Here is a 72,089-nt window from a genome sequence, read left to right as displayed (position 1 = left end):
AAGAGAAGAAGGGGAAGAAGAAAAGAGGACAAGAAGAGCTTCTCCATGGTACCTCACTTTCACATACACGCACTCTCCCTCTCTCCTTCTCTCATGCACAAGAAGAAACCAAGATCAAGAACAAAAAGAGAGCTAGTTTGCACACACACCAAGAAGAATGAGCTTATCCATTCACTTTTTGGCTTTTATACATGCCCTTCTCCCCTTGGGCACCCAACCCATTTCCATGACCGGCTATTGGCTTTGGTCCTCTTTTCCACTCTTTTCATATTCTTTCCTATTCTCATGGCTCCTTTACATGTGCATTTTATTTACAATTTGTATAGGAGGGAGCTTGGAGATGTTTTAGAAAGAGATAAAATGTGCTTTATCTCTTGTGTGCCATATTCTTGATTTTAAAAACTTTCCCTTGCTTCTTGGTCTTCTTTTTCCATCTCCCTATCTTATTATGCTCCTTCTTAAGCCTTCTTTGGCCTTGTGTCATTCCGAGGGTTAACCAAGTTTGTCACATGGAACTTCCATGATAGGTATTTATTCTTGTTCAACTTCTCAATGATGGGGGTTCCCACTGTTCTTTTCCACTATCACAAAATTGATATAAACAAGCAAGTCTTTTGTAACCTTTCACAACAAGTGCACATCAATATACAAAGTAGTATTTTTCATTATAACAACTCAAAAATACATGTAATCTGTAACTTGTTTGTAGATAAAGCTTGTGTTTGCTTCTTGGAAAACACCTCAAAACTTATAGATTTGAAATCTGTAGCATGTACCTACTTTCAGTCAATATAATCAAAATTGTAGTATACCTTGAAATTCTTGTTTGCAATCTAGTGGCCTAAAATGGTCTCAGATAGCCAAAAAAATAGAGAACAAGTTGTAAAGGGCTTGTATGCAAAATATACAGTGTTGTGCTAGTACACCAAATCTCTCATTGGAAGAAAAAGTGGAAGAATATACATGCACTATCCAAGAGAAAGAGGGAAGAATGGAAGAGCTTCCTACTTGTTGCTTTCTTACTCAAATCCTTACTTCTTGTCCTTCACTTAAGCCTTCAAAACTAGTCTCTCTCAGTGGTGTCACTTTGATACCATGTCAGGAATCCCGTGGCTGGGGGACTTGCTTGAGTTGTTGCACCACCAAACACACAACATACACACAAGAGGAAGCTTACTCAAGAACACAAGATGAAAGATGGAGACCAAAACGTTTTCTTGCTAGCTTCTTCTTCTTCTTTTTCACACACATTACAATGCATACAAATTATAGATAAGATATAACATAAAGGAAAGTGGTCTACTAAGTCAAATAGTGCATAACTGACTATACTAATCGATTGGCACTATAACTATGCTAGTTGTAGGCATGTATAATAATCAAATATAATAAGTGATAAGTCAATGGCCATGTGATAATCATAATAACTAGTGACATGCTAAATGTAGACATGTAGATCCATCTAACCAAGTGGTGTATACCACTTGGATGTATTGGTGTCTATCATTCATGTATGCATCTCGATTTGTCTATGGTGACACTTGAGCTTGGTTACATGTATTAGAGATTTTTCAATTGCTATAGTGATCATTCACCATTACAAGCTTGAAGATATTATTGGGTTTTATGCTCCCATTAATGTACTTGATGTATCATGTGTGGTTGTATGTCATATATATGATGTATTAAGCTTGTCTTACTCAGTTGGCATTCAGTTTTGTTCCACACTGGGAGTTAGTTTGAGCTACAGGATAATTTGCATTCAATTAGAGCTTTGGATTTATGTAGTTGAGCTTAATCTATTGGGACAGTGGGACTCATTGAAATATTACATGCTCTCCTGATGCTTATTAGATATGATTACCTTCAGAGGGCTGATTTTATTTATGCTTTTGCACTAGTACTTATCTTTGTCAGCATGACATCAGTGGATGTATACACATTGCTTGGCTATGTATTGAGCTTCATTACCCTTGCTCAATCAGCCATGCTTTTGGAAATTCTCTTTTATTATTTGTGAGACCTACTGTTGAGAAAGAGACAAATGATGTATGCTCCAAGAGGAGCTGTCCTGAATCCCATATGCACACTGAGGAGAGTGGAACAACTCAAAGCCTATAAAGCATTGTACTTGACTATGAAATGAACACAATATCATGATGCTTTGTACTTTCAGTTAACTGTCTGTCATTGTCGATTCTACACAAGATTGTGTTTATGAGTCCAAGCTAATCTATCTTGGAACCTAATTCACTTGTGTAATAGTTTGTCTCTACTTGTCCATGTCATTATGAACTTGGTTTACATCTTTGATCCACCATAGCTTGTGTCATGTCCTAGATCCACATCATTTAACATGGTATCAAAGCCCAGTTGGGCATGGCACAACTCACACTCTGAATCTCTAGTCTCCCTTCATCTCTGGTGATCTCTAACTAGTCCACATTCAGTTCATATCTTCAGTCTCAACTTCAAATCTCAGTTGGACCTTGTGGCAGCCATAGCCAGCACCACCCCGTCATCTTGAAGCTCCTGTATCTCACTCCACATACCAAATCTCTCTGAGCTTCCTTCTGGAAAGTTGTTCCCCACCTCACAAAGCTTCCCTATATCACATCAATCCATGAGATTTGGCTATCTAGACCTCAGCATTGTCACTATTGTCAGTTGCTACCATAGCCCCAGTTTGTGGCCTGCAGGACATACCTCACTTTGAGCTCTCATATCTCTCAAACCAGGCAATATTTCAGTGTGCTTTCTTCAGGAGGATTGTTCTTCTACTCAAGGAGATTTTGTCTATCACATCTAAGCCTGACATTGGATGCTTACAAGCCTGGCATTGCTGAAATTTGACATCGCTGCCATAACTGCGCCTGGTTATGTTTCGCTGATCTGCGTGCATACTGCTGTACCCGATCTTGACGATTATCATGGGGCTCTTGTAGAGCATGGAGTAAGCTACATTTCCATAAAAAAAGTTTTCAAAATGATGAATTCTAGCTCTAGATATCTGAAAAAAACCAGGTCTGGGTCAAAACCCTAATCTAGGAAGCCATAGCCATCAAGGTGCAAGCTCATTTTTTCTTCAATTTCTCATTCCCTTCAACTTAGGGCACACACTGCCATTCTTATCTGAGTTTGAACTCAGTTCCCAGCAAGATTAACACTTGAAATCAACAAGCAAGAAGAAGATCAAGCACCGACATTCAATACTAAGCTCAAGAATAGTATCTATTGATACTCAACTAGTGTCAGTTGACACTAACCTCCTTGTGACACTTCACAAATCCCCCTTGCTAGTCTTTTATCAGATTATTGGAGCTGCTCAACATGGCAAAACTTGAGCAAATAGCAAAGTTCAATGGAGAAGGCTTCCATGCCTGGAAGGAAAAGACCATGTACCACCTGATGCGAAAGGACTTATGGGACTTGTTTGAAGATGATGCAGATAACAAGAAGGAAGATGATGAAGACGGGTTCGTTGAAGAAGACCAGTTCAAATCCAAAGAATGGAAGAAGATGAATAATAAGGCACTAGGCATCATTGCTTGGGGATTAAGTGATGATGTGCTGCATCATATATCTGGCATTAGAAATGCTAAAACTGCCTGGGAGGAACTTGATAAAATGTTTGGTACTCAAGCAAAGAATTCAAAGGTAAAACTTCTCATGCAGTTTTATAAACTGGATATCAAAGACAGTGCTTCTATGACCATACACATTAATAAGTTTAAGAGTTTAAAAACTCAACTTGCATCTCTTAAAAAGAATATTGAGGAAGATGAAGCAATAGCCGTACTGCTTGCAAGTGTAAACAAGGATCCATATGAAAATCTTGTGTCCACTTTGAGTAATGTTCCAAGCCTCACACTTAAAGATATTGAGCACTCACTACTCGATGAAGAAGGCAAAGTAAAAACCAAGAATGCAAAAGACAATGCCTCATCATCTAGGGACAATCTTTTGTACACCAAAGGAGCTGCTGGACCTAAAGGAAGAGGTCGAGGATTCATCAACAACAATAACAAGGATCGGATTACATGTCACTATTGTGGTAAGACTGGCCATGTAGCCAATGAATGTTTCCACAAGAAGAGAGCCCAACAATTGCAAAGTGATCATCACCAGAACCAATTCATGGAAGAAGGAAAAGAAGAAGAATATGCCTCCACTACCATCAACAACTCTGACAGATTGTTTTGAAGAACTTTCATTGTATCTTTCATATGTTTTTCCCATAGTGGATCTTTCTTTTCCTTAGTGAATTTGATTTGTACAACCCTTGCCAAGATGTAAAGTCTCAAGCTTTAACTTGACTAGGCTGCCTATGAGCTAGTCTTCCGGGCCATGTTATCATGAAGGGGGGGCAAAAGCCAGCAAGTGTAGGGACTCATCATTTGAGGGGGGGTGTTGAGAAATAGACAAATGATGTATGCTCCAAGAGGACCTGTCCTGAATCCCATATGCACAGTGAGGAGAGTGGAACAACTCAAAGCCTATAAAGCATTGTACTTGACTATGAAATGAACACAATATCATGATGCTTTGTACTTTCAGTTAAGTGTCTGTCATTGTCGATTCTACACAAGATTGTGTTTATGAGTCCAAGCTAATCTATCTTGGAACCTAATTCACTTGTGTAATAGTTTGTCTCTACTTGTCCATGTCATTATGAACTTGGTTTACATCTTTGATCCACCATAGCTTGTGTCATGTCCTAGATCCACATCATTTAACACCTACTACATGTAGGATGTCCATACCTACTAGATGTATCATTTACTGACACATTGAGGTGTAATAGATCTTGGCATTGGCTATATGCATCTTTACTACTAGTTTCTCTTACATATCTTGTTTGCCATATATATCTAGTAGTGGGAGATTGGATTTTCTTTCTTGATTTTCACAACTACATTTATTATAACACTGCTATAATTGCATGTTTATGCATTATTTATGAGAGTATATGTTTTGATTGTAGTTTATTATTGGAAATCCCTACACTTTGGTATTCACCTTCCATTTAGACCTTGTCTTGGCTATGATTTGGGATTTATTTGCAATCATTTACAACAGCCCATCTTCTCATACTATGCTTTCATTTGTTGGCACGATGGCTGGTGGATCAAATGATACTGCATGGTAGTTATGGGAGAAGATTTGTGATATCTATGATAAACAATGCCTTGCTTCTTAGATGCATTGGCTCTCATGGATCTTCATATGAAGAAGGAAACTTCCATGTCCACCCACTTGAATGAGTTTCATTCTATTTTCAACCACTTGTCTTTGTAGAGGATTGAATTTAAGGACAATCTTTCACCTTCCTTAAATGTGTGCATTGGTACTATCACCTTCCTATTCTCTCTTCTATTTCTTCTTCCTATTCTTTTTACCAATAGAGAAAACATCCACATTACTAGGTCACAAAATCAACACTTCGGCTTGCTTGGCTTTTCCCCTAGTCATCACATTTAGTGGAATGGGTGTGGCTTTGTCATCAAGGGATTTAACACAAAATACACTAGAGGCACTAAAGGTATGCTTGTGTTACTAGATGATGCTTTCCTCCTTGGAGAATCTACATACAGATGTGTAAGCCCACACTATGGGCATCTCAACTTAGCTTTGTCTTTGTTGGCTTGTTCTTGTTTAGGGCATGGATAAGAAATGTGTCCATGATGACCACAATTATAACAAGTCATCGGTTCCTACGATTGCATTCCTCTCGATCATTGCCCTCTTCCCTTGCTCAGGGGCATTACTAGAATTGGCCTATAGTCCATCTTACGAGATGTAGAGGTTCATGTATGACTCTTTCTCCAGTAGCTCCTTGACTTAATGCACAAGAGCATTACTTTGTAGCATTGTTACAATTAGTGTAGGGGGTTTAGATATGCTAGTTGTATTAATCTTTGCCCTAGGTTTAGTCTTTGATCATTAGGAGCTAGGAGAGCTAAAAGAGCTCCCCATCCAAATAAAAATTGTCTACTCATTGGATATTGTTGCTGGTATGGCTGTTAATAAGGCAATCTTTGAGGCATCATGGAATGGATGGCCTCATGACCATACTTTCCACAATTGGCACATGTCAAAGGCCTAGATTTTCTTGGAGCTTAACTATCTCTAATTTGAGATTAGATATGTCCTGTGAGACATCCAGGCCTTTGCACTTGTCATGAGATTCGGATGTTGCTTGTTCACTATGGATGGTAGACCTTTCACTGTGAATGGTGATGATGCCCATTAAAAGGTCATCAACTCATATAGATTCATCAAGCACACTTGCCAAAATGTCTCTTTGCAAGCTTGAGTTTCTTGTTGCAGCCTTGTATAGCTCTTCATTGTTTATACCATTGATGAAGATGGTGGATATTTCTCTAGTGTTAGGTCGTCCAATGGGCCATGTATTTGTTTGTAGAGAATTTGTATGTGAGTGATATAATCTCACATCTCCTTCTCATTCTTTCGGCTCACATTCATTAGTTTGAAAAAGAAGGTTATCTATGTATCCCACTTTGAGAAGTGCTTTATGAACAAGTTCTTGAGGACATTAAAATCATTCTTATTGGTACGGTTTAGGCTCGTGAACCATGTTCGGCCCTTTTCACCTAGAAGAGTCCGAAGGCTTGCACCCTTTTGTTTGCATCCATGAGGTTATTCACCTCACATACCTACTCAAACTACTCAACAAAGATGTAAGGACCATCTCCCACCCTATTTCTCTTGACTTACTTAATGAGAATTTGTATTTTTGTTTGGCCTTTAGTTCCTAGTACTATTCCTAATCGTATCAAGAGTGTGGTGGCCAGTGCAACACTACCTATTTCTATAGAAGTTCAATTGAATAGCCACTTGAGAAGGATCTTAGAAGGGCTGAGATTGGCATTGGATGCCTTTGCCTTGTCTACATCCTCTCCAGCTATCATCCCTTTGGTTAGGCCTAGGATCCTTTGGATTTGACCTAACTCTAAACCACCCTTCCTTAAATTTTCTTGTCTTTGATTTCTCATGAACCATGCCACTTGTCTTATGAGGTCCTTTCAAAGTTTTCTCTCAACATCAACTACGATATTAATTATGGGTATTCTTGAATATTCTACTCTCATATGTTGGTTCTATGGAAATTTAGATTGCTAAGATGTTAAAAGATGCCTCTTGTGGGTGGCTCTTGAGGCATGGGGATAATGAGAACTATGTCTTAAAGGAGGGCCTTGTGATGATGTATCACCTCAATGTATTCTTGCCTTGGCTAAGGAGTCATTACTCAAGTTTGAGCTTGTGTATGTGGGTGGCTATTGCAAGTCTAGTGCTCAATACCAAGAGAAAAAGCCCTACTTTTGTGAAGTCCCAGAAAGCTCCAAATCTTGCCCAAATTGTGATTAGTATATACCATGAGATTGTAGGACCGTTGTGATTAACCAATATCCTATGATAGGTCTATGGAGTGGTGTAGCTTAAGATCATGATCACCAAGTAATTTCTCAAGGTCATAAGCTACCCCCTTTGACCTTAGGTGGAATCCCTATGAATGGCTCAGTGACCTCTAATATAAAGAAGGATATTGCTAAGTCAAGTGCTTGTTGTCTTTCCCAAAACTAAAAAGGTAAGCTAGATGCTAGACTGTGTCTAGTCACCCACTTCCTTGATGCCCATCAATACCAAATGAATAGATGAGTAAGGGAAGGCTATGGAGGGTGAAAAAACCTATAATTTCATTAAAAAGCCTAAATTTTCTGTGATAAATGGTCATGCAAATGAAAGAATACCAATTCAAGCAAAAGTATGTGTTGCGGGGAGCCCAAACTAGCCTTTTAGGTATCCCAAAAAGCCTAAATAGGCTTGCAGCTCTACCTTCAACTCCAATTGGTCCAAAATCCCTCTCTTTTAGAAAATTATAGTAAACCAAGTTGAATCAACTTTTAAATAATTCATGTCTTACCTTATATTGCACCCTTTTTGCACCTGTAGAAGAAGAGAACTAGTCACCACTTTAGGATATTGTCTCTATGCACCTTGTAACTTCTTGAGTTCTTGTGGTTAGAGAACCTTAAATTTCACAAAAATTTCTAGTTTATGGCCTACTATGGCATGCAAATGAAAATTTTAGGCAAATTTGAAAGCTCTATTACATAGGCACTTGATTAGATTAGCTAGTCGAAATGCTACCCTAGCTAGTTTGGCACACTTGGTTTGTCCTGAATGAATTTTATGACCATTGATTCAATCAGTAGAAAAAGTGTATATTTTCTCTTGGGAATTTCACAATAAATTATAGAAAATAATAATCTTGATAATTTCATGACTCAACTAAGTAGACTCAAATACACCTTTTTGCAACATGACTATGCTCACTATGTCCAACTATCAGTATCTTTCCTGCATGTGTTTAGAATATTATCATGAAATCATGATTTTCAATGCAATATCAGCCTTCAAAATTGAAATCATCCTCATTTTTTGATGCTGAAAGTTTAGCACTCAACGTCTACCCATGCACCCGTACTTGTGCTTTTCGGGTTGCTTCTTGTTGTCAATGAGACTATAAGTAGCTAGTTTTTGTCTAATGTTTTACCCATGGTGTAATCATGATACTTTATAAAATGCATGCTAAAAATAAGGGAAAATTAGAAAAAAATAAAATATTTATTGGACCCAAATCCCATTAGACATGCAACATTCTATGATTTCTTGTTGGTGCCTAAAATGTGAGTTCAAACCATACCCGTCAAGGAGTGATGTCATATTTTTATATTTTCAATATTTTTATGGACCAAAAAAGTAAAATTTCTAAATTTTCTAAAATTCAACCCTACTCTAAAAAAAAAAAAACAACAACCATGGATTGGTTCCCTTCCACCCTTCCTGAACAAAGATGTGTGAGGTTTTGCATCAAGCTCTCTATGACGAGAAATCCCATCTTGCTCAAGCTTTTGTGGTCTATGATAATAGACTTGACAAGAGAGATTTTTTCATATCTCAAAAATGGAACCAAAATGTAAAATCACTTCACCTACATACTTGATCTAGATAGAAATATGCATATCGATCATACACCCTCTGTAATTGAGAAATCTCATAGCCTCTCACCTTGCAAGCTCTCCTACCATCTACTACCACTCACATGGCTAGTCTTGGACTAAATCCACAACCTATCAAGAAAGTAGAAAAATTAAGTGAATAATTGGTTCTAGAGAACTCACAACTATTGTAGTTTAGATATCTATTGATGAGCTTCAAAGCTCTAGTGATCCCATCAACCACGCTTGCAAGCTTTGTGCTTCCCACGCCTTCATCCCTCACATGCAAGAAGTTGATCTCCTCTACTTGTTCCTCTAAGATGAAGTGAGTCGATTCTCTCTCTCTCTCTCTCTCTCTCTCTCTCTCTCTCTCTCTCTCTCTCTCTCTCTCTCTCTCTCTCTCTCTCTCTCTCTCTCTCTCTCTCTCTCTCTCTCTCTCTCTCTCTCTCTCGTCCCCTCAAGCTCTTTAGGTTCTGTCACTTATAGACTCTCTATCTCTCTAGCTCTCAAATTGGAAAAGCTCAAGTAGGAGTGAAGAAGAGATGGAAAAGCTTTATAGACAAGATGTAGGAGAACACAGTCATAAGCTTAATTCAAAAATACTTCCCAATCTGCATAGCCTAACTCATAAGCAAGAGAGAAAGCTTCAGTGAAGGTCAACATAAAGAAAGAGAAAATAGATAAACTTTTGATTATTACTCATTTGGAATGTTTATATTAAGATTTTTTCAAACTTATATATGATTTTTTCATTTAAAAACTTGGACAATACCTAATTTTCATTATTGCCTACTACCCATCCCCTTTCAAGTCATTGCCTTCAAGGTCCAATGACCTGTTAGACTATTTAGTTCCTTGAAAAAGCTAATTTAGTCCACTCGCATGCTATTAAATGCACCTTATTTTACAATTTGCATGAGAGTGAGCCGATTGCTTTAGAAAAATTTAATTTTACATCTTCTTTAAAAAAAAGCATGTTTCTCATTTTTTGTGACACATGATCCATTGTCATTTTTGGTTGCTTGCGCTTTTCTAAAATTTTATTTATTTTTTGAATTGCATTAATACCCATCTTTTGATTTACTTTTCTCTTTTGTCCACCTTTTCTTGCTTCTTGGCCATTTTATTTGCCTTTTTCACTTTGAACTCGTAATTGGTTAATACGTACTAAGGCTGTGCTGCTTGTGCCAATAGTTAGGGGTTGCTTCCAACTCTCTTGTGGCCATGGGACTAGTGTTGGGGTAAAAGTTCGTTGGACCTCCCCGTGTACACTGATCGCTCATATTCTTTATTCATATATATGAGATAGTGCAATAAGGTTGTCATATATCATTCTTGACAGCACCTACATTGTGTGTGATCTTCTCTCCCGCATCTTCCACTTCTCCTTCTCCAGTGCCATTGCATCCCCTTCAACTTGTATTAGAGCTTTGAATCAGAGCTTGATCGTGGAGCTTGGCTCCAGCCAAGATTAAAGACCTAGTGCTTGGAGCTTCAATGCCAGCCATGGCTTCTTTCCCCTGAGGTAAGATTTCATCTCCCGCCTATCCCCAGCCCTCATAGGCTCTTTGCAGGTGTTCCTTGGCTTCATTGGGAACCTTCTATGCCCCCATTTGCCCCCTTATCCTCAGGATAATTAGCAAGCCCCACTGTAGCAACTCACTTTTTTTTGCGCATGCTTCAAAATTTGGCTCAAAAATCACATTTGTTCTCATATCTCAAGCATCCGAAATCCGATTTAGGCAAGGTAATAGTCTAACTTGGGGTTTTGACATGCTCCAGACACAATGGCAATGTCAGATCTGCCAAATTCTAATCATAGAAAGTTTTGCACTAGATCTGAGTTTGATCTACAACAAGAAAATGTCATGCTCTTAGCTTTTGTGATGCTCTTGAGGCTTGGTATTTGATGCCCATATGCTTTGGGGATGTTTGCCCAATGTTTTGAGATACTTTGGGACTTGGTTTGAGCTTCAACAGCTTGATTTATGCAGGGATTTAGTGCTGTACATTGTTTGGGCAGCAAGGTTTTATCAAAGATGGCTTATGCATAATACTATTTGTTGACATTTGGGTGTCCTGTTGGTTGTATTGATGCTTGGTCATCATGGTTTATGCCCGGATATGCTATTTGAGATCTATTGAGCCTCGATTTGGATGCGAACACTTTGTTGTTGATTGGGATTTATGCTACCTTGGTTGATAGGTTATTTTACCTCCAGTTTGGTTATGCCTATGGTCTACGGGTGCTCTCAACTATTGGGGATGATATGTTGATGTATTTGGATGATGCCACTTTGATGTTTATGCTCCTGGATGCTTCTTGAGCAAAGAGTAGAGCTCAATTCTTAGTTCACTGTCATTTTCTTTGTAGTTGGCATTTCACTTGATAAGGTTTATGCCATGTGCTACCCATTATGGGACTGATGTCTGATGCGGATGCTTTTGGGTTTGGTTACAGTATGGCAGATGTTTGGGCTTGAATCAACTTGCATTTGAGAATTTTGTGGAGCAGTTTGCATTTGGTCGACTTATCACTTATGCAGCTTGGATGTTATTTGGCCCTTAATGCCTCGATTATGGATCTTGGATTTACTTTTATGCAGACATGTATTGAGTAGTGTTGCTTCCTTGTCTTGGCAGTTGGTTATTGAGTAGTGATTGCTCATTGATACTTGGATTTATTGTGGGATACCTAGTTGATTAGTGGACTTTACAATGCTTGGGTTGCAGTTATGGCTTTCTTGCTCCCTTGATGTCTAGCTTCTATGCTAGTTGGGCTCTTGTTGCACGTCCATGTTAGAGAGCATATACTATGCATGTTTACCCGTCTATGCACATGGTCTACTATTGTCTATCTTACAAAGCCACTTGTATGGATGATGTTGTACAAGTGTTTGGGCTTCTCCTGGAGCTTGACTCTTGCAGGATGCTTTGTCACTTGTTGGTTTTTACTTGACTTGGATGTTCCTAAGTGGCATCATGTACTGCAGAGCTATGCTTATGCATATGGTTATGGGCTGATTTCATATGGTTGAATACCATATGCTCTTATGACAGATGTCTTATGCTTTACAATATTGTGGTTGGTTATGTCATGTAGTTGGCTACGGCTCTTCTTCATGTGGGAGATTTTTCATCCTTGGTTGATGCCCTTATGTCCTCCCGTCCGTTGAGGTTTCATGTGTCAAGATTGTGGGAGAGAAGGAAGGAGTCTCACTTGTAGCTTTCTTGCTTGCACAATGGGGGAATACACACAAGGGTGGAGGTTGAAAACAGTTTTCCTCTTCTTAGTTGTGTAAGCCAAAAGAACTCAAGTACAAGGAAATAGAAGAACCCTATATATGGGTCTCAAACCAAACTCAACTAACTAAGGTGGCATACTAACTGAGCCACGAACTAGAGTAGATAAGGATAGCTATCATGTAGCTATTATTCATGGGCAGTGTACCAACCGCATCTGCAAAACTAACAAGTCGGTGACATAAATACACAACGGTCACCCTGGCGTATCACGAGTGGAGCTCGATATCTCAACACTCCCCCTCGAGCTCAATCCCAATTCCTGCACACCAAGCAGGTCTCTGAACTTGCGCAGCTTCTCTGCGCCCAATGCCTTCGTGAATATGTCAGCTATCTGATCCTCTGTGCTGACATAAACTAGATCAATAAGACCTAGTAAAACCCTCTCCCGCACATAGTGATAATGCACCTCAATGTGCTTTGTTCTAGCATGATAGACTGGGTTATTTGCCAAGTGTATACTACTCATGTTGTCACAATAAATGACAACTGGCCCATCTGTAGGCTGATGCATATCATAAAGTAGCTTATGCAACCAAGCTACCTCACATGCAGCCATTGCTGCACCCCTGTACTCAGCCTCTGTGCTGGACAAGGCAACTGTAGGCTGTTTCTTGCTGCTCCAAGTGACTGCAACACTCCCAAAAGAGAACACATATCCATTGGTAGATCGTCTATCAGAAATGCTACCAGCCCAATCAGCATCAGTGTATCCATGCAACTGTATCTGAACCCCAGTCTCATAAAATAGTCCATACTGCAATGTGGACTTCACATACCTGAGTATGTGTCCAGCCGCATCCAAATGCGGTTTCCTTGGAGCTTGCATAAACTGACTTACCAATCCAAAAACATAGCTCAAATCTGGCCTGGTAATAGTCATATAAATCAAGCTTCCTACTATGCGTCTATACATAATAGGGTCTTCCAAAAGCTCACCTGCATCTGCGTCGCTCAGCTTCACATTCTGCTCCAAAGGAATTGAAATAGGCTTACAGCCTGTCATCCCATATTTGGACAGCATGTCCAATCCATACTGCCTTTGCAAGAGCTGTATCCCACTTGGTGATCTAATCACCTCAATGCCCAAGAAATAACGCAGCTCTCCCAAATCCTTCATCTCAAACTTTTGCTTCAATAGCATTTTCACATGAAGGATATCTTCATCACTGTCACCTGTCATAATCAAATCATCAACATAAATGACAAATAGCATAATACCTTTCTCTGTTTTTCTCACATAAAGTGAGAAATCTGCCTTGGAAATCTGAAAGCCAATAGTGACAAGATACTGTCCTATCTTGTCAGACCATGCTCTAGGTGCTTGCTTCAAGCCATACAAAGCTTTCTTCAACCTGCAAACAAACTCAGGATGAACAACATGCGCATAACCTGGTGGCTGCTCCATATAGACCTCTTCTTGGAAATCACCATGCAAGAAGGCATTCTTTACATCCATCTGATGTAAAGACCATCCCTTTGATGCAGCCATAGCAATGACTGCTCTTACGGTTGCCATCCTTGCAACCGGCCTGAATGTTTCTTCATAGTCAATGCCATATGTTTGTGCATACCCCTTAACTACTAATCTTGCCTTGTATCTGTTCACAGAACCATCTGCATTGTGCTTCACCTTATAAACCCACTTACAACCAATTGCATTCTTACCTTTAGGCAAAGGTACCAATTCCCATGTAGCATTTGCTTCCAAGGCATCCATTTCTTCATCCATGGCTTTCTCCCATTTTTCTTTTCCCATGGCTTGCTCAAAAGAAGTAGGTTCTGGTTCCTATATCACTTTGATCATATATGCATAGTGAATGGCTGTAAATCCATTATATTTCAGCCTATCCACAGGATACCTAGCTCTCGTAGACCTGCGCAAAATAGGTTCATTCCCAGGTGTTCTCAAAACATCCCTGGTCTTCCTTACTCCAGGTGTAACAATAGAAGGAATACCCAACTCATCATCAATGCTCTGTTTTGAGCCACTAGATTCACCATCCACATAAGAGTGACCTGCATTCACATCAAACATGGGCTGATCAACCTTCTCTTTTCCTTTTCATGATACCTGCATACCACTATCTGCATTGCTTTGAGAAGATTCTCCTGATCTCAATCTGCCTGTCCATGGCGAAGAATGTGAACCATTGCTAGAGGACGCTCCAGGTCCACTAATATTTTGTGATTGCTGCTGTGAATTCTACGCAGCACTACCATTTTGTGCATCTACATCATCAATCACATTTACTAGTTTATACCAGCTACTCATCTAATAAAAAACAACATCTCTGCTCACTGTAAACTTACGAGTAGAAGGGTTATAGCATCTATACCCTTTTTGCTGCAGAGAGTAACCAATAAAGATGTACTTCTCAGCTTTTGGATCCAACTTGGATCTCAACTCATCTGGCACATGCACATAGACAGTGCAACAAAAAATTTTCAAATGAGAAATATCTGGTTTCCTACCAGTATACCTCTCATATGGAGTCATTCCATGTATTGCTGCAGTGGGAGTCCTGTTCATTATGTAGACTGCTGTAGCAACTGCTTCAGCCCAATAAAAATCTGGCAAGTCTTTTTCATTGAGCATGGCACGAGATACCTCTCCAATATGCCTGTTTTTCCTTTTTGCGATTCCATTTTGTTGTGGGGTATAACTGCATGAATATTGCTGCTTTATGCCATGCTCCTGCAAGAACTTTGCAAACTCATTTGAGAGGTACTCTCCCCCTCCATCTGACCTCAGGCATTTTATTTGCAGACCTGTTTCTTTTTCAGCCATAGCTTTAAGGGTTTTGAAATGCCCAAAAACTTCACTTTTCTTTTTCATAAAATACACCCAAACTTTTCTGCTATAGTCATCAATAAAAGTGACAAAATAATGACAGCCTCCAAGAGATGCAGCTTTAGTAGTCCACACATCAGAGTGGATTAATTCCAATGGCTTCTCACTCTCTTGAACATGTCTAGGAAATGGTTTCCTTGCCTATTTTCCAAATTGACAGGCTTCACATACCTTATGCATTTCTGCAACCTTGAATTTTGGCAATCCTGCAACAATATTTTGGGCCTGCATTGATTTAAGTCGCTGTACATTAACATGACCAATGCGTTTATGCCAGATATCAATATCTGCAACTACACCAGTTCCATGTGCAAACATTGCTGCACTCAATTCAGGCATGTCTGCATCCAATGTAAACATTATGCCCTTCTTATTTCCTTTTGCTATCAAGCGACCTTTATTTTTCATATCCTCAACAAAGCATCCATGAGGATTAAATCTGACCTGCAAGCCCTGCTCAACCATTTGACCAACAGAAACCAGATTCTTGGTGATATTCGGGACATGAAATACATCTAACAGGTATTTCTTTTTCCCATCCTGCATAGACAAAGGAATTTGTCCAATCTGCACAATAGGATGTGCAGTATCATCACCAGTCTCCACAAATCCTGGTTTTTCCATTTTCCTTGCATCATCCATCCATTCTGCATGACGTGTCATGTGGTTTGATGCACCTGAGTCAACATACCATACATCATTGCTTTCTTCTGCACTTGTCACAGAATTGTTCATGTGCTACACCATAAACAAATGCTCATTTCTGTCATCACCCTGTCTACTAGAAGATGAATAATTTCCTTGTTGCAATTTTCCATTCATGATGTCATTCTTCTTTTTATAGCAGTCTTTAGCCATATGACCCATTTTACCACAGTAGTAGCATTCAACATTGCTGTTTGCATTTTGGCCTCTTTGCCATCCACCACGACCTGTTTGGCTCCCCCTGCCTCTAGAGTTACCACGTCCTTTCATAAGACTGGTTTTCTTGAGTTTGCTGCATATTCTGATTTCTACCACGGCCTTCAAATCGGCCTCCTCTACCTCTGCCTCTACCTCTTCCAGCATTTGAGTAGAAGACAGCTTCTTTTGAAGTTCCTCCTGAAGAAGATGCACCACCATTTCTCTGCTCCTCAGAAATTAGAAGAGCAATCAACTCCTCAAAATCAGGAAATCTTTCACGAACTGAAATGGATGTCCGAAACTGTGCATAATCCTTTCCTAGACCATTCAAGGTCACAGAAACTAAATCATCATCTTCCACTGGCGACCTAATGGAAGCAAGTGCATCTGCAATCTTCTTCACCTTCATGTGGTAGTCATTGATGCTCATACTTTCTCTTTGCACATTATGCAACTCTTGCTTGAGCTGCATTTTCCTGGCTTGCGTATTTGTGCTATACATTTTTGACAAAGTATCCCATGCCTCCTTTGGCGTACTTGCATCCTGAATATGCACAATCATAGAGTCTGAAATGCTGATAGACAGCCAGTACATAACTTTCCTGGCTCTCTCATGCCATGCTTTGAATGCCTGCATTTGCTGTTGATTGGGAACATCAGGAAGAACTGGTTCTTCTTCATTTCCTGCAACAAATTCCCAATATCCTTTTCCCATAAGGAAATTCGTCATTCTAAACTCCCATGCCTGGAAGTTGTTCTTGTCAAGCTTTTCAGTGACAATCTGTGAAAGAGAATCAGACGCCATTACAGAACACTGCAATAAATTTTGTCACTGCAAAGAACACAGCTTCAGCCTCACAAGGGCAAATCTGCAAAATTGACGAAAGTGGTATTTAAGCACACAGTCACTTCCTAGTGACGATTTTGCATCAACAGGCAACAAGGATGATTTTGTAACTCCCAATGTCTCTGCGCACAGGCATACGATGCAATTTCTACAGTAACTTTTCACCGACCCATAGAACAGTGGTCGCACAGCATAAAACAAGGCCTTTTCCTGAGTGCATGCAGAATACTTCCGCCTCCAAAACAGGCCCTGAAATGGCCTCAAATAAAAAAAACAAGGTCGCCAAGGGCTAAAGCCCTATCCCGCAGCATATACTGCCCTCTTGCTTCACCGCGACGAAGGGCGTCTCAACTTGAGACAATGCACTCTTGCAATTTCCGACTGTGCTACCTGCAGAGATCTGCTCCCAAAATAGAAAATGAAAGCAACACTGCTCCTCTTACCAGAACACCGCGAGCTTGACTTGCTTTCTTGAGCTCCTTACCACGAACAAGGCTCTGATACCATGTCAAGATTGTGGGAGAGAAGGAAGGAGTCTCACTTGTAGCTTTCTTGCTTGCACAATGGGGGAATACACACAAGGGTGGAGGCTGAAAACAGTTTTCCTCTTCTTAGTTGTGTAAGCCAAAAGAACTCAAGTACAAGGAAATAGAAGAACCCTATATATGGGTCTCAAACCAAACTCAACTAACTAAGGTGGCATACTAACTGAGCCACGAACTAGAGTAGATAAGGATAGCTATCATGTAGCTATTATTCATGGGGGGTGTACCAACCGCATCTGCAACTGACAAGTCGGTGACATAAATACACAACGGTCACCCTGGCGTATCACGAGTGGAGCTCGATATCTCAACATCATGAGCCTTTGCAGCATGCTTCTACCATTGATGTACTTGTAGATGATTGTCTTCATGAGCAAGTTCCCTTCGTTGGGACAGCCCTCGACTCCTTGAGCTCTGTGGATGCTATGGATAGCCCTATTCATGATGGCTTGGATTCCTTATTGTCTTCTACAGGTTCTTCAGTTATAGATGTTGTATTCTTCCACTGTGGAAAGCTTGGGCATGTTCAATTGTTTTAGACAGATTAGGGAGCAGTAGAGACAGAGACGGGACTCGACATGAGCAGAGAGTCAGCGATGTAGTAGGTATTACCACTCTTTCTAGTGGCTAAGTATATGTAGTTATCCATGATGATGCTGTTGAGTATGTCCTCTTGTCATCTAGTTTCCCTATAGCTTACTTGCTCAATGATCAAGCCTATGCCTTTGATTGGCTTTGTTGGATTCTTCAGTCTCTTATCATGTTACCCCTCATAGAGAATGGTTCTCTTCTTATAGGGAGGTTGACAAAATTTATTGATTTGGGCCTTGAGTAGACTTATGCTATTGTTGGTACAGGGAACATACACCTAGCTTTTCTTGATGGGACTTCTCTTGTGCTCCATGTTGTATTACATGTTCCTATTCTTAGTAAGAGCTTGATGTCTATTCGTCAGTTGCATGACATAGGTTACTCTATTTCTCTTTAGGATAGGTCATGGAAGATCTTTCGTGGTTGCTCGATTTTGGCTACGGGTTCTAGAGTTGGTTCTCATTACCCAGTGCATGTCTCTCATGTGGGAGATTCTATGGTTGCAGTTATCCGTGTCAAGAATCGAGTGGTGGGGGGACTTGCTCAAGATGCTACACCGAGAACACACACAGAATGCACAAGGAGAAGCTCACTCAAGAGACAAGAAGAGAGATGGAGGCCAAAAAGTTTTCTTGCTGGTTTCTTCTTCTTCTTCCACACACTTTACAATGTACACAAAGTATAGATAAGATACAACATAAAGGAAAGTGGCCTACTAAGTCAAACAATGCATAACCGACTACACTAGTCGACTGGTGCTATAACTATGCCAGCTGTAAATAGGTGTAACAACTTGAATATAATAAGTAATGAGTTAGTGGACATGTGAGAGTCATAATGACCACCAACGTGCTAAATGTAGATGTGTGGACCCATCTAACCAGGTGGTCCATCATTAATGTCCGCATGTGTTGAGCTTGTCATCTCAACACTCCCCCTCAAGCTCAACTGCATCTCTACAACTCCAAGTAAGCTTCGAAACTTTTGAAGCTTCTCTGTACCCAATGCCTTCGTGAAGATGTCAGCTATCTGATCCTGTGTGCTAACATACACCAAGTCAATCTCACCTGCTAGTACCTTCTCTCTCACAAAGTGGTAGTGTACCTCAATATGTTTTGTCCTGGCATGGAACAAGGGTTCTTAGCCAACTGTATACCGCTCATGTTGTCACAATAAATGACAACTGGACTTTCCACCTGCACATCTAAATCAACCAATAACTTTTACAACCATACTACCTCACATGTTGCAACAGCAGCACCTCTATACTTAGCCTCTATACTCGCCCATAGAGCATCTTCTTCAACCTGCACACATACGTGGGATGCTCTAAATCTTCATAACCTGCTGGCTGATCCATATACACTTCTTCCTACAAGTCACCATGCAAGAAGGCATTCTTCACATCCATTTACTGCAACATCCAACCTTTGGTTGCTGCCAAAGCAATCACACATTTGACAGTTGCCATCCTAGCAACTAGACTAAAGGTTTCTTCATAATCTATGCCATATGTCTGGGCATAGCCTTTTGCAACCAGCCTAGCTTTGTACCTACTAATAGAACCATTTGCATTGTGCTTAATCTTATAAACCCACTTACATCCAATAGCTTTCTTGCCCTTTGGCAATGATACTAGATCCCAAGTCTTATTGGCCTCTAATGCAGCTATCTCCTCATCCATTGCTGCATCCCAATGAGTATGACCAACAGCATCCTTAAAACAAGTGGCTCAACATCCTTAACTAGTTTCACCATATAAGCATAATGGTGAGCTGCATAACCTTCAAAACCAAATCTTTTAACAGGGTATCTGACCTTGCTAGATCTGCGTACCACTGGATCACTCAATGGAGTCTTTACATTACTACGAGCCCTCTGTACACCTGGTGTCCTGATAGAAGGAATACCAAGCTCATCATCCAAGCTCTTTGAGCCACTAGAGTCTCCATCAAGAACTGCATCAATGCCATCTGACACTTTATTCTTTCCTTTGTGTTTACCTGTAGTGCTACTAGATGCACCTGAAGATGTAGGGCTAATCCTTAGTCTCCCAGACCAAGGACTACCAGATGATGTCTCTGGTCCACTAAGAGTCAGTGATTCTTAATTTTCAGCATGCACATGAGTGTCATGATCATCATCATCATCCAATGCATCACGACTAGATGCATACCAACTGCTCATTTCATCAAAGACAACATCCCTGCTCACTCTGAACTTACATGTGACAGGGTTATAACAGTGATACCCTTTCTGCTCTAAAGAGTATCCAATAAATACACATTTTTTTGCCTTTGGATCAAGCTTCTTCCGTAGCTCATCTGGCACATGAACGTATGCAACATAGCCAAATACCTTCAAGTGCAATACATCATGCCTCTTGCCAGTAAAGCATTCTTCAGGAGTCATTCAAGAGATACATTTTGTGTAGGCCCTCAAATATCTGTATGCACAACATCAAGGATATTTTTGCTTACATCTTTGCCATGTGAAAAGGGTTGTCTTGCCTGCTTACCAAATTGACATGCTTCGCATACCTTATGAAATTCTGCAACTCTAAATGTAGGCAAACCTGTAACCAACCCTTTGGACTGCATTAATTTCAGCCTTTGTACATTTGCATGTCCAATTTGTTTGTGCCAAATTTTAATATCTGCAGCAATACCTTTTCCTTTATCATATATAGCAGCATTCATAGTAGGAATTCTAACATCCAAAGTAAACATACGTCCAACTCTACTTCCCTTTGCAACTAACCTACACTTGTATTGAAGTCTTCTACAAAGCAGCCCTTTGCATTAAATCTGACTTGCAGCCCTTGCTCTACCATCTGACTGACTGACACCAAGTTCTTTGTAATAGATGGCACATATAATACATTTGAAAGACTCTTTGTCATACCATCATGCAAGGACAAGGGAACTTTTCCAATGTGTGAAATTGGGTGGCATGAATCATCACGCGTCTGCACATAACCTGTATTTTGCAAATCTTGCATCTCTTCAAACCATTCTTCATGGCTGGTCATATGATTGGATGCACCCGAATCAACATACCAAACATCATCATGTGTTCTCTTTCCTGTAACAGCATTCAACATATGCTGCATAACGAACAGATGCTCATTTTTGTCTTCATTCTGTCTCGTGAAGACGATGCATAGTTCCCTTGCTGCAATTTACCACTACGAATATCATCCTTCTTTGCATAGCAATGGGCTACAATATGGCTTGTTTTGCCACAATAATGGCAAACAATAGCAGAATTTCCAGAACCTCTATTCTACCATCTACCTCTTCCTCTAGAGCTCCCCCTGTCTCTAAAGTTTCCTCTGCCTCCAAAAATTTGCATTTCATCAAACTGTTGATTGAACCTGTTTTGCTGGTTATCGCTAGCACGTCCCATACCACGACCTCTCAAAGAGGATCTACTATGTCCCCTTCCTGAACTCGAGTAAAATGCTTGGACCTGTTCATCATTTCTTTCAAATGAATCACCCTGCATATTGATCTCTTCGTAATCATGAGAGAGATCAGCTCATCAAAATCTGGAAATGGCTTCCGTACATATACTAAAGTAACAAATGATTTCCATGCTTTCTCATTGTTAAGGCCACTCAGAGTGGATGAAACCAAATCATCATCATTCGACATTGCATCAATCACTGCTAAAGCATCTGCAATGCTCCTCACCTTCAACACATACTCATTGACAGACATTTTCACTTTCTTCAAGGCATTCAACTCTTGCTTGAGTTGAATCTTTCGTGCCTTTGTGTTTACTGAAAACATACTCTCAAAAATCGTCCAAGCTGCATGTGAAGTTTCTGCATTCCTGATATGTCCCAGTATAGTATTATCAATTACTGCAGATAGCCAGTACATCACCTTTTTGTCTTTCGCTCACATTCCACTCTTTCCATGCTTTTAACTCATCTGCAGTCAGAGGGATACCCAGCTCTGGCTCCTTTTCTTCACCTGAGACAAACTCATAAAGGCCGTTTCCAATGAGGAAGTTCGTCACACGAAACTTCTATGAAGGGTAGTTGTTCTTGTCGAGCTTCTCAATAATGGGATTTCTACTATTCTCTGCCATTATCACAAACAAGGATATAGCACAGCAAGCTAGTCTTCTGCAATCTTCCACAACACGTGCACAATAATATACCAAGCAACCTTTTTCATTGATTGCTCAACAGTACATGTAATCTGCAATCTGTTTACATATAAACCTTATGTTTGCTTCCTGCAAACACCTCAAAAATTATAGATTTGCAATCTGTAACCTATGCATCCACTTTCGGTCAATACAGTCGAAATCACAGTATGCCCTGAAACTGTTGTCCGCAACCTTATGGCTCTAAAACGGGGCGTGAAATGGCCTTAGATGCCCAAAATAACTGTAGGAAAGCCCTAAATGGCTAGTGTGTAGAATATACAGTACTCTCTACTCGCACACCAAATCTCACAGCAATTTGAGATTTTTTGCTCGACCCTGCTTCCGGTGCCTCCACAGGCACTATCCAAGAGAGAGAGTGGAAGGATGGGAGAGCTTCTTACCCGTGGCTTGCTTGCTCAAACCTTGCTTCTTCTCCTTTACTTCAGCCTTTGAAATCAGCCTCTCTCAGTGGTGCGGCTCTGATACCATGTCAAGAATCGCGTGGTGGGGGGACTTGCTCAAGATGCTGCGCCGAACACACACAGAATGCACAAGGAGAAGCTCACTCAAGAGACAAGAAGAGAGATGGAGGCCAAAAAGTTTTCTTGCTGGTTTCTTGTTCTTCTTCCACACACTTTACAATGTACACAAAGTATAGATAAGATACAACATAAAGGAAAGTGGCCTACTAAGTCAAACAATGCATAACCGACTACACTAGTCGACTGGCGCTATAACTATGCCAGCTATAAATAGGTGTAACAACCTGAATATAATAAGTAATGAGTCAGTGGCCATGTGAGAGTCATAATGACCACCAACATGCTAAGTGCAGATGTGTGGACCCATCTAACCAGGCGGTCCATCATTAATGTCCGCATGTGTTGAGCTTGTCATCTCAAAAATTCGGATACCACATGCATTGTTATGGCATTATTGCCTAGGCCATATGCACCACAGAGAGATGGAGATCTTTCCTCGTTCAGACTCATTGCTGCTTCCTATGTCACATGTAGATCTTGATGCTTTCTTTGATTGTTCTTATGGTCATTGCAGAGCCCCTTTGGCTCATGGTGATCGTGAGAGGCATGATCCTCTAGATCTTGTCCATTATGCAGTTTATGGACCTATGCCTACCCAGTTAGTTGGTGGAGCTTCACATTTTGTGACCTTCGTGGATCATGATACCCACAACACAATATTAGTAAGTTTGGGAATCTCCCAATTTTCATTTTTTGAATACTAAAAAGGTGGCATCCGGATAACATCCCATAAGTTTCTCAAATCCATATGATGTGACCTATCATTTGAAAGCACTTGAAAAATGGAATTTGTTGAGCTATAGAGTGCTCGATTTGGAGTTATGGTGTTCAAGTTATAACAAATCCAAATATTTGACCACGTATCCCAAACTTATGGGAAATTCCCATATTCCCCAATATGGTGTTCCACCGTGTTTGGGCTTTTTCCTTAGTACAGATTAAGGATGCTACAATTATGCTTGACATGTTTATGGATTCTGTTGGTTGCATGCCTAGGTGCTTGCAGATGGGTTATGAGAGTCATGCTATCTCTCCCAGCTTTCAATCCTATTGTTAGCAGTCTGGCATTGATTTCCTATGCCCACAATATTACAGGATCGCTCATGGCATATGCCTGACTCTATAGGAAAAGGTTACTTCTATGCTTACCGCATCTGGGTTATCTTATGGCTTTTGAGCTTATGATGCCAGTATGCTTACTTAAGAGGACGCCGTGTCTTGGGGTATTACATCACATGAGGCATAGAGTGGCATGAGACCCTCCTATGATTACTTGAGGATGTTTGGCTACTAGGCATTTGTATGTATGCCAGATATGCCTATGTCACGCAGATGTATCCTCCTTGATTATGGAGATGGTGACTTTTAGGCTTATAGAGGTTTTGGGATTTGGATGCCTAGTAGGTTATATGCAGACGTCATGTTGTCTTTTATGAGACATAGACATCTCTCAAGCCTCTTGATGCACATTCAATGCACTTTATGGTTGATACTACAACTGTATGTCAGTCTTCCGCTTCACTGAGGCCACATACTATCTTGAGACCCCATCTGACATGTGTTCGGGATGATGGCCCTTCTTTTATGATTGACTTTGGAGAGTCTATGTGTTCTCAATTGTCTCTTATTGGCCACATTAATGCTATGTGCTACTTTGATGCTTATGCATTATAGCCTTGCACTCATGAGTTGTGCTTGCTTCATGAGAAGCATTCTTGGATTTCTCCACTGTATGGAGTTGTGGGATTGCTTATCTCTTGGATGTCAGGGCCTCGGGGATGCTTGACTCTTCTTTCACAGAGGTTTCTGCTTATTGCACAACTCACTTTCCAATTGGGAGTTGGGTGAGATTTCATGATTCCTCACCTTGTCTCTTTTCCTTTTTTCTTTGCTTTTTCACTCCTTGGCCCATTGGCCTTTGAGTGGGAGGTTGTTGGGGTAAAAGGCCCTTGGGCCTGCCCGTGTACACTGACCGCCCATATTCTTTATTCATATATATGAGATAGTGCAATAAGGCTGTTATATATCATTCTTGACAGCATCTATAGAGCAAAAATTGATAGTAGTGATTGAGGAGGGGGCAAGAATTATTGGAGAAGATGGAGACATGTCATGGTTCCTTCATCATACCCTTTCTCTACTTGACTATAAATGATACAAACACATGTCTATGTTAGATCAATGTATGTAGCATAAAACACTCTGCGAGTTTGTGGGTATTTTGGTTGAGCATAGAGGCCTGACTAGAGACTTAGAGCTAGTGTTATCAATCCTATTTTAGGTTCTGAGAGATGTGGTGCATTTGCTGAGAGGCGCTAATAAGGTGACGGCATAGAGGCCCAACTAGAGACTTAGAGCTAGTGTTATCAGGCCCATTTTAGGTCCTAAGAGATGTGATGCATTTGCTGAGAGACGCTAATAAGGTGACGGTGTTGGAATCTCAATTGGTGGGGACTAGTTGATTAGTGTATGTCAAAAGGCAGGGAAATAGATCCAAAAGACCATCAACGAGCTTCAAAAGCAAGAAAGAGCTGAAAATAGTAGATGGTGCACTAAAATTATTAGTTAGGAGGAGGAGGAAGCTCTAGTACTTCCCTTCTCCCAGCTGGTTAGCCCACTTTGAGAGTAGGGTTATACTTCCCATAGCTCAAGGACCTTTAGCAAATCTGATCATCCTCATGGCACAACCCATTGCAATCCCAATAGGGATGCCATATATCTGATAGCCTTAGGATTCCCTCTACCCATTTTTAATGGGTTAGTAGAGGAAGATGCAGAGCTTCATATAATGAGTTTCAAAAGTTAATGTTCAATTTTTGAGTCCAAGATGAAGGGCTTCTAATGATGTTCTTCAATATGACTTTGAAAGGACGAGCTGCAGTATGGTACCATAGCAGCCTAGAAATTGGGACCATAGCCACGATTGATCTATTTTTTGTGGCCTTTTGAAGAGAGTTTACCCCTAAAAGAGGCAATTAGTACTAGCTACATGTTCTTAATGTAACACATCTCACGAGAATGTTCAAGGCTATGCCAAGAAACTGAAAGAAGTATTTCATAAATTGCAGACTTATATTCCCATTCCACTTGCTACTCAACTATGATATTTTTTGCATGGGCTAGACTTTAATATCTAGGTGCAATTCAGTAGTGTTGACCTTGCCGACAACATTGATATTGCTATTACATGAGCAAAGAAGGTAGAGTCACGATTGCAAATGGCCTATGCCTCTAGAGAAAACTTAAATTTGAGTTTAGGACTTGGAAATAATTTGGCATTGACATGTGGAAGTTAAGGAATACCCATGACCAATTTGAATGGGAGAGGTAGTATAATGCAAAGTGTGTCTATGCTACCAGCTCCCTCCAATGTGACTATGGTGATGATGGCTAGTCAAATTTCTCCACTAAATAATGGGAGCCAAATGACGAACCCTAATGTCATTTCAATCAATCATTAGTAAGTGATCCCTAATCAACTAGTTAGATTGATTGAATGGGAAGTGAATGATCTTGGCTATGAGTCTAGTGCATCAAATATGATTGGCAAAGTCAAGGACATGATGAAGCATTACACCGATATGATAAAAAAACAATATAGATAGATATCTTTCAATGTTAGTTTCCTAAAGAAGCAACAAAACTTGATAGGAAGTCAATGCCTTGAATAGGGTGGTCCATCAAGATTCAGTTCTAAGTGATGTGGCAGTCAGTACTTTCTAAGAAACTTCCCTAATGTCAAGTGTGACATGCGTGGGAAGTCCTGAGCATTCAACTAGTATTTGTTGGAGTAAGATCATCTCTCTTCAGAAAGGGACTAAGTAGGTAGGTCTAATAAATCATCGAAGGGAACAATCTTCAGTTTGAGGTCAACTTTGTCCTAAAGAGAGGTGCGTTTGGGTGGACTAGCCTTGCTTATTCATAGTCCATCACACCTAAGTGATCCAACCAAGCGCAATCACATTTAGTTATGAAGACTCCTCTTTCGATTCTAAATGCATTGTCTCTCTGCAGCACAGTTATTTGTTCGATCACTCAGCTTGAGGTCTACTTTTATTTGTTCAATCACTCGGCTGTCAGTGTCGTACTCTATCATCTCGACCTCTTTTTCACTGCTTCCATTCGAGGGACAACAATCCTTGTACTCGTCATCTGAAATCGCTACCTCCTAGATGGCTACTCATCGTCATCTAGGTCTCTATTCTTGACTCTCATTTCATCTGTGATTAGTACCCAATTGTACCTAAGGTTTAGCTCATGCACTTTGGTCCCTTGCCATTTTTGGTTCATCTATGAGATATTGGAGTGGCTTGAGATTAGCGGTTGGGTGATGAGCTAGCTCCCTTATTAGATACTCAAGAATCCCCTCTAGTTCAAGTCTGTTATATGAGACATGGAAAGGGGTGGGTATTTGTTACTTGTTAGGGTCTTTAGCCATTATATACAGTGGTATTGATGGTAGAGTCTTACCCTTTGGAGTCTGAGGTGCGGTGGCTTTATGGGACTTGCCCGCTTTTCTTGTAGCTTGCTTATAATCTTCTTCCTCATGTGAAAATGGTAGGTTGATGGTGGCTAATATGTGCATCTAGTCCCGCTCTTTGGGGTAGGCAATGTACTTCATCAATGGTCTACACAGATTCCTAGCTTGGGTGTCTCCTTTTAAGATAGAGGAGATGGCATCTAAGTCAACTGGTGTGGTCATCTAGGTATCCATCTCAACTCTCATTGCCTTCAATCTATTGCTTAGGAATATGAGGCCATTACCCTAGCCTTTGATCACTTTCACATTCCTCATCCACCACAATCGGTGGCCTAGCAAGATATCCTAGTCTACTCCCCTCATAGCAATGAAGTTTAGCAAGAATTGGACACCTGTTATCTTCAAGGGTAAATCTTTCAACACTCCAAATGGCTTAACTTTCATCCCATTATCCAGTGTGACATTAAACCTTGCGGTCTCGAGTAGCGGGTTACCCCAAACTTGCAACACTGCATGGCTAAGTACACTAACTCTTGCTCTCGTATCTGCGATCCCCTTTCTCATGACATCTCCTAGTGCTACCATTGGTAGGAGTGCATGCATCTCTGTGCCTTTCCAAAAAGCATTCACATACAAGGAGTGAGGCACTGAGCTCAATGTGAGGCTTGGTATTTGTGTGGCTGCATCATTCTCATGCAAGTTGGCTACTTTTGACTTGTTAGATTCCTCTATCCATTGCTTGAATTCTCACCATAATGAAGGGATTTGCCTAAGAAAATCCCCCATTGGCAATGTTATAGGAGCCAATAGCAATGTTGCAAGAAGGTCATTATCCGCTTGTCTTGCTATCGATGGCATCCAAGCCTTGTCTTTGTGGTTTTTCTTGGGGTGTGGATGCATCTCTTGAGTTTATGCATGCTAGTGTGAGACATGCATGCTCACATTGGAGAACTCATCGATCGCGTCTTCTAGGATGGGCTCAGCATCCTTCAGATGTTCTTGAGCTTCTCTCACCCACTCCTTAACCTTGTCAACTATTTCCAATTGGTGCTTTGGTTTAGGGTATTCCCCAACCTTGACACTCCCCTTCTCTGTGGTTTAGGTGCTAAAGTCTCAGCCTTTGCATCCGCAACTTGCTTCCCTCTTGTCAATGTGGTTGTGCTACCCATTTTTAGCGTCACTTTGGTGTCAGCCCTCTTCTTCTTCCTTTGGCAGTCTTCTTTCCTATCAAGGTTGCATCTAGGTTGCTAGGTCCTACAAATGAAATGTTGACTTGCTTTGTTTGTGCCCTAGTCATGACATTCAACTAGATGGGAGTGGCCTCACCATCAAGAGTCTCGACTTCAAACAACCAAAAGGGAACTGAAGGTACGATGGTTGAGCAAGTAGATGGATTTTGCACCTGGGACATTCGACATATAAGTGAGTAATTCCACACTCGAGGCATCTCAAATCAACCTTTTCCTAGTTAGCTTGCTCTTGTTTGTGGCAACAAGATGAGATATTCTTGGGTGGCCACAAGTCCACAGCATCTGATTGGGTCCTGACTCTACCCTCCTAGGCCTCTACCCCTTCCCCAACCTAACACCATCACCGATACTAGTCTAAAGTCTATTAAGTTGGGATTTCCCTCATTGTCGTAGAAGACATAAGGGTTAATGTATGTCTCATCCTCATTTGGCTCCTCTACGTAATGTATTGGAGCATCACTCCGTGGATGGGTCATGAAGAGTCCAGGTGGTCTAGGTATGCCTATAGGGTTGATTTCCATTCTAGGGACAATTGGCTTGGCATCATTAGGTGAGAGATGGGAGAGCTAATGGTGCTCCCCTTCCAAATTGCAACAGTCTATTCCCCAAGTAGTATGGTTGGTTGTAAGGCTATGGATATGGTAATCGGCAATGCATAGCATTGTGGTTGAACCTACCAGAGTTGGCGTAGGGTCTAGATCAAGGATTTGTGCACTTAGCTGAGAGGTGGTTCCCTCCACAATGGACACATTGAACATGAGGTTGCACAAGTCTTCTAATCATGTTCTAGAGCTTGGCCAACTCTAGTTTCATGTCTCTTGGCTTGGGTCAACACTCTTTCCTTTCTCTTAGTTACTCTGACTAGATCTCTTGCAACAAGTAGCGGTAGCTCTCTCTGAGGCTTTAGAGGCTACACCATCTCCACTTGTGGCTCTCAAGCTTCTCTGGTTGAGCAGGTTGTCTATGTGTATGGCTTCTTCAAAGACCCTAGCTAGCATGTCCCTTTGTAGGTTCGAGTTGCCTACCAAGGCCTTGTAGAGCTCTTTGCCTTTAATTTTTCTTATGAATACGGTGGAGACCGCTCGCTCACTAGGTTGCTCTCTACAATTGGGATTCTCTTAAAGAGACTCTGCACGTGGGTAATGTAATCTCTAATGTCCTCCTTGACCAGTCAAACAATAAGGTTATTCAAATACCCCGCCTCATAGAATCTCTTAATGAAAAGGATCTTGAGAGTATTGAAAGTGTTGCATTCGACATCATCTAGACTAGTGTACCACATCTGTCCTTTATCTCCAAGTCAAGACTGAAGGCTTGCCCACATTGAGTAGGGTCTATTAGGTCATTTTCCTCACACACTTGCTTGAACTACTCTATGAAGCTATACGACAAGGCTGGTACTTATCATGTTGCTTGGCAACTATGGGTATCTTTGGTTGGCTCCTCAAATTTGGTGTGATTCCTAATCTCGCTATAGCAATGAAGTTGCTAGGTTGCTTAGCTTAGCTCTTCAGCTGTGTTGTCTATGAGTCGCTTAGTAAGAAGGCCACTCAATGTGAGATTGGCTTCTAGCACTCTTTCCCTCTTCGCACAGGGTCTTGTCCTATTTCGATTGGCAAGCGCTAAAACTCGCTGGACCTCTCACATTTGTATTTCTTGCCTCAGCTTTTTAGATCCTTCATCTTGGTTGTAAGTAGCTATGCCTTACAACACTCTCTTGGGGCCAATCTCTTCTCTTTCTCAAGGTAAGCTATGATATCCTCAATTGGTCTACCATGATGCTCCATCTTGGTTTGTAAGTCGTAATGATTGATCATTTGTTGGATATTGATTGGGAACTCTCCTAAGTTACATTGGTCATTTTCATGGTTAGAGCTTGGTCATGACATTTTGTCGGCCTCTTGGTTCACTAGGTTGTTGATCAAACTAATCAACTTAGGTAAGGTCAAGTCCCTAATTGCGCTTGTCTTCTCACTCTTTTGCAATTCGAGGGCCTTCTCCTATTACTAGGTTCATTCAGGTCACTTATCTTGTGTGAGTCCCTTATTAGTTTAGCTAGTCCTCAAATTTAAGTGCACTCAAGTGTTTGTGGGGTGCTTCTTTTCATGTGCAATGCGAAATCATGCTTTCTACTTTCTGAGTATGCTTCAAGTTATTGTTCAGGTAGTGCATGATTGTGACAAAAATAATGTGATGCAATGCACATTTCTAGTTCACTCTCTTAGGTGGTCACGCTAATAGGTTTGGTGGGGTCCTTTAAGCCATTTCAGTTGATGTGTGGTTTGAGGGGCTTTGTTTGAGGTCACTACCTAGGCGGTTGAGTCATGTTGAAGCTTGGAGGCTCTATGAGCCGTTTGACATGTCTAGATGCCTACAAGGGTGTTGCCTTCCTTTGAGTTGAACTCTACTTGGCCTAGGATGTGCTCGATTGATCAGTCTTCAGGTTTTGGCTAGTGTGTCCAATTTCTAGAATCAGACTCCGATCTTAGGCCTATCCGACTGTGAAAATCGGATAGTTTGAGTGGTTGTTCGAGTTGGTTGTCCAAGTCAAACAATCCGAGCCTAGTTATTTGCATTTGAGTTTGGGTCCATTTGATTTAGACCACCTATTGATGTTCGATCAAATGTAGTATTGTGAGTGTTTGAGTGGATTAACTTGAGTGCTAGAAACTTTTAGAATCAATGATTAGATGATGTAGAGGAAGGTTTGTGTGTACCTAGAGTAGTCGAAAACCTCTGAATTGGTGCACTTGATCTCTTCTTTGCCCCAGATCTCCAACACACACACAGACACACACACACTCACTCACTCTCACTCTCTCTCTCTCTCTCTCTCTCTCTCTCTCTCTCTCTCTCTCTGTGCTCATAACTAAAAATCAGCTCACTTATCCCTTTCTCAAGGTTTTAGACCCCCTCTTCAATGCTCCTTGGATGCCTTTTTCTCTTCTTAATCGGATTACAATCCCACTTTCCTTTGATTTAGGCATGCTGTTACACAAAACCCTACTGTGGTTTTCTTTCTCTTCCCCTATTTTTTCCTACCTTGCATACAAATCCATACAAATCACAAGAAAATGCCAATGCTAATCAAACCAACTCATCCAAACTTCAAAAATCCAAAACACTTACTTGCAATGAAGATCAAATGCCCTTTCTTCCTACCTATCTACCTCAATCATCGGACTGGGAAAAACCCTCCAATGCTAAATTAGAAGTGCACAAGCACTCAAGGCTCGAATTTGTTGGTCCTCACAATGGGAAAAAATGTGGGAGCTTTTGTTTGACCTTCAAGACCCATGGACCGCTTATTGCTCAAGCGTTTCAAGCCATATACTAATGGCTACCTCTCACATAGGTGTACGCGCTCTCAAGCCTACAAGTGCAGTGAGCTTACCTAAATGCCCAATTGAGTACCCTCCTCCTTCAAACACACCAGTAGCTCCATGATCTCGTGATGCAAACTCAATCCTCCACCTTCAAGCTCCATAGCCAAGCGTGTGAGAGAAGAGAAGAGAAGAGAAGAGAAGAGAAGAGGAGAGGAGAGGAGAGGAGAGGAGAGGAGAGGAGAGGAGAGGAGAGGATGGAGAGCTTCTCCACCACGGTCCCTCACCCTCACACACTCACTCCCTCACACTCTCACACTCCTTGTCTCAAGCACAAGCACAAGAAAGCAAGCAAGAAGATTTATCATCAAACGCAAGAACTTGGAATAATCATCCAAATCACATCCAACAATCAGTTTAATGCAAAAACACTTAGGACGTTGTTTGATCAATCAACAAAACAATGGTATCCTTTTCCAAAAATTGTAGGAATAGTCTTGATAACCTTCCATTGCATATTCACTCTCGCCCTTGGGATCAAAGAGCGATTTTACTTAACACTCCCTTCCTTTGAGTAGGGCATATGCTAAGGTTTTAGATGTTGTAGAAGGCATAAGTCCTATCATTTCAATGCGAGATAATCATTCTAGTAAGAGCATTTATGCCTCTTCTCTAAGTGACATTTACCTTTAGCCTTTCCCTACTATGCAGTGTTTTAACTTGCCCTTATCTTCCTTTCTCCTAAGGTAAGGGATCACGTATCTTGATGTAAGTTTCACATAATCTCCCCCCTGCATGTACCATCCATGTGCATTTGTGAACCTTAAAGAATATTGCCCTAGATTTAGGATCCTATATGATGCTTTTGCTACATATGGACATGTTGCATGGCAACTAGGTGCAACTAACTTCCCTTGATACATGCACTTCGCAAGCTCCATCTTTCAAATGTTGCAATGAATTTATCCTTTTCAATAATCCCTTCTCATGCTGCTTAGTATGGGTCTACTGCATCTCATGCGTGAATCAAAGTGAGCATTCATTAATTTGGAAATACATTACTTTTGACTGATACCGTGGTTGGGTTGACAATGGTGCCCTCGCCCGAGGCTTCGTTGCTCATTGTGGGGTTGCCATCCGTGCGCGATATTTTCCACTTAGAGGCCATTATCGGTCTTTGTCTCCCTTAGATGCGAGTCGCACAAGAATTTCACACCTTGTGCTTGATTAGGGGGCCAATTGGAGGGGAGAATTAGGCTTGCGGCGGGAGGATAATCTCACGGAAAAAGGTATAGTTATTTGTGGAAAAAGGAAAAAAAGGTGCGTTTGGCCACCCTCTTAGGAGGGGAAAGGGAGGAGACCCTTCTGGGGGGGTCTCTTTTTCTCTCTCTGCCTCTCTGTCACTCACACACACACACTCTCTTTCTCTCTCTCCCTCTTCTTCTTCTTCTTCTTCTTCTTCTTCTTCTTCTTCTTCTTCTTCTCCCTCCCTCACACACACTCTCTCTCTTCTCACATCTCCCTTCCTTTCCCTCTCTCTTCCTCTCTCTTTCTCTCTCTCTCAGCAGAAAGGGGGAGGGGGAAGAAGTGGTATCGCCCATTTGCTTAAGGAGGCGGGGTTTTTATAAGGGTTTGGGGATGTATTATTTGGGGGAAATGTGGGGTAGTGGTGGTGTGGTGGTGGTGCCACCACCCTCCACTTGTCTTTGTCCATGGTGGCAGCGGCCTATAGGATACTGGCTATTGAGTCCAAGGGAGGGGTGCTTGGCCATGTGGACTCGACATTATCATCCTGTTCTCCCGCTTCTTCATCATCATCTACTTCTCCCACCTCGTCATCATCACCTGTTCTCCCTCTTTGATGTCTCCTTCTCCTCCACGTCATCACCTCCTTCCCTCCCTTGAAGCTATCATCATTGCCATCCTTCTTCTTACTTCCCCTTCACGTCATCTAGTTGATGGCGCCATCTTTCCCTTCCTTCCCCCCCGCTACCTATTTGGTGACAGTAGGGGAGAAGATTTTTATTTTTTTTGAATGTTTTGAAAAAAGAAGGGGAGGCGTTTCATGTGGCAGGGGATATTACAGCTACACTTGGTAGATGACATTGGGATGCCATGATGTACTTGAAGGGCATATTAGCTATATGTATATGTTATGGTGTCTAGGATACATGAGTCATGGGATACATTGACTCTGATTATAAAGGACACACAGATAATTAAAAGTCCACCTTTGGCTATGTGTTTAACTTTGTTGGGGGTGCTATTTCTTAGATGTCTAGGGTATATAAATAAATGGCCCTCTACTACCAAGGCTAAGTATATTGCATCAATATTGCATGAAGGCTCTCTGGTTAGGCCGTTTGGTAATAGCAGACCTTGGTATTATTGATGCAGTTTCTACATTGCATTTGGATTCTATGAGTACTATCCAAGTAGCCAAGAATCCGGTCTTCCATGTGAAGACAAAGCACATTGAGGTGTATTACCACTTTATCTGCGAGGTTGTTTAGCACAAGTCCATTGAGCTTATCAAGATCTCAATTGACCAAAATCATGCAAATCTACTCATCACCAAAAGTCTCTCATGGAGCATTTTTCCATCTTTAGGAAGTTAATGGGTGTTAGATGAGATGATATTTTTCCTCATTCTATTGTACTTATGTACATTTATACTTTGTTAATTTTTTCTCATTCTCTCCTCACTAGGGGAACATTTTCCTTTAAGTGAGAGGTTGTTGGGGGTAAAGGCACTTGTGCCTAGTCACTCATATATTAGTTACATTGATAGTACATATACACCTAGATATTGCAGGTGGTGGGTGTCCATCATTATCACTTTATTCTTTATTATTTTAGTGATATTTGAAAAAGGGAAGGCCGGTTACACATTGAGACTACTAGAGTTCCCACACCTTGTCTCCCCCCTGTCAAGATTGTGGGAGAGAAGGAAGGAGTCTCACTTGTAGCTTTCTTGCTTGCACAATGGGGGAATACACACAAGGGTGGAGGCTGAAAACAGTTTTCCTCTTCTTAGTTGTGGAAGCCAAAAGAACTCAAGTACAAAGAAATAGAAGAACCCTAGATATGGGTCTCAAACCAAACTCAACTAACTAAGGTGGCATACTAACTGAGCCACGAACTAGAGTAGATAAGGATAGCTATCATGTAGCTATTATTCAGGGGCGGTGTACCAACCGCATCTGCAACTGACAAGTCGGTGACATAAATACACAACGGTCACCCTGGCGTATCACGAGTGGAGCTCGATATGCCAACACTCCCTCTCGAGCTCAATCCCAATTCCTGCACACCAAGCAGGTCTCTGAACTTGCGCAGCTTCTCTGCGCCCAATGCCTTCGTGAATATGTCAGCTACCTGATCCTCTGTGCTGACATAAACTAGATCAATAAGACCTAGTAAAACCCTCTCTCGCACATAGTGATAATGCACCTCAATGTGCTTTGTTCTAGCATGATAGACTGGGTTATTTGCCAAGTGTATACTAATCATGTTGTCACAATAAATGACAACTGGCCCATCTGTAGACTGATGCATATCATAAAGTAGCTTATGCAACCAAGCTACCTCACATGCAGCCATTGCTGCACCCCTGTACTCAACCTCTCTGCTCGACAAGGCAACTGTAGGCTGTTTCTTGCTGCTCCAAGTGACTGCAGCACTCCCAAAAGAGAACACATATCCACTGGTAGATTGTCTATCAGAAATACTACCAGCCCAATCAGCATCAGTGTATCCATGCAACTGTATCTGAACCCCAGTCTCATAAAATAGTCCATACTGCAATGTGGACTTCACATACCTGAGTATGCGTCTAGCCGCATCCAAATGTGGTTTCCTTGGAGCCTGCATAAACTGACTTACCAATCCAACAGCATAGCTCAAATCTGGCCTGGTAATAGTCATATAAATCAAGCTTCCTACTATGCGTCTGTACATAGTAGGGTCTTCCAGAAGCTCACCTGCATCTGCGCTCAGCTTCACATTCTGCTCCAAAGGAATTGAAATAGGCTTACAGCCTGTCATCCCATATTTGGACAGCATGTCCAATCCATACTGCCTCTGCAAGAGCTGTATCCCACTTGGTGATCTAATCACCTCAATGCCCAAGAAATAACGCAGCTCTCCCAAATCCTTCATCTCAAACTTCTGCCTCAATAGCATTTTCACATGAAGGATATCTTCATCACTGTCACCTGTCATAATCAAATCATCAACATAAATGACAAGTAGCATAATACCTTTCTCTGTTTTTCTCACATAAAGTGAGAAATCTGCCTTGGAAATCTGAAAGCCAATAGTGACAAGATACTGTCCTATCTTGTCAGACCATGCTCTAGGTGCTTGCTTCAAGGCATACAAAGCTTTCTTCAACCTGCAAACAAACTCAGGATGAACAGCATGCACATAACCTGGTGGCTGCTCCATATAGACCTCTTCTTGCAAATCACCATGCAAGAAGGCATTCTTTACATCCATCTGATGTAAAGACCATCCCTTTGATGCAGCCATAGCAATGACTGCTCTTACGGTTGCCATCCTTGCAACCGGACTGAATGTTTCTTCATAGTCAATGCCATATGTTTGTGCATACCCCTTGACTACTAATCTTGCCTTGTATCTGTTCACAGAACCATCAGCATTGTGCTTCACCTTATAAACCCACTTACAGCCAATTGCATTCTTACCTTTAGGCAAAGGTACCAATTCCCATGTAGCGTTTGCTTCCAAGGCATCCATTTCTTCATCCATGGCTTTCTCCCATTTTTCTTTTCCCATGGCTTGCTCAAAAGAAGTGGGTTCTGGTTCCTGTATCACCTTGACCATATATGCATAGTGAATGGCTGCAAATCCATCATATTTTAGCCTATCCACAAGATACCTAACTCTGGTAGACCTGCGCAAAGTGGGTTCACTCCCAGGTGCTCTCAAAACATCCCTGGTCTTCCTTACTCCAGGTGTAACAATAGAAGGAATACCCAACTCATCATCAATGCTCTGTTCTGAGCCACTGGATTCACCATCCACATAAGAGTGACCTGCATTCACATCAAACATGGGCTGAGCAACCTTCTCTTTTCCTTTTCGTGATACCTGCATACCACTATCTGCATTACTTTGAGAAGATTCTCCTGATCTCAATCTACCTGTCCATGGCGAAGAATGTGAACCATTGCTAGAGGACGCTCCAGGTCCACTAATATTTTGTGACTGCTGCTGTGAATTCTGTGCAGCATTACCATTTTGTGCATCTACATCATCAATCACATTTAGTGGTTTATACCAGCTACTCATCTCATCAAAAACACCATCTCTGCTCACTGTAAACTTACGAGTAGAAGGGTTATAGCATCTATACCCTTTTTGCTGCAGAGAGTAACCAATAAAGATGCACTTCTCAGCTTTTGGATCCAACTTGGATCTCAGCTCATCTAGCACATGTACATAGGCAATGCAACCAAAAATTTTCAAATGAGAAATATCTGGTTTCCTACCAGTATACCTCTCCTCTGGAGTCATTCCATGTATTGCTGCAGTGGGAGTCCTGTTCATTATGTAGACTGCTGTAGCCACTGCTTCAGCCCAATAAAAATCTGGCAAGTCTTTTTCATTGAGCATGGCACGAGATACCTCTCCAATATGCCTGTTTTTCCTTTCTGCAATTCCATTTTGTTGTGGGGTATAACTGCATGAATATTGCTGCTTTATGCCATGCTCCTGCAAGAACTTTGCAAACTCATTTGAGAGGTACTCTCCCCCTCCATCTGACCTTAGGCATTTTATTTGCAGACTTGTTTCTTTTTCAGCCATAGCTTTAAGGGTTTTGAAATGCCCAAAAACTTCACTTTTCTTTTTCATAAAATACACCCAAACTTTTCTGCTATAGTCATCAATAAAAGTGACAAAATAATGACAGCCTCCAAGAGATGCAGCTTTAGTAGTCCACACATCAGAGTGGATTAATTCCAATGGGTTCTCACTCTCTTGAACATGTCTAGGAAATGGTTTCCTTGCCTGTTTTCCAAACTGACAGGCTTCACATACCTTACGCATTTCTGCAACCTTGAATTTTGGCAATCCTGCAACAATATTTTGGGCCTGCATTGATTTAAGTCACTGTACATTAACATGACCAATGCGTTTATGCCAGATATCAATATCTGCAACTACACCGGTCCCAAGTGCAAACATTGGTGCACTCAATTCAGACATGTCTGCATCCAACGTAAACATTCTGCCCTTCTTCTTTCCTTTTGCTATCAAGCGACCTTTATTTTTCATATCCTCAACAAAGCATCCATGAGGATTAAATCTGACCTGCAAGCCCTGTTCAACCATTTGACCGACAGAAACCAGATTCTTGGTGATATTCGGGACATGAAATACATCGGACATGTATTTCTTTTTCCCATCCTGCATAGACAAGGGAATTTTTCCAATCTGCACAATAGGATGTGCAGTATCATCACCAGTCTCCACAAATCCTGGTTTTTCCATTTTCCTTGCATCCTCCATCCATTCTGCATGACGTGTCATGTGGTTTGATGCACCTGAGTCAACATACCATACATCATTGCTTTCTTCTGCACTTGTCACAGAATTGTTCATGTGCTGCACCATGAACAAATGCTCATTTCTGTCATCACCCTGTCTGCTAGAAGATGCATAATTCCCTTGTTGCAGTTTTCCATTCATGATGTCATTCTGCTTTTTATAGCAGTCTTTAGCCATATGACCCATTTTACCACAGTAGTAGCATTCAACATTACTGTTTGCATTTTGACCTCTTTGCCATCCACCACGACCTCTCTGGCTCCCCCTGCCTCTAGAGTTACCACGTCCTCCTCCATAGGACTGGTTTTCTTGAGTTTGCTGCATATTTTGATTTCTACCACGGCCTCCAAATCGGCCTCCTCTACCTCTGCCTCTACCTCTTCCAGCATTTGAGTAGAAGACAGCTTCTTTTGAAGTTCCTCCTGAAGAAGATGCACCACCATTTCTCTGTTCCTCAGAAATTAGAAGAACAATCAACTCCTCAAAATCAGGAAATCTTTCACAAACTGAAATGGATGTCCGAAACTGTGCATAATCCTTTCCTAGACCATTCAAGGTCACAGAAACTAAATCATCATCTTCCACTGGTGACCCAATGGAAGCAAGTGCATCTGCAATCTTCTTCACCTTCATATGGTAGTCATTGATGCTCATATTTTCTCTTTGCACATTGTGCAACTCTTGCTTGAGCTGCATTTTCCTGGCTTGCGTATTTGTGCTATACATTTTTGACAAAGTATCCCATGCCTCCTTTGGCGTACTTGCATCCTGAATATGCACAATCATAGAGTCTGAAATGCTGATAGACAGCCAATACATAACTTTCCTGGCTCTCTCATGCCATGCTTTAAATGCCTGCATTTGCTGTTGATTGGGAACATCAGGAAGAACTGGTTCTTCTTCATTTCCTGCAACAAATTCCCAATATCCTTTTCCCATAAGGAATTTCGTCATTCTAAAATTCCATGCTTGGAAGTTGTTCTTGTCAAGCTTTTCAGTGACAATCTGTGAAAGAGAATCAGATGCCATTACAGAAGACTGCAAAAAATTCTGTCACTGCAAAAACCACAGCTTCACCCTCACAAGGGAAAATCTGCAAAACTGGCGAAAGTGGTATTTGACCACACAGTCACTTCCTAGTGACGATTTTGCATCAACAGGCAACAGGGATGATTCTGTAACTCCCAATATCTCTGCGCACAAGCATACAATGCAATTTTTACAGTAACTATTCACCGACCTGTAGAACAGTGGCTGCACAGCATAAAATTGGGCCTTTTCCTGAGTGCGTGCAGAAAACTTCCGCCTCCAAAACAGGCCCCGAAATGGCCTCAAATAAAAAAAACAAGGTCGCCGAGGGCTAAAGCCCTCGCCCGCAGCATATACTGCCCTCTTGCTTCACCGCGAAGGGCGTCTCAACCTGAGACAATGCACTCCTGCACTTTCCGGCTGTGCTACCTGCAGAGATCTGCTCCCAAAACAGAAAATGAAAGCAACACTGCTTCTCTTACCAGAACACCGCGAGGTTGGCTTGCTTTCTTGAGCTCCTTACCACGAACAAGGCTCTGATACCATGTCAAGATTATGGGAGAGAAGGAAGGAGTCTCACTTGTAGCTTTCTTGCTTGCACAATGGGGGAATACACACAAGGGTGGAGGCTGAAAATAGTTTTCCTCTTCTTAGTTGTGGAAGCCAAAAGAACTCAAGTACAAAGAAATAGAAGAACCCTAGATATGGGTCTCAAACCAAACTCAACTAACTAAGGTGGCATACTAACTGAGCCACGAACTAGAGTAGATAAGGATAGCTATCATGTAGCTATTATTCAGGGGCGGTGTACCAACCGCATCTGCAACTGACAAGTCGGTGACATAAATACACAACGGTCACCCTGGCGTATCACGAGTGGAGCTCGATATGTCTCTCTTATATCAAGTATTAGTGTTTGATGAAAAACCCAATATTGTTAGAAAGACAGATTTAGAGAATGTTAGGAGCTATGGAGGTTGGAAGATGAATACCATACTCATGATGACATAAACAATGGATTGACTGTTACACAAGTGAATTAGGTTCCAAGATGGAAGCTTGGACTCATAAACACAATCTTGTGTAAGAGACTGACAATGACACTAACTGAAAGAAGAAAGCATTGTGATATATTGCATTCAACTCACTGAAAGTGATAGTCAAGTGCAATGCCATATAGTAGTTGGATAGTAATATTTTGCCTCACTGTGCATATGGGATTGAAGACTGGTTACATGTCTCTTACCTTACAACTCCATACAAAGAGGCATACAAATGGGTGTGATTGCCAAACTCTCAACACCCCTTCTCAATCACAACTATGAAAAGGAACTAAGTGTACAAAGGTTGTCATGATTAGAACCTTGATAAGTGTGGATATGCCATAAACATGGTAATAATCTAGAGGTTGTTGCAAAAAAGGCTAAGTGTGGGTACAAAAAACATGACTAACATCTAGGGGCTGTTACAAGGCCTCACTAAGTGTATAGAGGTTGTTATGCATAGGTTACATGAGGAGTTTTTCATGGCTTATTAAAGGAGCATTGGAAGCAAGTACATACAATGCTTCAAAAAAGTCCATGAGAAAATTGGGAATAGAAGGACTGATGAGGCTTGTCCTTCTGCTCCTGATGGTTTTCTTCTTCTTCTTTTGCTTCATGGTCTTGTTCTTCTTTCACCGCTACAAGATAGGCCTTATAAGACCTCTTTTTTGCATGACAAATCTTCTCAGTATGTCCGATCATTTTGTAGAAGTCACAAATTACCTGGTCCTTTTTGCCTTTGTTCTTGTTACTGACATACAACAATTGTCCATCTTTTGCTATATTTTCTTTTCCTTTTATTTGATTTTCTTCTTCTAACAAGGATGCCTTATTGTCAAACCAATTTAGGTTTTGGCATGTTGATTAAGGTGGTTGAGATATTATCATAATCCAGAGGCAAACTTTTTTACAAGACACCAATGCATATATCTTCATCCATTTTTAGATTTATTCCTACAAAGCTAGGTTAGAAGACTTTCCATGTAGTTCAGATGAGATGCCAAGGATGTATTAGGCTTCATGCTACAAGGGCAGCATCCCAGGGCTTCTTTTCTTGTCCATTAGTGATGGCCCATAGGGCCTTCTTCATCAGGATAAGCTTTATGTGGGTCTGCCAAGTATGAAACAACCCAACTCCTTTGAACCAACATGTTAGAGAGTTTTTGCTCATGTTGGAGTGGCCAAAATAGTAGCAAATTAGTAGAAAAATTCTCAAAAATAAGATAACTTTGAATGTGTCAAGAGACATAAGCAAAATAGTATCAAAAGATACTAGCTTGATTTTAGGCTTGATGTTGCTTCTTAATCTTCAACAAGTGGATGGCTTGAATTCAGGTGGGTTGCTCCAAATCTTCTTCTTGAGGTTTGACGTTCTAGAAACTTCAGATTTGAGTAACAAAACCTTCAGTGTGCTGAAACCAGTGAGAAAATGAAGTGGAAAAGAGCTTGAAGTAAAGAAGCTATGGTGGATTAGGATTGTAGGAACATGTCGAGTGATTTTTTAGTTACTATAGCTTGTAGATGCAGATGCAATAATGTGTTAAAATATTGGATGTGAAAAGAAGCTTATAAGCCAAGCTTCAAATGCCCTCTATTCATAGGAGCAATGGTGGCCGATAGGAGGAGAACGAGCTATACGACTAGAATCATGCACATAATTGACACTAAGCTGAAATGTTTGAAATGTCAAAGCAGGGAGAATGTAATATCTACCTTTAATGTGATGTAGTGATGTGCCTTGAGCTGGGGAATAAATCTCCAGAATGTCAAAATACGTGGGATCTAGAGCATGGCAGTAACTATGGTGGATGGAAGATGAAGATTAAGCTGATGATGACATAGACAAAGACTTGACCTGTTACACAAGTGAATTAGGTTCCAAGATTGAGAATTGGACTCATAAACAAAATCTTGTGTATAAGACTGATAATGACCAAGACACTAACTGAAATGGGAAAGCATCATGATATGGCATTCATCATATATTAAAAAGTGCTAGTCAAGTACAATGCCTTATAGTTGTTGGATGGGTAGTAGTTTCCCTTTTTGTGCCTATGGGATTCAGTCTACATGCATGTCCTAAGCCCAAAACTGCCTCATACAACGAGGCCACAGTGGGTGTGATTGTAAATTTCAACACCGCACCTCAATCACAACCAGAAATACAAAGTGTGTAGAGGCTTTGGTGAAAGCAACACCTACAAAGTGTGGGCACACCATAAACATGGCAAAACACCAGAGGCTATCGCAAAAAAAGCTAAGCATGGTTATGCACACATGGTGGACATCCAGAGGCTGTAACAGGGGCCTCACAAAATGTACAAAGGCTGTAGTACAAGGCTACATGAGGAGTTTACAAGCTATGATAAAGGCATTTGGGCTAGGCATTACAAGGCTAAAAAAAATCTAGTAAAAATTTGGGTCAAGGACCATCAAGCCCTTGCAATTTTCAATATTTCTTTTTGCATAAATCTTCAATTTATTATAGGTCTTCTTATCGATGTAGTCTAGCTTGCTCTTTTTGATCTTGTACATGTTCTTCACTTTTCTTGCAGATTCAATGTCCAGTGCTTTGATATTTTGGTCCTCTTCTGCTAGGTTCTCCTAGTCTTCTTCTTCATTGACTTTGCTTGCAATAGTTGCATCAATCTTCATGTTCATGTCCCCCTCAAGCAAAGGTACCATCTTTGAGGCAGTGGAAATGACTTCAAAATCTTGCACTTTCTCCAAGGTAGCAAGCATGTCTTCAAGTTCTTCAAATGAATACATTGATTGTTCTTTGGTGTAGGTAGCTTCATGTCCTCCTACAAGTGGATCACAAATTTTTTTAATGTATTGTAGATAAGCAACACAAGTCATGTTACTTTTCATGAAATGTATCCACATAGAGATCTTCTTGTTTGTCATTGACATCAGCATCAAGTAAGTGGGATCCAATGAGTTGATTCTTGAATATGTCAAAGGACACAAGACAGTAGTGTGAAGACACACTATAGTATCAAGAGATACTAGAGTTGAAGATGATGATTCTTGATGTTGATATTTTTCATGATGAAATTCTTTAACTATTTAAATCTTCTAAGGTCTCCCCTCCTCACTAATTTGATGGGAAATCAGTGGATTTGAGTGGTGGTAGCCTGGTCTAAGTGGCAAAAATGAGAGAATGAAGTAAACATGAAGCTTTGGTGCTTGTGGCTATGGATGCTTGATCTTCAAGTCTTCCAAAAAACACTTCCCTCATTGATGATTTGAGTGGTGAATCTTGCTTAACACTTCAAAAAATCAATGGATTAGAGTGTCCTTAGCTGGGTAGGAGAGAGAGAATAAAGATGAGGTAAACTAGAAGCTTGAAGTTGAAAAGCTATGGCTTCCCATCTTAGGGTTTACTTCAGGTGACTGGTTTTTAGCTTTGTGTGAGTTGTAGGTTGAATCATTTTCAAAACTTTTTATATGGAAAGAAATATTTGACATGGGCTTTCAAAGCCCTATGATCTTGGGCAAGATCACGGCTTGCATGCAGTGCGCTAGCAGTATGAATAGTAGCGGATGGAACACTGCATCGAATTTCATCAATGCTGAAGCATATGGTGGCTAATGTTGCACTCTAAGAGATGCCAAGGAGGAGTGCCCTAAGTAGAGAAGGATTTCTATAGAAGGAATCGTGAGCTGATATGACCTGTAGAGTAAGATATATAAGCTCCAAGTGCTATAGGTCCTATCTGCTGGCTATGGCTTCCAAACAGTGACTGTGGGGTTCAAGTGAGGAATTGGAGTCATAAAATTACACTAGGTTGGACTGAGATTAAGAGGAGTTGATAGGAGTGAAAGTAGAGCTAGGCCATGCTCAACCGAGCTCTGATACCATGTCAAAAGACGGGGGATCTAGAGCATGGCAGTAGCTATGGTGGATGGAAGGTGAAGATTAAGCTCACGATGACATAGACAAAGACTTGACCTATTACACAAGTGAATTAGGTTCCAAGATTGAGACTTGGACTCATAAACACAATCTTGTGTATAAGACACTAACTGAAATGGGAAAGCATCATGATACTGCATTCATCATATATTAAAAAGTGGTGGTCAAGTATAATGCTTTATAGTTGTTGGATGGGTAGCAGTTTCCCTTTTTGTGCCTATGGGATTCAGTCTCCCTACATGTCCTAAGCCCAAAACTACCTCATACAAAGAGGCCATAGTGGGTGTGATTATAAATCTCAACAACTCTCCTCAATCACAACCAGAAGTACAAAGTGTATAGAGACTTTGGTGAAAGCGACAGCTGCAAAGTGTGGGCACACCATAAACATGGCAAAACACCAAAGACTGTCGCAGAAAAAGCTAAGCTTGGTTACCACAAACATGGTGGACATCCAAAGGCTGTAAAAGGGGTCTCATAAAGTGTACAGAGTCTATAGTACAAGGATACATGAGGAGTTTACAAGCTTATGATAAAGGCATTTGGGCTAGGCATTACAAGGCTAAAAAATATATAGTAAAAATTTGGGTCAAGGACCATCAGGCCCTTGCAGTTTTCAATATTTCTTTTCACATAGATCTTCAATTTATTGTAGGTCTTCGTGTCGGTGTAGTCTAGCTTGCTCTTTTTGATCTTGTACTTGTTCTTCCCTTTGCTTGCAGCTTTAGTGTCCACCACTTTGATCTTTTGGTCCTCTTCTTCTAGGTTCTCCTAGTCTTCTTCTTCATTGACTTTGCTTGCAACAGTTGCATCAATCTTCATGTTCATGTTCCCATCAAGAAAATGTATTATCTTTGAGGCATCGGAAATGACTTCAAACTCTTGCACTTTTTTCAAGGTGGCAATCATGTCTTCAAGTTATTCAAATGAATACATTGATTGCTATTTGGTGTAGGTAGCTTCATGTCCTCTTGCAAGTGGATCACAAAAATATTTTATGTATTATAGATAAGCAACACAAGTCATGTTACTCTTCATGAAATGTATCCACATAAAGATCTTCTTGTTTGTCATTTACATCAGCATCAAGTAAGTGAGATCAGACCAATAATGAGTTGATTCTTGAATATGTCAAAGGACACAAGACAGTAGTGTGAAGGCACATTGTAGTATCAAGAGATACTAGAGTTGAAGATGATGATTCTTGATGTTGATATTTTTCTTGTTGAAGGTCTTTAAATCTTTAAATCTTCCAAGGTCTCCCCTCCTCAATGATTTGATGGAAAATTAGTGGATTTGAGTGGCAGTAGCTTGGTCTAAGTGGCAGGAATTTGAGAATGAAGTAAACTTGAAGCTTTGGTGCTTGTGGCTATGGAAGTGAGCTATGGATGCTTAATCTTCAAGTCTTCCAAAAAACACTTCCCTCCTTGATGATTTGAGTGGTGAATCTCTCTTGAAACTTTAGAAAATCAATGGATTAGAGTGGCCTTAGCTGGGTAGGAGAGAGAGAATAAAGATGAGGTAAACTAGAAGCTTGAAGTTGGAAAGCTATGGCTTCCCATATTAGGGTTTACTGTAGGTGACTAGTTTTTAGCTCTGTGTGAGTTGTAACCTAAATAATTTTCAAAATTTTTTAGCATTATACCTCGCTATGCATATGGTATTCAGGACTGGTTACATGTCTCTTGCCTTATAGCTCCATACAAAGAGGCATACACAAGTGTGATTGCCAAACTCTCAACAAATACAATATATTAAAATCCTCTCTATCTAATTCGAATGCTCTTAGCCACCACCAAATATTGTGTTTAGATTGAACACTAAATGACATTGAGTGATTGCAATGACCTGATGAAAGTGGTCTATTCATCAAGGTAATAGAGGCCCTCTCTAATTTTGTACATTTCAAAATCACACTTTCATCAAGTTTAACCACAAATCTAGCCACTCCTTGTGCCTCTTTTAGTGACAAGATATATAATATGATCACTAAACATTGTAGGGTGGGAAAGTCAAGGAAAATATTGTTAAATTCATTGAATATAACTTTCTTTTTCCTACCCTTGAAGCTAGCCTTTATATGGAAAGGCTCACCCATAATCTCCATCACTTTGTTATTCACTCCCTGTCTTTGATAGGTCTAACCATAGATGGCCTTGGAAGTATGCAATTGTGTATCTATCATTGCTTTATATTTGATTGTAAAAGCTGAAAAAAGTTGCATATAAGTTTCTTGACTTATACTAGTTCTATCTAGTGTCTTCTGTACTAACTCAGTATCCAAAGAAAGATCCTTTACGAATGACTCTAAACATTGTTTCTTTGCCTTTTTAAATTTCTTCTCCAAAATATCTTTTGAAACTATTGAAGGAAGAAGATGATAATAAACTTGAGATGCTTTTGAAGAATTTCTTTCACTTACATTTGGTTGAAAAAAAGACTACAAAAAATTAATATTACAAATTAATATAATTAAATATAAACAAAGCTATATTTAATCTTTTTAAAGTGAAAAAAATGTACATTGCTACTTGTATTATTTTACTACAACCACTCCTTATCATTTGAGACTCTCAATACTTTTAAGAGTCCTTTGTCGATTTCAAAGGCCTAAAATAGTTTGCTTTCGTTGACAAGATTTGATACGTTTCTTCAACAAATGAATCCTCTATTGACAACCCTCTAGCTTCTGCAATAACTCATCGTTATGTTTTGATAAAAGATGGTTCTCCAATCTGAGGACATCCTTTTCTATAACCAAGTTAAGTATATAACCTAAAAATCCATTATAACCATCACCAATGAATATCATCAAAATGAAGAGCTATTATAGAAAGTTGGAGTGTTATTTTTGCTAGGATCTTTGGGATATAGTTTGCCATCTAACCAAATATCAAGAGTATTCTTTCCTTCAAACATGAGTATATGTTTTGTAGACTCTCTATAATAGTAATATGTTTTGTTCTCTTCCTTATTGTTCATACTCACTATCCAACTCAACATGAAGTTGATAGAGAGGTCTTTTAGTAGATTTAGAGACATCATTAGATGGTTGATTCATAGCTAAGGATCTAATTAAAAGATCGGATATAAACAAGAAGGAAAATGAAGAAGAAACTAGTAAGGAGGGGAAATAAAGAAGAGAGTGAGAATGGAGGGAAGTAATCAAAACTAGAACAAATTTCAAACTAAATACTAGTTTTCACTTTATTGAGGATGAGTAAGATCTTTATCATGACAACCTTTGTCACCTTTATGGTGGCCTAGATTTCTAGGTTTGATGTGACCACAATAATAACACGACAATGACTTATTAATGATTTTTTATATATTTACTTACCAAAATATAAGAGTTTTTAAACATATTAAAAAATTATTTTATTTCATAAAATATTTTCTCTCTCTAGGATTTCTTATAAGACATTTTCAAATCCTCAAAACTCCCCTAAAGTTTATTTTTTAATCATGCAATATATTTTATACAAACATGCTCCATATTTTATCAAACAATATAGAAGTCTATCTATCTAGTCAATCCAAGGCATGGAAAAGTCACATTATGAGCAAGAACAAAATACTTTAGGCACACAAGACATGGAAGAGAAAGAGCCAAAGCAAACAATTTACTAGAGGTATTTCAATGGTTTTATAGACAAATTTGGCATAAATTCAAGTTGAAAGATACAACCACATCATGCAATACATCATCTTTGCCAAAAACTATACAAATGGTTACAGAGAAAAGGAAAGAGAGATATCAAAAATCTTATGCAAATAATAGGTTTTTAGAATAGTTATAGACTAAACAAAGAGAAAGCAAAAGATGGGTTTCAATAAACTCTTGATTCTTTAGGATTTTTCAGTATGTCTCTCTTGTAGAGGAATCCTTGGATTTATCCCACTCAATAAGACCTCTACATTTCAAAAAATCTTGCTTTTTGTAGCCTAGGAGAAGCTTCAAATTTTTGCATCTCCCATGTGGGAGAGCAAATAGGAGCTAAGGACTCCAAAGTATCTAGCTCTAGACCTATTGTAACCAAACATGCAGCCAAAAATCCTTATGGCTACTTTCTTATCCACCAAAATTATCTTCTCAACTCCTCTATTGAAAACTTTAGATCCAATGACTTTGCAAATAGCTCTTAAAGCCATCATTGGAAAACTTGGAGAGCTTGAGAATATGTTGTGATAAATTGCAACCGTTTGATTATTTAAGCTTCCGATATAGTGGCCAAGTCCTTAACTTCTCCAAGCTTTAGTTTCCTAGAGCCCTTGGCTCTTCCAAGAAAGTTATATGAATATTCAATTTCAATTTTCATGAGAAAGAAAAAAGTTTTCCATGTTAGTTGATGAAAAACTTAAAGTCACTTATCTTTAATACCTACTATCAAGCTTAGGAAAATCTTGGAAATATATTTAGTACTTTGGGTTTCATAATTTTCAAGAAGGTTCTTATCATAGAGATTTATTGAATTCTTTGTCTTATCCTTTGATGACTCCTTTAGTGTGTCTTTATACCCCATGCCCTCAATGGCAATCCTCTTTTTCACCTCTAAGAACTCTTCTTCTGTGGGTAGCCCCTTCTTCTCATATTCCACAATCTCATTGAGACATGTGTGCAGGGCTATGAGCTATCTTGAAAATTCTCACCCTCAACATCTAGACCTACTAGTGGACATGGTTCATAAATTATGAAATCCTTATTAATTTGGCCCCACGCTGCTAGGATGGCTAAGCGGTAATCTTCTATGATATCAAAAAGATGTTGAATGTCATTGAGCAATACATACCTTTTTTTGTTGATAAGGTAGGTAGGAAATGTAGGGATACAATCCAAGGGGCCTTCTTCAATCTTTATACTCAATTCCATCTCCTCTTCTTCTATCTTTGTGATGTTTTAACTCTTTATTAACATAGTAGGATTGAAACCTTGTACCAGCTCGTTCTCAACATCCTTTTGAAACATATCTACCTTCTCTTCAACCTCCTTATCCATATATGTAGTATCTTCACCCTTTCTCTCTTGCCCTTCCTCTAAAGGGAAATTGTTTATATATTGGAGAAACACAAGAAACCCTATGTCTTTGTGAATCAAAAGGTACTACTACTTATCCTATGAAAAATGTAATTTATTTCATACCTTCTAAACTCTTTGTCAATAAGATAATACCTCATAATCAAAGTTGTCCTAGGAGCATTTATTGCTTGGATCACATCATTAAAATGGATATAATTATCAATTAATAGAGAATCTGCATGTCTAGAATAGAACTCTCTATACTCCCTAAGTTTTCATCAAGATCACTTAGTAGCTCTTGCAAATCAAAAGGGACATTGAGCATCTCCCTTATGTACATAAATTTGGATGAGTTTCCTGTCTTCTACATGTAATAAAAAATCTTGTCATCACAGTTATCCTCAAGCTCCTTGTTTACTGCAAAGCGAAGGAAGCAAAAAACGAAGCATCAAGAGGAAAAGTGCAAGGTGGAAAAAAGGGGAAAGACGCCCTACAAGAGAGTGAGCCCCGAAAAAACCTAAAAGCATGGGAACAACCACTAGGAGTACAAGACCACCATGAAAGCCGCAAGAAGCTAAAAGTAAGAAGGCACACCTTTAAATATAAAGGTGCAACCAAAACCTCTTTAAAAGAGCGCCCGGCTCCCTCCTGTGCAATTTGTAACCATGAATGGGTGGTAGGACTAAGCTAGGAATAGAGGAGGACAATGGGAAAAAGGGCCTAAGGCCATATAAGAAAAGGGAGATAAGGGGATGACCACCCAAAAGGGATTTAGGGTTTTGTATATAAAGTTTAAAAAGTGAATGAGAGCTCATCCTGGGTGAGTGGCAAAAAGCTTCTTCTTCTTCTTCTCTTCTCTTGTCTTCTTGCTTGTGCTTGAGTGAGGGAGTGAGTGAGTGTGAGCGAGTGAGCGAGTGAGTGTGTGAGAGTGAGGGATCGAGGAGAAGAAATTCCCCATCTCCTCTCTTCATCTTCTTCTCTTCTCTTCTCTTATCTTGTCTCTCGCGGCGGCTATGGAGGATGGAGCTTGATGGAAAGGGATTGAGGTTGCTTGAGCTTGCCTCAACGATCGTGGAGCTAGTGCCGTGCAAGAGAGAGGAAGTTCCTCAATCAAGCATCAAGGTAAGCTCACTACACCCCATGGGTAAGGATAGCGCATCGGCTATGTGAGAGGTAGCTATGGCCACTCGGCTTGAAACACTTGACCAATAAGCAGTCCATAGGTCTCGGGGGTTGAGCAAGAGAGCTCTCTTCATTTTAGTTCCATTGTTGGAGCCCCAAGAGGAACAGCAAGGAAAAGGGAATTCTCTTGCAAGAAAATCTATCTTGTAACATCAACAAGCTTTTTTATTAGGTTTTGTATGATCACAATGAAGAAAAGAACACCAGGCACAACAAATCTTCATGAAGCATCATGTAGATCTTCCACAGATTTTATAAAATCAACCATATTCTTAAATATCTTCACAAAATCCATCAATATAACAAAGAAAGCAAAGGAATACACCATTTTTGAATGGAAATACATCACATAGTATTCATCTTCAATGTCTTCATAGTCTTCTCTCTCAATCTCTCATATACAATCACTCTGTTTTAATAGAATTGGCTATCTCTGACTCTCTCTCTCTCTCTCTCCATCAATAGTACATCATATCCTCACTACAATCTCTCATAATCACTCACAATAATCCTTCTTAGGTCGTGGATACCCCTCCCAAGAGGTATGCCTGATATGAAGAGTCACCAGAGCCACTACAGTGTCCTTTCATAGCTCACCACTGTCACTTCACTCTAGTCTTTACTTGAGTCTTCAACAGCTACTTCTTTCACTTCTTTTAGCTCTTTTGCACTTCTATTCACCTCTTTCCAAGGCTAGAAAACTTTCCCAAGCTAGACATACATTCTACAGAACACCTACAGAAGCATACAGAAGGTCTACAGAAGCTCATCAGAAGCTCATCAGAGAGTTACAGAAGGTCAACAGAAAGCATCAGAACCACATAACTCATACCAAAACCATTCCAAACCATCAAAAATCACTCAATAAGCTTTCAAACAATCTCAAACCCTATCAATCAATACTCCATCCTTCCTTGCAGAAAGAAAATAGAATAAAACAGAAGCTCATCAGAACCAATCAGGACCAATCAGAACATATCAGATCATCAACAGAACTTCACATCTCTACTAATAAACATCACGAGCTTAATAAAACCATTCCAACCTATCCAAAACACTCTCAAACCACTTCCAAACCAATCAATAATCTCATAAAATCAACCATTCAGCTCTCAAAAACAACAAAAATCAGCCAAAAAATAGATCATTTCAACACTCAACAATTGCCGGGACCAACGGATTCAAGCCTTGAGTGTCGTGCAGTTCGAATTGAGCATGGAAGTAGGGTTTTATCCCCAAACCAATGCTTGATGTAGATAGGAGATTTAGGAATTTTAATATGCCAAACAAGTAAGTATTTTGGGTTTTTGATGTGTAGATGAGTAGGATGATTCAGTCCACTCATTGTCTTGTGATTTTTGTTTGCATTAAGGTAGGATAGGACTAAAAGATTGTGAGAAAATAATAGGGTTTTGCTATTGTAAACAGGGCACAACCAAGAAAGAGCAGGAAAAGACAGGCTTCCAGGTCTAATGACTAAGGAGGGTGAGTTGGGAGGTAAGGACTGAGTAAGGCAAAACCTTAAAATCCCAAGAATAGGGGGAAAGAGCTCATTTTTGCATACTGATGTGAAACTACATGGATCTAGAGCATGGCTGTGGTGGTTCAAAGACGGGAAGAAGACTCATGTAGACATAGACTTAGACACTGACTATCACACAAGTGAATTAGGTTTCAAGATTGAGACTTGAACTCATAAACACAATCTTGTGTGGGTGGACAATGACAGTGACACTTTACTGAAAAGAAAAGAGTACTATCATTGCATTAAGAAAAGGAAGCAAGTACAATGCTTTATAGGAAAGTAGTAAACTGCAATAGGCTTCATTGTGCATATGGGATAGGTAAGCCTGCATGTCCTTAGCCCTGAAGCTCCATACAAAGAGGCTGTTTAGTAGGTGTGATTGATTGAATCTCAACAACTGATAGGGAAAGAGAGAGCTTGAGAGAGAGAGAGAGATCTGTTGATCACAGAGGAGATCATGTGTTTTGATTTTGGTGTTTTCAACCAATCCAGGTACGCAAGGATATTCTTTATGTGCTATTGATGTGATTTGGAAGGTATGACCGGGGGCCGTAACAAGTGCTAGGTGAAATTTGCCAAGACGCATGACGACATGCTACCAGGTTCACAATCGGGACCATAGTGTCTTGGTCCAACTCCCAGAGTCAGGTAGTAGACCGTCATCCCGACTGGGAGAATCGGACCATCCAACTCCAAGAGCCGAATCATCACATTGGGTTCTTGATCGAAAAACCCTTCCAGCTAGATACACTTGACAGTCGGATTAAGCCCTTTGGTCTGATCAAGCCAATTGTCCAATCAAACACCCACCCATCTAGTTGGATGACCTTCCGCAGTGGACCATCAATCAATCGGATAGACACCCAATTACCTATCGAATCAAACTTTGAGTTGGGACTAGTCCAGTCTGATTGGATCATCCAATCGGATGCACTAGTCAAACCATCCGACTCCTAGAGTTGGACCACCAGAGTCGGCGGACCATTAAAATTGGACCAGTTGGACAAAGGACAACAGAACCAAAAATAGGACCACCCCCAAGTTAGGACCAATTGGGACACATTCTCGAACACCCGTAGAAACTCGACCTAGCTCGTAGAAGCCAAAGACCAGAGAAAACTGCAACGGCGCAATCTAGCAGCCTATGGCCAAGAGACCAACTTGACTTAGAGCCTTACTAGGTCGTGGATAAGCCAAGGGGGTAGCCATGCTTGTATGATTGTTTTGTTTTGTTTGTGCACCCCACATTGATTTTTTTTTACATAAGGGCACCAAAAGGACGGAAAGCTTGAATTTTCACCGTGCACAATAGAGCACCCAGTATTGAGTATACATAAATTGAGGTCGGTTTTCAATAATAAGGAACACACTAAAAAATAATAACTCGAAGGAACCCACCAATAGGAGGAGACCCCAAAACACAGTTAGGTGTTTCAAAGCACCATTAATAGGACCCTTGAAGATAGCGATGACAAGATAGAAAGAACAACAAGATTGAGGGCAAAGCACTACCAGAGCTACTCAGATTGATCGACAACCTCGTGGAGCAAGAAGTAGGAATGATTTCAGGAGCAAACGCAGATTAGGGAGAATCTGATTAGCTGGACTTGGATGAGTTTCCAGTCACGGTCCAAGGCATGGACAATGAATATGACATGCTGACCATAACAGTAATCCATGGTAGGCCAATAGAGGAGGTAGTGGCAAGCCTAGAGGAAGAGAGGAAAGCAATTAGGAAAGTGCTACATGGCATAGCGGCCTACAACCACGAGCAGAGAGCTAGGAAGATGTAGCAAGACATAGATGTGCACGAAGCGTGACACGTGCTAGCCTTAGCCAGCAAAAGCAAGGCAGGACCAAACACGAAGAATGAGAGAGCACTAAAGGCAAACCTCACACTGAGCGAGCTTGTGACCAAGTGGCTTATGGACAACACGACTGCTGAATAGAGTGCAGCAACACTAGAACCCTCTCTACTCTCAGACCTAGGAATTACTCAAGGAGTGAAGAGCCAATAAAAAATCCCTGTAGTAGATAAGTAGCTAGAAAAGTACCAGTGATGGGACCTAAACCGGGCTGGCACTGGCTCATGCACTAGCCGGACCTCTATCATGCGCTCAACAACCCCACGGCCTCGCAGCCAGGAGCGTGGATGACACATACATCATCTTCCTAAACATCTTGCATTTGTATCACGTATTGTAGTCCAATTCTAACCCAATTAACACTCCTTAGAGGGAGTCCCTACTCATTGCCAAATAGCACGAAGTACAAACATAGGAGGTCCTCCCACGGCTGACTGCTGCTACCTCACTGCGACTCTCCTACACCTTGGGGATTGGCCCCTCGATGCGTCGCTAAACATATATAACACAACATTGCACACATAGTTCTCTCAAGGTACCAATTGATCGTATCCAGGAATGTACCATACCTCACTTTACTTTCCCCTTAGACCCAATGCCTAGCCTACAGCTTGGACAACCTTACTCACTCAACGGCGGTCATGATCCTCTAGAAAGCAATTGCCATGCATCCAGGAGGTATTATCTATACTTTTTAAATTTCATGCTTCATGCAAATTGTGAATGTCTACGTGCTCAAACAATTAAGACAATCAGTATTGGTGCACATGTGGAAAGCATCTCTTTCAATGATTTTGACTATCGCTCATATGCGGCGTTGCATGAACCTAGCACCGAGAAACCCTCGTGCTACTAGATTCTTAATCTTTAATTATCGACCAACCTAAATGGTATGCATAGAAACCAACAAGATTTTCATCATTTCATTCAGCATTTAAACACCTTTTATACACTCTACCCCCTCACCCGTTTAGATTGTGCATCGTTGATCGGTTTAGGGTTCATTTTCCACATTTTTATTGTATAAAAAGCCATAAAAACTCACTGAAACATAAAGGTAGGGCTGAACTGAGGCTAAACCTCATACTTCAGACCCCCCATACATCCATAAACATGAATCTTATTTTTCCTTAATTTTTGGCACTCAAAATCCATTTTTTCCCTATTTTTAGTGGTTTTTCCCTATTTTTCTTGTATTTTTTGCAATATTAAATGATTAAAAAATCAAAATGAGTTATGGGCTGTGGCCCTTAGGTTCATTTGCAGTGAAAACACAAGTTTAGTTGGTGTTTCTTATTATATTTTCCATTTAATCTCAAAAACACCCAATTTTTCCATATTTCACGTGTTTCATGGGTTTTACACTATTAATTTCATCCACAACACTTATGATTTTCTGATTTTCTAATTTCAAACAGTTGAAAGACATTGCAAACAACATTATAATGCATAATCATCCCATGGGAACAAATATTCATGAAGCAACTTGCATAAAACATCAATTTCCTTTGTAAAAATGAGATTACCGTTCTTTGTAGGTTGCGGGTTTTTATTTGCCATATCTCGGGACTGATTTCCAGCCACCATTAATGCTCATGACAGTCCACAATCAGTAATCTTCCTTTCTCTTGCACCACAGAGCAATCCGGTCTTCATTGGATAAGCATCCGTCATCCATTCTTCTTCTTCTTCTTCACCACATGAATTTGCCCTTAGAAGAGAGAGAGGGAGGAGAGAGAAATACTGAAATCAGAATTCTTCATAGAGACCACCATTTCTCGGGCGAGAGGCGGCGATATGATTGGCATCCATGAGGGAAGCAAGGGCAATGATTAGTTATAGTGGTTGCTTGCAGGCAGGGAGAAGCCCCATCCATCCATGGCGTGATTTTCGGTGCCCTCTGTTGGCCACATTTTCTTCATCTCTCTCATCCCACGATTTTTCATGGTGCATGCCTTTTGGTTGGGGGGTTAAAATTTCCCCAAAGGGCACCCCCCCTTTGGTCCATGTTGTGGCCATCCTTTCAAATCTTGACCATTTCTTAGCCATTTCCCCATCCGAACTCCGAATTGAGCTCTGAAAAATCCCGGGCGTCCGGCTTGGCATCCCACATTGGGCAGTAACTCTTGTCAACCCGCACGACAGTCTGAAAAATTATGAAAAATCAACAAGTGTTGCTTGGGTGCCTTTAAAGCACTTTAGCGCTTAAAATCGTCCTAGATCGAGCTGCCGCCTTCGACGTTGAATATTTTTCCCTTGATATTCATGATTTTTAGCTATTTTTAAGCACTTCTCGGCACCAAAATTCCGATCTCATTGGCGACCATGGGATAGGGCGACTCAGCCCGTCGAACCCACAATAGATCTGCACAAAACAACCAAAGGAAGCATCAAGCTGATACAAAATAGATACATATTAAACACATCACAATGCTCACCCTATCCCCTGACAAAACCAAGGCATGACATCCACAGAGAGTAGGCCTAGCACAATCTGATAGAAAGGCCGAAGCTAGTCACTAACCTACTGCTTCAACACGGCCAAGCTAAAAAGAACTGTCAAAGAGGTTGCCCTAAGTGGTGGTTTGAACTACCTACCTAACTAAGGACAACACAACCAGGAGCTCCTACTAGGCGAGGACTCCTATAGCCCGATCAAGAAGTATTTTCTTTAACACATTGCTTCTTTTAGGGTTTTTATATTTCATACTCGGGTATGTAAAAAGGAGGGAGCTGAGCGTAGTGACCCAAGGAGAACAGGGCATCGGCCTCAGGACCTGTCTCGGTACCCAAGAACCTACCAAGCCCTCGCAAGGCGACACTTAATCCTTTTCTAACGCTCACTTTTATTTTCGCTCCAACCTTCCTTAATTTCTTTTTCCAGCAAGAAGCCACCCCTAGGAAGACAAGGCATCGGCCCTGGGTCTGACTCGTCCCCAGGAACCTACCAGGCCCTCACAAGGCAATGATCATCTACGTATAAATTTTCATTTCATTTCATTTCTTTGATAGGGGTTAGAACCCCTTTTTACACACCTTTGTATCTATATTTAGTATCTTGTCAGATATTCAGGGTTTCTTTTCCTTTATCCTCACTATTTTTCTTCTGGCAGGCTTCTCTAACTGCCTCACAATTAGCAAGAACTCCTAGAACGGCTGCCTAGCAGGCTAGCAAAACAGAGTCACTAGGACTCCCTACTAAAAGAGGTCTTTCAATGCCTGACAATGTCTTTACAGGAGGCAACAACTACTTAGACCTCCCTCAAATATACTGAACCTAATCCTGGGACTTCATGCCTTGGACATCGGTCCCCAACAAGAAACGAAAAAACCCCCCTTAACAATTACACAACCACATATAACATCAAACCCACAGTACTCATAAAGGAAAGATATCACCTGGATAGGCCACAAGAAGCTTCCACGCAACAAAAGGCTCCTTCCAAGCTCTTCTTCTAAACCTGTCTAGCACAAAACTCAAACAAAAAACCATTAACCGCACCTGCACTAAACAAACAATTGGCCCTCTTGGCCTAACGAAATAAAGCCAAATAGCACCTACACATCCCTCCCTGGAAGAATCTAGATATACAATAATATGCTCCCTTCCAAGGAGGAAAAACAGGCTCGTAGCCATAAACTAAATGCATAAGGTAATGACCCATCCCTCCTGCATATATAGCAAGAGGCGTACACCTGATATGCTATCTAATCAACCTATGGGTCCCAGATAATAACGGTAAACTGGTCTCGGCCACTCTTTGCATCACCCATATCAACCATCGTCTGCCATATATAGCATGCTCTGATAACATTCCCCACAAGCGACTGGGTCCTATTTCATCATTGATAACAATATCCAGACTAGGACCACAATTAAAGAAGAGGTTTTCTTCATAAGCAAGATTTGCTAATGAATCCGCAAACTGATTCCAGTAACGTGGAATCAGCTGAAAAGAAACTCTCTCAAACTCCTCTAGTAGGGTCATAGTAGTCCGATGATACATACAAAGAATGGGATTTCGCACTGTGTATGTCCCATCTAGCTGATTCAGGATCAACTGGGAATCCCCTTTCACTAACAATCGACGAATACCACCTTGCTTGGCAATATACAGTCCCATAATCAAGGCTTTATACTTTGCCATGTTGTTAGTGAATCCTACCCCGAGATAAGCAGCTAACTTCATCGCAACTCTACATCGGGGATCTTGGATTACTACTCCAACACTTCCTTTTTTATTAGGGCCCCTGGATGCTCCGTCAAAATATAATGTGTACGTCCATAATGGGTTTACATAGCCGACCATCGCGAACTCCTCTATTCATAATTATGGTAATCAAAGTTTAGCATGTTGAGAGGATGAACTGACGGCTCCATCCCACCTTCTTCATTGAACTCAACAAGGATACTCGTCAACAGTCGTAAGCAGTGATGGCAGAAGACTTTGATCTCCCACACAAAAGTTTCGTCCTCTTGCTCAATCACTTTATACCCTTTGCTCCACCAGATGAGTTTCCCCTGATGGTATCTTTGCTCCAGATATGGGTGCTCCAAATATGGGATTAACCAACCCATCAACTGACTTTAAGCTCTTCCGCAGGTCGCAGATCATTCCTAGCATGGACCTGCAATGCATTTTCTCTATATTAGCAGACTTAGAAGAAATAAGGTTTAATCTTATTAAGATTAACCTTATTCTTAAACTCTACTCCCTGTAAATCAGCTCATAGGGCTATAGACCTGTTCTTCCCTAACCTAACGATCTTGTAGGGGCCATCCCATTTAGGTTCCAATTTTCCTGGAAACAACTCCCTACGCGCATCATAATACAAAACCAGCTATCCTTTCTTAAAGGTATACTTCTTCGTTTTCAGGTCATGCAACTGTTTCATGCGACATTTAGCCACCTCTTGATGTAATAGACTTTGCAACTTAAGTTCATCGAGGCGCGCTAAAGTTGTGAAACGTTCTAATAGGGCGTCCTCACTACCCAAAGAATGGTTTATTGCGAATCTAATGGTCGGTAACTCAATTTCTAAGGGTAAAACACACTCTTCACCATAAACTAGTTTGAACGGCATGTGGCCAGTGGCTCGCTTGAACGTGGTATTTGCCCATACTGCCACATATAGCTTCTTATCCCAGTCGCGTTTCTTTTCAGATACGACTTTCATAGGATACCCGCAAGCTGGTTGTTGGTACTTTCAACCTGCCCATTTTCCTGTGGATTATAAGGAGTTGTTTTATTGTGCTTGATTTGCCAAGCCTTTGTCAAGCTTTTGATAACCTTGTTCAAGAAATGGGTTCCACGGTCCGACACTAATTCTTTCGTGGACCAAAATGGCATATTATCTGCTCTAAAAGGAAACTAGCAGTTTCTTTGGCATCATCTTTCCTTATTGCACGTGCTTTTGACCACTTTGTGAAGTAGTAAGTTGCTACAATAATATACCTCTTTTGCGCAGTCGACGACGGAGTAATAGGACCCACAAAGTCTATTCCCCACTTCTCAAATGGAAGTATCGCCATAATAGGGGTGAGTGGTCTTTTCCTATCCTCTCAACTATCATGTCGTGGACAAATATCGCATCTCTTAACATATGAAAACGCATCTTGGAAGATGGCAGGCCACCAGTAACCTGCTCTTAAAGCCTTTTGTGCTGTAAGTTGTCTAGCAAAATGGCCTCCGCAAGCAGAATCATGGCACTCTTCCAAAATGAATGGCACCTTGTCTCTTATCACACATCAGCGATAGATGTCATCAACCCCTTGCCGATATAGTGTACCTGCGATCAAGGCAAACTTTAATGCCTGCTATTGCTTAATTTTCCTTCTCTCAGCTTTAGATAGTTCGGATCCAGCCTCTTCTGTCGATAAATAATGCATTATTGCAGCATACAGGAGGAAAAAGACGTTGTATCTATCTTAAATAACGACTCCATGTCACTACCTTCAGCCACAGATTCTTTCGGCTCCCCAAAGTCCACAAGACATTCCACGATTCCTTGCAACCTTGGTGGCTTACTCCTGATCTCATAATCAAACTCCTGCAAAGTGATTAACCACTTCGCTAGACGATCAGGCGGCTGCAGCTTATTCATCAATAATCGAAGCCCCTCCGCCTTTGTATAAATCACAACTTTCTCATAGAGAATATAGTGCCTGAATTTCTTGGTTCCAAATACCATCGCAAGACACAACTTCTCCATGTAGGTATAATTGATCTCTGAAATGCCCAATTTTCGACTAGCAAAGGCAATGGGATGATACCACTTTTCCTCCCAAATTTGGGCTAAACAGTAGCTGATACTATGCATGGTGGCTGCTGAAAATATATAAAACACCTCACCTCTTTTAGGCGCTTTTAAAACGGGAGCTTTCAGTAGCTCCTGCTTCACATCCTCGAAAGCTACCTTACAAGGGTTTTCAAATAGCTGAAGGACAATAGATTCGTAAGCGGCAATGTTCTTTCTGCCCAGGTGTTTATAAATCTACGGTAATAACCAACCGAAGATAGAAAGCTATGAACTTCTTTCGGAGTGCGTGGTGAACCCATGGCAACTATGACTTTGACCTTCTCGGGATCTGTCGCAATTCCTACCGAACTGACCACATGGCCCAGCAAGAGCCCATAAGGTACACCAAAAACACACTTCCGTGGGTTTAGGGCGATGCAAAATTGTCTGCAGCGCTCAAAGAATTTTCTTAAATTGATCAACGGCCTTTCCCTCATGGTGGCGGCCCCTAAGTCATCAATAAACACCTTCAACTCTTCAGGGGATATGTCACCAAATGTCTTATCTGCTGTTCGTTGCCACGAACCGGCGCATTGCATAAACCAAAGGCCATCACATGGTATGCAAAAGTACCAAAGACAATAATAAAAGTTTTTTTCAACTTGTCCTCTTCTACAATTGCCATCTGGTTATATCCTGCAAAGCAATCCATAAACGAATATATTTCCCTACCCGCTAATTGATCCAAAATCTGGTCAATAAATGGCAACGGGTAGTAATCTTTAACTGTCTGCTTATTCAGCTCTCTAAAATCTACACATAATCGGATTTGATTATTTTTCTTCTTTCTGATCACAACTGGCGAACACCATTCCATATGTTGCACAGGAAAAATCAAACCTGCTTTCCTTAGCTTCTGTAACTCTTCAAACAACCCGTCCCTCAATTCAAAAGGCATACGCCTTACTTTTTGATGCACATGACGACTGCCTTCTTTTACAGGAATAGTATGAACAGCCAGGCTGGGAGGAATGTCTCTCAGCTCATCATAACTCCAGGCAAAGATATCGCGGAATTCTTGAAGTAGGGACACATAGTCCTCCCTTTCTGCTGAACTGAGCATAGAACCTAATTTGATTGGCCGCGAATCATTGGGCATGCCAAGGTCTAGCTCGATAACATCTACATCTCTTATATGATCTTGGGCCTCTATCAGCTCGTTCAAAGTGATCTGATAGATGTCTTCCGTGGTGGATCCCTCTTTGGACTCATCACTCAATGATGTCTCACTAGCGGATAAATCCTCTAATGTCTCCAATTCTATGGAAGATAGAGGAGCTCTCTCACTCTGCGGGGACTCAGGATAGGCATCAATCACCACGTGCTGAGCACCTTTGCCGAATATCAGCCAACCGGGGGGTATATCCACTTGGCAGTCTGCTTGCAAGATCCAAGGTCGTCCAAGTAATACTTGGTAACTTGGATGCCCTGCAAAACGAATCATCCTAAAGTCCAACAGGCATTCTACATTTGCAACAATGACATGGACCTTAGTAATGCAGCCTTCCGGCTGTCTCAAACTATCATTCGCCATTCTGAGAATTGTGGAGGTATCTTTCTGGATCGCAAGACCCAACCTTTCCATCACTTCAGAACTCATAATGTTAACAGATGATCCCGTGTCGACAATGGCATAATCTACTAATATCCCATCGACATAGGCTGCAACCCTTGGGCAATGCTTCTCAGCATGCTCGAACCAATCATCATCAACTCGCGCAATACCCAAAGGTTCTACGATATACCCGGTACGCAAGATCTTTCTGAATTCCTTGCGTACTCCTGGGGAAAGCTTAATAAGCTGTAAAAAAAATCACATCTAGCTTGACTTCGCAAAGAGAGCTCGCCAAATCGAATTCATGATAGTTCGGTAGAGTTCGCTGTTCATGCCAAACCATCCATTCTTTAGGTCGTTGAACTGGCTTTATTGCCTCTTTTTTAACTTTCACCTTCTTCCACGGTGGTTCCTTATCCTTCTTAACATCGTCTTTACTCTCCACTGGCTTCAAAGGTCCCCCTTCCATGGCAGGATCCAGAACTTGCGTTCCTTTGTCACCTTGTTTATGGTTTCCGTCGACAGGCTTATCCTTGTCGGCCTCTCTACCCTTTTGACCTCTTGTAAGAACAGCTCGCAGATTAGAGGTTTCAGCGTCATTAACGCGTACAACCTCAATCAAACTAACCCCACTACCACTAGGTAGCTCCTCCACTGTAGTCTTTGGTCGTTGGAGTATTTGTTTAGGTCCGTCTTCTCGCTGGGAATCATTTCCTTGCGCACGATGATTAATAGGCCCTGGTTGCCGACTACCTTACTAGAGGGAACTAATCTTACTCCAGCAAGTGGCTGCTAAATGGCCAGATTTTCCACAGATGTCGCACTTGACATTTGGGCAATTTCGTGGATAATGTTGCCCACCACACCATTTGCAGCTAAACCTCGAAGGTGCACCCTCATCTGGGTATCTACTGCCTATCAAATTTTGTTGTTTTTTAAGAAAGTTGACATCAACGGCTATTTGTCGATACTGCTCCGTAATCATGTCGGTATAATGCTTCATCATGTCCTTAACCTCTCCAAGAACATTGGAAGCACTCGACTCGTAGCCTTGATCATTACCCTGTCATTCCATTGGCCTAACAATTCGATTAGGCACTGGTTGTTGAACCACAGGCATGGTATTAGGATTAACTGCATGGCCTCCACCATTTGGAGCCATTTGACTACCTGTAGGCATCGACATGCTAGGGGGAGCTGGTAATAAAGGCACATTCTGCATCATGTTCCCTCTCCCATTAGGATTAGCCATCGCTATCCCTTGGCTGCTACTGCCATTGGCCGTCACCATATTATTTCCCAATGCTAGACCCATATTCGAATTGCCTCGAGAAGCATAGGCTGCTTGTAGTCGGGATTCCGCTTCTTGTGCTCGTATAATGGCAGTATCTATATCCCCCAAAGGGACACTACTCAACTGCAACTGGATATTAAAGTCCAAACCATGCAGAAAATATTGCAATTGGGCAGCTGCGGGGATAGGAATAGAGGTGTCCAACTTACGAAAAACCTCTTTTATTTTCTTTGCATAAGCACGAATATCCTCGTGTGGTTCTTGGCAGGTCACGTTGAGTACACGCAACCAATATTGCCCACCCATTTCAGGAGCAAACTCCCTTCGAAATGCTCCATAAAATGAATCAATATTCGATATGGTTCCGGCTTCTAAGCCATGATACCATATGGCAGCTCTTCCTTTGAGAGTCATGTTGAAGAACATCATTAAATGTCCTTCTTCTTGGATGCAACAGTTAAACATCAGCTTTTGAAACTCCCTGATGTGGAGTTTCGCATCTTCCTCAACTAGCCCATTAAAAATGGGTAGTGGGTAACCTAGAGCCGGAAAATCCATCGTTCCTGCAGGAATTGCAATAGGCTGTGCCATGACTAGAATTGGATTTGCACTAGGTATAGGGGACGGTGAGGTTACGCCTCCCGCACTTGATGTAGACTGGCTTATGGAAGAAAGGGGAGCACTAGAGCTTCCACCTTCTGCTAACTTACTGCTTGTGGCACCAAGACCACTAGATCCACTCCCTCGTAAGGGTTCAGCACTGCTACGCTTAGGGGAATATCTCCTAAAAATTTCAGCATGTCACCTAGCTCTTTCGTCTCTCTCTTGCTTTTGGATTTCTGCTAGACGATGCTTATCGATGAATAACGGGTCAATCTCAGTATCCTTTGGCATAAACTACTAACTGGTCCCTAGACAACTAGGATTTGAGGACCACCACTTCTAAGCAGCTCCCAGCAGACGCACCACTGATGGGACCTAAACCGGGCTGGCACTAGCTCATGCACTAGCCGGACCTCTATCATGCGCTCAACAACCCCACGGCCTCGCGGCCAGGAGCGTGGATGACACATACATCATCTTCCTAAACATCTTGCATTTGTATCACGTATCGTAGTCCAACTCTAACCCAATTAACACTCCTCAGAGGGAGTCCCTACACATTGCCAAATAGCACGAAGTACAAACATAGGAGGTCCTCCCACAGTTAACTGCCGCTACCTCACTGTGACTCTCCTACACCTTGGGGATTGGCCCCTCAATGCGTCGCTAAACATATATAACACAACATCGCACACATAGTTCTCTCAAGGTACCAATTGATTGTATCCAGGAATGTACCATACCTCACTTTACTTTCCCCTTAGACCCAACGCCTAGCCTACAGCTTGGATAACCTTACTCACTCAACGTTGGTCATGATCCTCTAGAAAGCAATTGCCATGCATCCAGGAGGTATTATCTGATACTTTTTAAATTTCATGATTCATGCAAATTGTGAATGTCCACGTGCTCAAACAATTAAGACAATCAGCATTGCTGCAAATGTGGAAAGCATCTCTTTCAATGATTTTGACTATCGCTCATATGCGGCATTGCATGAACCTAGCACCGAGAAACCCTCATGCTACTAGGTTCTTAATCTTTAATTATCAACCAACCTAAATGGTATGCATAGAAACCAGCAAGCTTTTCATCATTTCATTCAGCATTTAAATACCTTTTATACACTCTACCCCCTCACGCGTTTAGATTGTGCATCGTTGATCGATTTAGGGTTCATTTTCCACATTTTTATTGTATAAAAAGTCATGAAAACTCACTGAAACATAAAGGTAGGGCTGAACTGAGGCTAAACCTCATACTTCAGACCCCCCCATACATCCACAAACATGCATCTTATTTTTCCTTAATTTTCGGTACTCAAAATCCATTTTTTCCCTATTTTTAGTGGTTTTTTCCTATTTTTCTTGTATTTTTTGCAATATGAAATGATTGAAAATTCAAATTGAGTTATGGGCTGTGGCCCTTAGGTTCATTTGCAGTGAAAACACAAGTTTAGTTGGTGTGTCTTATTATATTTTCCATTTACATCTCAAAAACACCCAATTTTCCCATATTTCACGTGTTTCACGGGTTTTACACTATTAATTTCATCCACAACACTTATGATTTTCTGATTTTCCGATTTCAAATAGTTGAAAGACATTGCAAACAACATTATAATGCATAATCATCCCATGGGAACAACTATTCATGAAGCAACTTGCATAAAATATCAATTTCCTTTGTAAAAATGAGATTACCGTTCTTTGCGGGTTGCGGGTTTTTATTTGCCATATCTCGGGACTGATTTCCAGCCACCATTAATGCTCATGAAAATCCACAATTAGCAATTTTCCTTCCTTTTGCACCACGGAGTAATCCGGTCTTCATTGGACAAGCATTCCTCATCCATTCTTCTTCTTCTTCTTCACCACATGAATCTGCCCTTAGAAGAGAGAGAGGGAGGAGAGAGAAAGACTGAAATCAGAATTCTTCACAGAGAACACCATTTCTGGGGCGAGAGGTGGCGATATGATTGCCATCCAGGAGGGAAGCAAGGGCAATGATTAGTTATAGTGGTTGTTTGCAGGCAAGGAGAAGCCCCATCCATCCATGGCGTGATTTTCGGCACCCTCTATTGGCCACGTTTTCTTCATCTCTCTCATCCCACGATTTTTCATGTTGCATGCCTTTTGGTTGGGGGGTTAAAATTTCCCCAAAGGGCACCCCCCCTTTGGTCCATGTTGTGGCCACCCTTTCAAATCTTGACCATTTCTTGGCCATTTCCCCGTCCGGCTTGGCATCCCGCATTGGCCAGTAACTCTTGTCAACCTGCACGACAGTCTGAGAAATTATGAAAAATCAACAAATGTTGCTCGGGCGCCTTTGAAGCACTTTGGCGCTTAAAATCGTCCTAGATCGAGCCGTCGCCTTCGACGTTGAATATTTTTCCCTTGATATTCATACTTTTTAGCTATTTTTAAGCACTTCTCGGCACCAAAATTTCACTCTCAACCAGCCTAGTAGCAACCTGTACAGCTTCGTAGAGCAGTTCAAGAAAGTTTGTGAGGCCAATGGACTCACGGACTTGGCACAACGCTCCCATGCATTTGGGCTCTAGTTAGGCGATAAAGGTAGGACATGGTACACCAACTTAGACATGGCGGAGTGAGCAAACTTTTCCCGATTGAAAGATCTCTTCATTAAGAGATTCTTTGAAGTAGGATATTTTGATAACCTCATAGTCCAACTAATGAACGTCAGTCAAAAGGACAAGGAGGACATAAGAGACTACATCACTCATGTGCACAGTCTCTTCAAGAGAAATCCTATGAATTAGCAACCCAATGAAAGAGCTGTCTCCACCGTGTTCATGAATGGATCCGCAGCGAGGAGTTGTACAAGGATTTGGCAAGTAACTCTAGCTTGCAGTGAGACGTGTTAGTTAGGGTCTTTGACAAAGCAATTAGGGTAGATGACTAGCTGAGAGAGAGAAGCTCTCAAAGTTCAAACAGTTACAACCCTAGTTAGAGGACCTAAGAGAGGGACCAAGCCCTAGCATGCAGGACAGGGGGAAGAGTGTCCAGGATAGGGGGAAGAGTGTAGATCAAGGCTAGGAGCTAGCGAAGGTGATAATGGAGCTAGCATGACTACAGGAATTGGTGAGGAAACCAACACTACCACACATCCAATGTGTGTGAGGATCCTAGATCTAAACCTTGCATGAATTGTGGTAGGTTCGGCCATGATGCCATGCAGTGTAGGTTGTCTAGAAAATTCCCCTATGTTCAGTAGTAGAATTTTTCATACTACCTAGGGAACATGCCGCCATATTTCTTTGGAAGAGGAGCCCAGTTGGTGCTCCCAGCACCAAATGACAGAAAACTAGCCATCCCTAGGATGGAGATCAACCCGACGGGCATACCCAAACCACTAGGATACGTGACCCATCCACCGAGTGATGCTCCAATCCATTATGTGGAGGAGCCTAATGAAGATGAAACTTACACGAACCCTTATGTCTCGTATGACAAAGAAGGCAATCTAGTCCTGATGGACTATGTACAGTGATGGCATTAGGTAGAGGTAGGGGACGATGAGGATTCATAGAGCAAACCAAGATCCAATCTTATGTTGGACTTGCGGTCACCCAAGCCATATCTTTTTGTGCTATCCAAAGAGAGAACAAGCAAGTAAGAAAAAAGCCAACCTCAGATGTGTCAAGTGCGGCATCACTCATCTCTTTGCCAATCGCCCTAGACGGAAGCCATCTCCTAGTAGTAATCATGCCATCCCTCTACAAGGATACACCCATCCCTCTGCACGTCATGACGAGAGCATAGACAAAGCAAGTATGCATATCACTGCCAGGTCCCATAAATTTAGATGCTGCCTCAATAGGAAAGAAGAGTCGACAGAGAAGGAAGAAAAAGATTGATGCAAAGGTCACTCTTAAGACTAAGGGTGAGACAACACTAGTGATCAACAAGAAGGTCATAGATGCAGAAGCAAAGACTACTACTCCAAAGATGACAGAGAAAGGAAGTGCCAAGGTAGGGGAGTGCCCTCATCCTAGTAGACACCAACTCGAAGCAATAGCCAAGTAAAAGAGTGGGTAAAGGAAGCCCAGGAGCACCTCAAGGACACTGAGCCTATCCTAGAAGATGAGATCAAGGATCTCTCTAGTGTGAGCACACCAATCTTGCATGCACAACCAAGGTCGAGAGACACACCCATGCCACAAGCGGCCCCTCCGAGGCCAAGTCTAGATGCTATGGGCCAGCCAGTCAGTCAAGACCAATGGCCAAGAGACACAACATTAGGAGAGAGGTGGACAACCAGCAACCTCATCGTGACTTTGGTAACCCACCCCAGTGACTTTGAGTGTAGGAGACCTACTTAGGTAGCACCCATGCTATGGTAGGAGTTGAAACACTGGGTGATCTGATGGAGCGTGTTGTAGCTGACTTGCAGGATCACGATGCAGTCACGCAGATACCCAACTTGACGCTGCACTCAGTACCAAATTCACTACATGTCAACGCTTTTTGGGAAGGCATTGAGGCGCACACAATGTTGCCTACCCTAACCCTACGAGATGTAACATGCAAGGGAATTATAGATACTGGGGCAGGAGTGAGTGTGTTGAGCCATGCCGTGCTCCAAGCTTGGGGAAATCTGCCTATTGAAACAACTAGGTTCAATGTCACTTTAGCTAATGGAATGAAACTAAGGACATTTGGAGTCTTGAAGAATTGGCTAGTGAAGATCGAGTGTCCAGTTCTCTCTTAACTTCATCATTATGAAGGGAGTGGACTATGGCATTCTGCTAGGCCGACCCTAGATGAGAAATACTCAAGTCATTGAAGATTGGGGCAATGGTCTAATCTTCCTAGCAAACTGAATGGAAGCAGTAAGGGTCAAGACGGACACTTGGAAGACGACCTCTGTTGACCTAGAGGTCATCTCTGCCATGCTTAGAGGCGACGAGCTAGTAAGGAAGTCTTATGGACCTTTGACCAAATACATCCCTTGTCCTAAGGATGAGCGAGATTAGATGCACGTCCTAGCAACCATTGATCTCCCACTCTCAGACGAAGAGGAAACTGCGAGCATGTCAAAGAAGGAGCCCCCAGTGCCACTTTGCATGATGGCCAGGAGCTCGACTATCTCTTTCCATGTTCCCAACAATAGGCTAGAACTTCACAAGATCCTCAACTATGTAACATGCAAACTGATTGGAAACCTCACCGCTAATCTTAAGCCTCTTAAAAACCTCCTGAATGAACTGAAGTGGAGATGGACCAAGGTGCATGATTTGAACTTACTGTACAATTGGGCTTTAGTCATTGATAAGGAAGAAGCTAGAGATGAGATTCTAGGAGATGATGAGCAATCAGAAGATGGCGATTTCGATGATGAGTACAAGGATTTCCTCTTAGTTAGTGAGTAAAGCAGGGAAGAAATAGACACCATACAATACGACACCAAAGGAAGGCTAATAGAGCTTAGGGATTTGCAAATGGCCGGTAAGATACATGAAAAGGAATGAAGAAAGGGCACTGTTAGAAATAGGAGGAGCATATGCTTGTATAGGGGAATCTAGTACAAGAGGACTGGAAGGACCCTTCGTACGAAGGCATTTTTGTTGAAAAAAAACAACAGGGGACTCCTCATCTTTTGAAATAGGTTTTATGGACGGAGGAGAAGGTATTGAAGGTGGAGGCTGCATCGGCAAAGGAGCAGGATCAGGCACTAGTACACCACCAGGAGGAGGTGCAAAAGTGATAATGTGTTGTAAGAAGGTACCATAGGAGACATTATTGAGTTGACCCTTCCGTACTCGCTGAAATGATGGCCGCTAGCGATATATCATCAAACAAGTCAATGAGAAACCCCTCTGCAGCCATTTGCAGGGCCTTCATAGCTGCAGTAGTCCACCTTCATACTAGTGGGCCATCTCGCACTTGCACCCAAAATCTTCACACCCCTTTTAGCTCCAAGTCTTGCATGACTTCCCAAACAACCTTATGAAAAGATATTTTTGGGATGAGAAACTTATATCCGCGCTGGATTCTCCTTATCTCCCGAAGGGCGAAAATGTCCGGTTTCCATCTCCTCTTTTTCTGTGGTGGTTGTTGTGCTCTATGGGGAGCACCTACTACTACACTAGAGGAGGCTCTACCTTGTGCTCCAAGTAGTGGGCCTTGGTTTGAGGCCTTCCCATGGTTGAAACCGCGACACGTCTGCTTGGTGCATGCCATGCAAGCTCGAGGAGGGAAAGATAGAGAAGAGACAGACGTTGGGGGTGTGAGAATGGAGGAAGCAAAGAAAGAAATATGTGAAAACGAGAAGAAAAATGAACTTTTAACCCATTTAAAAACGGGTTAATGCAGCCTCATACACACTATCCATCATGTGATCATAAATCCATAACCTTTTATCGGAATGCGACAAAACTTCACAAACGCACTCATTAGGTGGCCAAGAGCCCATATTATTTTTTTGGGGGAAAAAATACATGTAGACCCTTGGTCGAAAGTTTGGCATCTAGAGCCACATTCCTAGCATTTTAAAAATTATCCCACACCAAAGTGGTGGATGGCAAAGAGGCCAAAATGCAAACAGTAATGTTGAATGCTATTACTGTGGTAAAATGGGTCATATGGCTAAAGATTGCTATAAAAAGCAGAATGACATCATGAATGGGAAATTGCAACAAGGGAATTATGCATCTTCTAGTAGACAGGGTGATGACAGAAATGAGCATCTTTTTATGGTGCAGCACATGAACAATTCTGTGACAAGTGCAGAAGAAAGCAATGATGTATGGTATGTTGACTCAGGTGCATCAAACCACATGACACGTCATGCAGAATGGATGGAGGATGCAAGAAAAATGGAAAAACCAGGATTTGTGGAGACTGGTGATGATACTGCACATCCTATTGTGCAGATTGGAAAAATTCCTTTGTCTATGCAGGATGGGAAAAAGAAATACCTGTCCGATGTATTTCATGTCCTGAATATCACCAAGAATTTAGTTTCTGTTGGTCAAATGGTTGAGCAGGGCTTGCAGGTCAGATTTAATCCTCATGGATGCTTTGTTGAGGATATGAAAAATAAAGGTCGCTTGATAGCAAAAGGAAAGAAGAAGGGCAGAATGTTTACATTGGATGCAGACATGTCTGAATTGAGTGCAGCAATGTTTGCACATGGGACCGGTGTAGTTGCAGATATTGATATCTGGCATAAACGCATTGGTCATGTTAATGTACAGCGACTTAAATCAATGCAGGCCCAAAATATTGTTGCAGGTTTGCCTAAATTCAAGGTTGCAGAAATGCATAAGGTATGTGAAGCCTGTCAGTTTGGAAAACAGGCAAGGAAACCATTTCCTAGACATGTTCAAGAGAGTGAGAAGCCATTGGAATTAATCCACTCTGATGTGTGGACTACAAAAGCTGCATCTCTTGGAGGCTGTCATTATTTTGTCACTTTTATTGATGACTATAGCAGAAAAGTTTGGGTGTATTTTATGAAAAAGAAAAGTGAAGTTTTTGGGCATTTCAAAACCCTTAAAGCTATGGTTAAAAAAGAAACAGGCCTGTAAATAAAATGCCTAAGGTCAGATGGAGGGAGAGAGTACCTCTCAAATGAGTTTGCAAGGTTCTTGCAGGAGCATGGCATAAAGCAGCAATATTCATGCAGTCATACCCCACAACAAAATAGAATTGCAGAAAGGAAAAACAGGCATATTGGAGAGGTATCTCGTGCCATGCTCAATGAAAAAGACTTGCCAGATTTTTATTGGGCTGAAGCAGTTGCTACAGCAGTCTACATAATGAACATGACTCCCACTGCAGCAATACATGGAATGACTCCAGAGGAGAGGTATACTGGTAGGAAACCAGATATTTCTCATTTGAAAATTTTTGGTTGCATTGCCTATGTACATGTGCCAGATGAGTTGAGATCCAAGTTGGATCCAAAAGCTGAGAAGTGCATCTTTATTGGTTACTCTCTGCAGAAAAAAGGGTATAGATGCTATAACCCTTCTACTCGTAAGTTTACATTGAGCAGAGATGTTGTTTTTGATGAGATGAGTAGCTGGTATAAACCAGTAAATGTGATTGATGATGTAGATGCACAAAATGGTAATGCTGCACAGAATTCACAGCAGCAGTCACAAAATATTAGTGGACCTGGAGCAGTCACAAAATATTAGTGGACAGTATCTTGTCACTATTGGCTTTCAGATTTCCAAGGCAGATTTCTCACTTTATGTGAAAAAACAGAGAAAGGTATTATGCTACTTGTCATTTATGTTGATGATTTGATTATGACAGGTGACAGTGATGAAGATATCCTTCATGTGAAAATGCTATTGAAGCAGAAGTTTGAGATGAAGGATTTG

The sequence above is a fragment of the Lygodium microphyllum genome, chromosome 7, assembly GCF_053477565.2.
Source record: "Lygodium microphyllum isolate KBCC chromosome 7, Lygodium_microphyllum_v1.1.10, whole genome shotgun sequence".
Classification (NCBI taxonomy): domain Eukaryota; kingdom Viridiplantae; phylum Streptophyta; class Polypodiopsida; order Schizaeales; family Lygodiaceae; genus Lygodium; species Lygodium microphyllum.
This window is presented reverse-complemented; position numbering follows the sequence as displayed.